This window comes from Triticum aestivum, chromosome 2D (genome assembly GCF_018294505.1).
Source record: "Triticum aestivum cultivar Chinese Spring chromosome 2D, IWGSC CS RefSeq v2.1, whole genome shotgun sequence".
NCBI lineage: Eukaryota > Viridiplantae > Streptophyta > Magnoliopsida > Poales > Poaceae > Triticum > Triticum aestivum.
This window is the reverse complement of record NC_057799.1, coordinates 162,031,487-162,103,575: the sequence shown is the minus strand read 5'-3', so window position 1 is coordinate 162,103,575 and position 72,089 is coordinate 162,031,487. Positions and strand designations below refer to the sequence as shown.

General features: G+C 45.6%; 1 protein-coding gene, 1 non-coding gene and 1 pseudogene across 2 annotated transcripts; all 3 read left to right on the top strand.

Annotated features, from left to right (window-relative positions):
- Nucleotides 1-33,281: 33,281 nt before the first annotated feature.
- On the top strand, nt 33,282-34,950 carry LOC123052355 (elongation factor-like GTPase 1; annotated as a pseudogene).
- A 7,884-nt stretch (nt 34,951-42,834) lies between these two features.
- LOC123056258 (U6 spliceosomal RNA) lies at nt 42,835-42,937 on the top strand. Its single transcript, XR_006426689.1, has one exon. It is a non-coding gene; the product is annotated as a U6 spliceosomal RNA (small nuclear RNA).
- A 3,159-nt stretch (nt 42,938-46,096) lies between these two features.
- LOC123052354 (zinc finger AN1 and C2H2 domain-containing stress-associated protein 16) lies at nt 46,097-48,867 on the top strand. Its single transcript, XM_044475494.1, has 2 exons — nt 46,097-46,412; nt 47,960-48,867. The coding sequence occupies exons 1-2, from the start codon at nt 46,314-46,316 to the stop codon at nt 48,722-48,724; spliced, it is 864 nt and encodes a 287-aa protein (XP_044331429.1). The 5' UTR covers nt 46,097-46,313; the 3' UTR covers nt 48,725-48,867.
- Nucleotides 48,868-72,089: the final 23,222 nt, after the last annotated feature.

The window sequence follows — 72,089 nt, the reverse complement described above, 5'->3', positions numbered from 1 at the left end:
TGAGCCCCCAAACGAGTAGCAAAAATCCCACCATGTATTTTACAAGCCACAATAGCTCCCAAGCTATAAGTGTTGTTGCCCTCTAATGCACGACGTAAAATAGCAAGGTCTGGTGAACTAAGTGCACCCACCTTCTCCCTAGCAAGCAAGCATTTTGTGATGAAAAGAGCAAAGTAATGAACAGCAGGAAAATGCAAGCCAGCGGCAGTGATAGCTGACACCCCTCTCTCATCTCCCATTGTCAAAGTGCGAAAAAAGGCCTCAAACTCAGCTGGCCTTGGCTCAGCTAAGCTCCCATCAGAAGGGATCATGCATATGTTACAAAATTCAGTAAGTGGTATCTGATGGTTTTCAGCATATAAATCAAAACTCACTTCAAGGGGATTATTCCGAGGAAACAAAGTAAAACTTTGAACAAAGATGTTTGTGAGGATTTGATGTTGTTCACACTCATCTGCGATGAAGTCGGTGAGGCCGGCATTAGCAGCATATTGTGTGAACTCCTGAAGAATTTCAGCCTCTTCCATGAACTGGGTGTGCGGCCATTCGCACGGCCGCACCTCCGCCAACCTCCGAGGATGGAGATCACTGTCAGACGACTCCCCAATAACACCCTTGGAGTTCTTCTTAGAAGCAAACTTCCTAAAGATATTCATCCCTTTCCTATGAACAAAAATTCTGAAATTTTTAGTCCACAAACTTTTCTCAACAAAACTTCACAAAATTGATAGCAACTACTCATAGGGATACATAGAGGCCATATCAAGCATTCAAACTACTTAGAACTCTAAGAATTCAACATGCCAGCTCATCTACAGCAGCACCAAGAGTAGCTAATTATTCAAAATATAAACCACTAAAATAAAAACTAATTGGACAAATGGTGGAGTCACATACCAAGCAACAATCCCCCGAAACAGTTTCGAAAATGGAGCTTCAAGCAAAGAGATCGAAATCCACGGGTTTGAGAGCAAGAACACGGGAGAGAGCGCAATGGAGGTTTTTTTCTGGAGGTAAGTGATGATGTGGTATGAAGGGATAAGTGAGGGGGCCCACGTGGGGACCACAACCCACTAGGGCGCGCCTGGGGGTCCTGGCGCGCCCAGGTGGGTTGTGCCCACCTAGTGCACCTCCTTCTAATATTATTTGCACCAGAAATTCTTAAATATTCAGAAAAAATCATGTTAAATTTTTAGAGCATTCTGAGAACTTTTTTTTGGGTCATTTTTTTATTGCACAGGAAATTCAGAAAACAGACAAAACATGGCATTTTATTTTATTTAACTAATAAAAACAGAAAACAAAAAGTAGGGACAGAAGGTAGTGCTTACTAAATTCATCAACTTCATACTGCTCAAAAATGATTCATTAATAAGTTTGATTAGGTCTTATTAACAACCACTTTCGATTAGCATGAAACCGAAGAACTTTCGTAAATCACTAAGTTACCTCAATGGGGATATGAGTGTCCCAAACAATAAGCATTTCATATTTCTTTTTGACAGTAGGTAGAGGTAAATGAAAACTTCCAATAGTGATTGTCGGAGATTTTTCAATAACATTAATACCATTCACTTGGAATTGTTTCTTCGGAAAGTGCACCGTATGCTCATTACCATCAATATGAAAAGTGACATTGCTTTTATTGCAATCAATAACAGCCCCTGCAGTATTCAAGAAGGGTCTACCAAGGATAATCGACATGTTGTCGTCCTCGGGCATCTCAAGTATAACAAAGTCAGTCAAAATAGTAACATTAGCAACAACAACGGGCACATCCTCACAAATACCGATAGGTATGGCAGTTGATTTGTCAGCCATTTGCAAAGATATTTCAGTAGGTGTGAGTTTATTCAAGTCAAGTCTTTTATACAAAGAGAAAGGCATAACACTAACACCAGCTCCTAAATCACACAAAGCAATTTTCACATAATTCTTTTTGAAAGAGCAAGGTATAGTTGGTATTCCCGGATCTCCAAGTTTTTTAGGTACTCCATCTTTGAAAGTATAATTAGCAAGCATAGTGGAGATTTCAGCTTCCGGTATTTTTCTCTTATTAGTGATGATGTCTTTCATATACTTTGCATAAGAAGGCATTTTCAAGATATCAGTCAAGCGAGTACGCAAAAAGACTGGCCTCGGCATTTTAGCAAGGCGTTCAAATTCTTCATCATCTTTCTTTTCAGTTGACTTGGGCGGAAAAGGCATAGGTTTTTGAACCCACGGTTCTCTTTCTTTACCGTGTTTTCTAGCAACAAAATCACTTTTATCATACCTTTTATTCTTAGGTTGTGGGCTATCAAGATCAACAGGTGGTTCTGTCTCAACATCATTATCTGGTTCTTTTTCATTATTTGGTTGAGTATCTTCATGAACATCAGCATTATCTTTTTCATTATCACTAGGTGGATGTTCATTACCAGACTGAGTTTCAACATTAGAGATAGAAGTTTCATTTTCATTATCAGGAGGTTTTTCTATTTCAGGTTCACTAGAAGCATGCAAAGTCCTATCATTTTTCTTCTTTTTTTTAATTTTTAGAAGGACTTGGTGCACTAGTGTTATTTCTTTGTGAGTCTTGTTCAATTCTTTTTGGGTGTCCCTCAGGATAAAGTGGTTCCTGAGTCATTTTTCCTCCTCTAGTTGCAACTCTACCAGCAAAGTCATGTATATTATTATTCATTTCATAAAGCAATTCTCTTTGAGATTTAGCAACTTGTTCTAACTGGGTTTGTACCATAGAAGCATGCTTTCCAACACCTCTAACATCATTTGAGATTCTAAATAACAAGTCACTCAAGCGAGCAATCATATCAGAATTGTATTTCAGTTGTTTCATAACATTTGCATTTAAGTGATCTTGTTTTCTAATGTAGTTTTCAAACTCATAAAGGCATTGGCTAGGATGCATATGGTGAGGATTGTCATTATCATTGAATTTCATTAGAGAATTTACCTCTACCCCCATAGGCAGTGGTGGTGTATTAACCCATGTATTTCTTCAATAGGAGGTAAAATTTTAACATCCTCAGCTTTAATACCTTTTTCCTTCATAGATTTCTTTGCCTCTTGCATATCTTCATGACTGAGATATAATATACCCCTCTTCTTCGGAGTGGGTTTAGCCGGTGGTTCAAGAAGAGTCCAACCATCATAATTTTTCAATATGTTATTCAATAATTCTTCAGCTTGCCCAACAGCTCGTTCCCTGATAACACAACTATCTAGGAAGTCCCTAGAAGCATCGGTTAGTCCATTATAGAATATCAAGTATTTCATTTTTCTTAAGAGGATTATTAGGCAAAGCATTAAGTAACTGGCAAAGCCTCCCTCAAGCTTGTGGGAGACTCTCTTCTTTAGTTTGAACAAAGTTAAATATTTCCTGCAAGGCAGCTTGTTTCTTATGAGCAGGAAAATACTTTTCAGAGAAGTAATTAATCTTATTCTGGGGACTACGCACACAACCAGGGAGTAAGAGTATTGTACCAAGCTTTAGCATCACCCTTTAATGAGAAAGGAAATAATTTGAGAATAAAGTAATAGCGAGTTTTCTCATCATGAGTAAAAAGGGTGGCTATGTCATTCAACTTAGTGAGATGTGCCACAACAGTTTCAGTTTCATAACCATGGAAAGGATCAGATTCAACCAAATCTATTAACTCTAGGTCGACAGAGAATTCATAATCCTTATCATCAATAAAAATAGGTGAAGTAGCAAACTTAGGATCATATTTCATTCTAGCATTCAGAGATTTTTCTTAATACTTGCATAATAATTTCTCTAGATCATCTCTATCCCTACAAGCAAGAATATCTCTAGTTGTTTCCTCATTCATAACATAACCTTCCGGTACCTTAGGCAATTCATATCTAGGAAGGCTAGTTCTAGCAGGTGTTTCATGAGTTTCAGTTTCAAGCTGATCATCAGATTCAACAACATCATGTTGTATTACTCTAGCAATTTGTTCATCAAGAAATTCACCAAGTGGCACATCATTATCAAGCATGGTACTAGCATCATCATAAGCATTATCCATAGCAGAAGTAGCATCATCAATAACTTGCGACATATTAGAATTGATAGCATGTGGTGTTGTTGCAAGTTTATTTATAACAGAAGGTGAATCTAAAGCAGAACTGGATGGCAGTTCCTTACCTCCCCTCGTCTTTGAGGGAAATATCGTAGTCTTAGCATCCTTCAGATTCTTCATAGTGATAATATGATAATAATCCCAAGTGGCTCAACAAATATAGCTATGCTCCCCGGCAACGGCGCTAGAAAAAGGTCTTGATAACCCACAAGTATAGGGGATCACAACAGTTTTCGAGGGTAGAGTATTCAACCCAAATTTATAGATTCAACACAAGGGGAGCCAAAGAATATTTGAAGGTATTAGCAGCTGAGTTGTCAATTCAACCATACCTCAAGATTAATTATCTGTAGCAAAGTGATCAGTAGTAAATTAGTATGATAGTTTTGATAATAGTAGCAGCAGCAAGGGTAACGGTAACAGTGATAACAGTAATTTTGTAGCAAGTGTAACAATGACGATAGCAATAGTAACTTAGCAAGAACAATATAAGATAAATTTGTAGGCATTGGATCGGTGACTTGTTGGATGATATTCATCATGAGACAGTTATAACCTAGGGCGATACGGCACTAGCTCCAATTCGTCAATATAATGTAGGCATGTATTCCGTAAATAGTCATACGTGCTTATGGAAAGAACTTGCATGACATCTTTTGTCCTACCCTCCCGTGGCAGCGGGGTCCATATTGGAAACTAAGGGATATTAAGGCCTCCTTTTAATAGAGAACTAGAACAAAGCATTAACACATAGTGAATACATGAACTCCTCAAACTACGGTCATCACCGGGAGTGGTCCCGACTATTGTCACTCCAGGGTTGCCGGATCATAACATGTAGTCGGTGACTATAACTTGCAAGATCGGATCTAGAATGTGACACCCCAAAATTTTGACCTTGTTTTATTAATTAAATTTTTTGCCAGGAAATTAAACTTTTCCATTTGTCTAGATTTACCCTTTTGATATTGTGGATTTTTACCTCAAGTGGAACTTTCCAAAAAGAAATTATTGGACTTGTATGCCCTCTCTATAAGAAACAATTCTTTATCAGTGGATTTATTTGCATAATTAATTTCCATGAGCTTTAATTCTTTTAAAATGATCTTTCATAAATTTGGAGCCCCTTTTTGCACTGCAACCTTTTGATAAATGCATTTAAAATTTTCACCAAAATTTGGGGATGTCATGTGAGGTTTCCACATCACTTTTATGCAAAAATATCTTTTGGTTTTTGGAGATTTTGGGCTCTACATCACCTTTTCAAAGCTGGTCCAGTAGGCATTTTTGCACTACAACCTATTTAAATATTTCTTTAAAAATTCTTCCAAGTGTTTGGAGATGTCAGTAGATGCATACATTTCAACTTCATGCAAAAACCCAGTGGTGATCTTTGAAAAATTTGAGTGAATCAACCTCTTTTTCATTCTGGTCCAGTTTGGTGATTTGTACTGCAACCCTATTTTATTTTGCTCTAGTGACCCTGAGCTTTTTCCTACTTATAGTCCTCCCTACCAAACCCTTAAGTCCAGGGGATTGGACCCATTGGAGTATTTTAAGTGCTTGCAATGATAGCCTTTAGTTTCTGCCCAAAACTGGTTTTCTCAAAAACTTGCACTAACAAATTCCTGTTTTTGCCAAACTAAACTTACCACCTTCTTGAGCTCCTAAAGAGACTAGGATCTGGAGAGTTTGGCCACCCCAAGAGTTGCCTAGATGCCCATGGCATTCTGTCGAACACCCTGTGTGCAGGAACAATTTTTGCATGTCTTCTAGTTTGCATTGTGGACTTGAGCCTCTGACCCATCCAGCATGTCCACTAACCTCCTAGCTATCCCTAACCCTGGCCTGCTAACTACCAGCCTCACCCAAGCTCTCTAGCACGCGCTGGCATTTCGTCGAACACCTGGTGTGCGTGCTCTGGGCGCGGCCAGAGCGCGCGTTTTGCACGTGCGTGCGCACGGGTCGCCGCGTCGCACCCCGGCCCTTGCTCGCCTGCAGAGCCGCGCCATGCACTCGCCCACTCACCAGAACCATCCAAGACTCCCTGGCGCCCTACAGCGCCGCCGTCAGAGCGCCCTTGGCGGCACGTCGACGTCGACAGCGGGCTCTGCCGTGGTCGGCGCCGCCCAAGCCACCCGCGCGCGCCAGCTGCCCCCTGGGAACAGCCCGAGCTTATCCGCAAGCCGTCGGCACGCGCTCGTCGCCGCCACGACGCCCTGCAGCTACAGAAACGGCGACTCGTCGTCGTTCTTATCCACCGCCGCGGAGCCAGCCCCGTCACGCTATAAAAGGGGACCCCGAGCCCCTCCGAGCACTCAGGCAACCCCAGGCCACCCCCATAGTACTCCCGCAACCAGCAATCGACGGAGAGGGGCCTTCATCCTCGTCTCCGGCCAGTTCGGCCGCCGCCGAGCTCTGGTGCAATACGTCGCAGCCAGGCCCTCCCCCGCCCATCCAACGCCACCAAGAGTCTCCCCATAGCCTTGCGGAGCTGCCTAGCGACTCAGCCTCGACCAAGGACCACCATAGCCCGAAGCTCACTCTGCTCCCGAACCCCCGTCCGCCGCGGAGCTCGCCGTCGGTGACCTCTTCCGTCCCCACCTGCCTAGCACCCACCGGGAGGACCGCCCCGGTCTGGCGGATCCATCCCTGCCCTCGGGGCCCCGTGGGGAGCTGCCGTTCGTCGACGGCGATCGCCGGAGGCCCGCCACCGTTCGGGCAGAGAAAGGAGGGAGAGGGAGACCAGTCAAACCTGACCAGTGGGCCCCCTGGACCCACTGTCAGTGACTCACGCGCCCGTCCTCTCTGGTTAAGTGATAGCGCAAAATCCCGAGTATGTCTTCTCTGCTTTGAAAGCGTATTCTCCCCCGAAGCGTTTTCTTTTCTGGTTTTATTTAAAAAACAGAAGTTTGACTAATCTTTGACTGGCTATAACTTTTAAAATAAAACTCCAAATGAGTTGATTCTTTTTCCTACCTCTCCCAAATTTCATCTAGTTTATCTTAAGATTTATTTCAAAAATATTTGAGACAACTTTTGTTACTGTGTTTGAAATATTTGTTATTTGGATATTTTTCAAAATAGGAAAAATGGAGAGAGAAGAAAGCTTTCAAAAAGTGCACCCCTTTGCATACTCTTGAAGGCAAGCATTTCTGAACTCTGGCATAATATTTTGTGTGGTGTTTTGATACGGTTACAACACCACTTTGACTTGGAGCATGCGTTATTTCTATGTATCGATTAAGTCACACACATGAGTGCATATTGGAAATGCTTTACTTTTAGAAATGGATATGCTGTGATAGTGATCATCCTCGTGAACTTTTCATACATACCGGCAGGAAGCCGGGAGAGTCGTGGTCTTGGGTAGACACGAGCTTGTCCCTAGTTCCTCGTCGGGACGAGTGTGTCCGGTATGGCATGATGAGTTTTGATGAGCGGTGATTCTGTTTGTAAATGGAAATATATTGGTTATGCTAATCATTGGAGAATACTTGGACCACCTGAGTCGGTCGTAAGTCCAGTCTTGTTCAGTGACTTCCACTACTTGTTTTGTACTACCACTTGTCCCTGCCGCGGGTAGGGTATGGTCCAGTAAGTTGTCAACCCCTTACCAAAGCACACACCGTACAGAGAGGCCATGGTGGAAGATACCGGAGGCCTCCGGTAGGCATGCCACCTGGTCCGGGGGCATGGGTGTTTCCGGTTGGGACCGAGAGGGGGGCACCCCTTAGAGCGCGCGTATATAAATTTGATCCCATGCTACGTCGAGGTTGTAGCCTCCCCACTTAGAGTTTGGCTTGACAGGTGTTGTGGGTGATTCCAGACACCGGTAGGTTAAGGTGGTGTGTGCAGGTCAGGCGTGTTTTCAATTAAAAGGCCGTAGGCGGGATTAGTCCCGATGGACTAAATAAATCCGTTACTCGTGGGAAAAGAGTACACCCTCTGCAGAGGTCATACCTTTTTTATAGCCATGGGTAAGGACTACAGACTGAGATGGATCTAGTAACGGTATTCGGATGGAGATACGGTTTGACTAGATCATAGTAACGGTATTCGGATGGAGATACGGTTTGACTAGATCATAGTACCGGTATTCGGATGGAGAACGGCTAAAATTAGAACACAGCGACGGTCTTCGGATGGAGAAATGGCTGAACTGGATATTGTTTGTGACTGTGGCACATATGGACTTTGATCATTATTATTGTGGACTAACCAGTTACTCTGTTTGAATTATTGAGTATCCCTGGGACGGTTCTACCTCCTGGATATTCACTGTGATTATTCTTTTATAAGCCCTTTATGTGGTGTCGCTCGGACGCCCGACTGCGGCATGTTCGTTATTTATTTATTCTTTTATAAGCCCTTTATGTGGTGTCGCTCAGACGCCCGACTGCGGCATGTTCGTTATTTATTTATCCTTTATAAGCCCTTTATGTGGTGTCGCTCAGACGCCCGACTGCGGCATGTCCGTTATTTATTTATCCTTTATAAGCCCTTTATGTGATGTCGCTCAGACGCCCGACTGCGGCATGTTCGTTATTTATTTATCCTTTATAAGCCCTTTATGTGGTGTCGCTCAGACGCCCGACTGCGGCATAGTTAATTTACTTGCACCCCTTTCGAGGAGTCATTTCGGACACTCGATCAACGCATTCTATTTCTACTCCCGTATTGCATGTTCATATTTTACCTGCATACGTGCATCACGGATGTTTGTTTACTTCATGGCAGACGTTATCATCATAAAATATTTCGGAGCATGATTAACCCTTGTTATATTATACCCGTGTTCTTAATGTTTGCGAGTACATTCAAAAGTACTCACTAGCCTGTCCCTGGCTATTTTCTTGGCCAGATTGCTTGCTTGGAGATAAGCATCGCGATGACAGCCCCGGAACCTACGCAATGACGATAGCAGCCTCGCGAAGATAGGAGTTATCCTGGTCAGCTGTTCTTGTGGGAAATGGAGTCCCATAGACGCAGATGAACCACAAACCGCTTCCGCCATCAACCACTAGAAACCAAGTGTTGTACTCCTAGGCCATAATGGTCTTGTACTACATATTTTGTACTTTGCTTGGAATTCTTGTATCAAGTTGGTGCCTCATCAGCTAACAGTAATCCTGGGGCTGGTGGGCACAAAGGCCGTTTTCTGGGAAATTAATGTCCCGAAAAACCGGTCGTGACATAGAACATGGATATAATTGTGATAACATAAACGGTTCAGATCTGAGTTCATGGCACCCGGGCCCAAAGTGACAAGCATTAAGCATAGAAAAGTCATAGCGACATCAATCTTAGAACATAGTGGATACTAGGGATCAAGCCCTAACAAAACTAACTCGATTACATGATGAATCTCATCCAACTCCTCACCGACCAGGGAGCCTACGAAGGAATTACTCACTCCCAGTGGGGAGCATCATGGAATTGGTGATGGAGAAGGGTTGGTGATGATGAAGAACGAAGATCCCCCTCTCCGGAGCCCCAAACAGACTCCAGATCTAGCCTCCCGATGAAGAACAAGAGGTGACGGCGGCTCTGTCTCGTGGATCCCGATAATTCTTTCTCCCTGGTTTTTTCTGGAAAAATAAGAATTTATAGCATTGGTTTCAGGGTCTACGGGGCCACCAGGTGAGGACTACCCACCTGGGCGTGCCAGGAGAGGTGGGCGCTCCCTGGTGGGTTGTGCCCACCCAGGTACCCCTCTCCGATAGGTCTTGGCTCCAGAAATTCTTATTTATTATATAAAAATTCCTCGCAAAGTTTCGTTCCATTCCGAGAACTTACATTTCTGCACAAAAACAACACCATGGTAGTTCTGCTGAAAACAGCGTCAGCCCGGGGTAAGTTTCATTCAAATCATGCAAATTAGAGTCCAAAACAAGAGGAAAAGCGTTAGGAAAAGTAGATACGTTGGAGACGTATCAGTAGCTGGGAAGACTTGGATGATGCCTTTCGAGACAACTTCCAAGGTACCTATGTCCGGCCCGTTGATGCCGATGACCTTAGCCATATAGTCCATCAACCCGGAGAGTCAGCCCGCAAACTCTGGACTAGGTTCTTAATTAAAAAGAACCAAATCGTTGACTGTCCGGACGCCGAAGCCCAGGCGGCCTTTAAACATAGCGTTCGTGACGAATGGCTCGCCCGACATCTCGGTCAGGAAAAGCCGAAGTCTATGGTAGCTCTTATCGCACTCATGACCCACTTCTGCGCGGGAAAGGATAGCTGGTTGGCTCATAGAAGCAACAGTACCAGCGACCCTGGCACCTCTGAAGTCAGGGACGGCAATGGCAGGCCACGACGCAACAAACATAAGCGTCGAAACAACAATGAAGAAACTGAAGACACATCGGTTAACGCCGGATTCAGTGGCTTTAAATCCGGTCAGCGGAAGAAGCCATTGAAAGGAAATAAAGATGGTCCATCTAATTTGGACAAAATACTCGATCGGCCTTGCCAGATTCAAGGCACCCCCGACAAGCCTGCAAATCACTCCAACAGAAACTATTGGGTTTTCAAACATGCCGGTAAGTTAAATACCGAACATAAGGGGAAAGGGCTGCCAAGCGAGGACGATGATGAGCCCCGCCCACCGAACACAGGGGGAGAAAATAAATTCCCCCCTGAGGTGAAAACAGTGAACATGATATATGTCACGCATATCCCCAAGAGGGAGCGCAAGCGCGCACTAAGGGACATCTACGCCGTAGAGCCTGTCGCCCCTAAATTCAACCCATGGTCGGCTTGTCCGATCACCTTCGATCGCAGGGACCACCCGACCAGTATCCATCATGGAGGTTCGGCAGCCCTGGTCCTCGATCCAATTATCGACGGATACCATCTCACTCGAGTCCTTATGGATGGCGGCATCAGTCTTAACTTGATCTATCAAGACACTGTCCGTAAAATGGGTATTGACCCGTCAAGAATAAAGCCTAGTAACACCACCTTTAAAGGAGTGATACCCGGTGTCGAGGCCCGCTTCACGGGCTCACTAACATTGGAATTAGTCTTCGGTTCATCGGACAACTTCCGAAGCGAAGACTTGATCTTCGACATCGTCCCCTTCCGTAGCGGTTATCACGCACTGCTCGGACGTACCGCCTTCGCCCGCTTCAATGCAGTCCCGCATTATGCTTACTTAAAGCTCAAAATGCCTGGACCCCGCGGCGTTATTACAATCAATGGAAACATGGAGCACTCTCTCCGTACTGAGGAGCACACCGCGGCCCTTGCAGCCGAAGTACAGAGTGGTCTCATCAAGCCGAATAACTCATCGACCATCAAGGCCCCGGACACCATTAAGTGAGTCCGGTCAACTCCACAGAATGACAGCTCTATGGATCCAGAGCTGGACTAGCAGTCTCGCCTCCATTGATCGCCCCACACAACCGCGGCATATGTACCGCGCATGCATAATTACGCACTCAAAATACCCTGCGCAACGACGGAGGCACACTGCGAACAAGGTCTATAGTGCGGCTTGACCCTATTTGGCCTTAACCTTTCTTTGTCGATCTCTTTTTTTCCTCTTCCATACCACAGGTGCATTAAAACCTAGCTATCCTATGGACGTGCAAGGGCTCTTTCCGGGCCCCTTTCGTATAAACGATCGTCGATTGCTCCTCTCAAAGGATGTTCACCAAGGCTAAAGCGGTGTAGACGTGCAGCAGGTGAAGGAAATATGCCCTAGAGGCAATAATAAAGTATTATTTATTTCCTTATATCATGATAAATGTTTATTATTCATGCTAGAATTGTATTAACCGGAAATATAATACATGTGTGAATACATAGACAAACAATGTGTCACTAGTATGCCTCTACTTGACTAGCTCGTTAATCAAAGATGGTTATGTTTCCTAGCCATAGACATGAGTTGTCATTTGATTAACGGGATCACCTCATTAGGAGAATGACGTGATTGACTTGACCCATTCCGTTAGCTTAGCACCCGATCGTTTAGTATGTTGCTATTGCTTTCTTCATGACTTATACATGTTCCTATGACTATGAGATTATGCAACTCCCGTTTACCGGAGGAACACTTTGTGTGCTACCAAACGTCACAACGTAAATGGGTGATTATAAAGGTGCTCTACAGGTGTCTCCAAAGGTACTTGTTGGGTTGGCGTATTTCGAGATTAGGATTTGTCACTCCGATTGTCGGAGAGGTATCTCTGGGCCCACTCAGTAATGCACATCACTATAAGCCTTGCAAGCATTGTGACTAATGAGTTAGTTGCGGGATGATGTATTACGGAACGAGTAAAGAGACTTGCCGGTAACGAGATTGAACTAGGTATCGAGATACCGACGATCGAATCTCGGGCAAGTAACATACCGATGACAAAGGGAACAACGTATGTTGTTATGCGGTCTGACCGATAAAGATCTTCGTAGAATATGTAGGAACCAATATGAGCATCCAGGTTCCGCTATTGGTTATTGACCGGAGAGGTGTCTCGGTCATGTCTACATAGTTCTCGAACCCGTAGGGTCCGCACGCTTAAAGTTACGATGACAGTTATATTATGAGTTTATATGTTTTGATGTACCGAAGGTTGTTCGGAGTCCCGGATGTGATCACGGACATGACGAGGAGTCTCGAAATGGTCGAGACATAAAGATTGATATATTGGACGACTATATTCGGACACCGGAAGTGTTCCGGAGAAGTTTCGGATAAAACCGGAGTGCCGGAGGGGTTACCGGAACCCCCCGGGGAAGTATTGGGCCTTAGTGGGCCTTGAGGGGAGAGAGAGGGCAGCAGCCAGGAGGTGGCGCGCCCCCTCCCATGAGGAGTCCGAATTGGACTAGGGGAGGGGGGCGCAGCCCCTCTTTCCCTCTCCCTCTCCCTCTCTTTCCTTCCCCCCTCTCTTCCTAGTTGGACTAGGAAAGGGGAGTCCTACTCCTACTAGGAGGAGGACTCCCCCCCTCTCCTTGGCGCGCCCAAAGGCAGCCGGCCTCCCCCTTGCTCCTTTATATACGGGGGCAGGGGGCACCTCTAGACACAATTGATATACGATATTTTAGCCGTGTGCGGTGCCCCCCTCCACCATATTACACCTCGATAATATCGTTGCGGAGCTTAGGCGAAGCCCTGCGTCGGTAGAACATCATCATCGTCACCACGCCGTCGTGCTGACGAAACTCTCCCTCAACACTCGGCTGGATCGGAGTTCGAGGGACGTCATCGAGCTGAACGTGTGCTGAACTCGGAGGTGCCGTGCGTTCGGTACTTGATCGGTCGGATCGTGAAGACGTACGACTACATCAACCGCGTTGTGATAACGCTTCCGCTTTCGGTCTACGAGGGTACGTGGACAACACTCTCCCCTCTCGTTGCTATGCATCACCATGATCTTGCGTGTGCGTAGGAATTTTTTTGAAATTACTACGTTCCCCAACAGTGGCATCCGAGCCTGGTTTTATGCGTTGATGCTATGCACGAGTAGAACACAAGTGAGTTGTGGGCGATATAAGTCATACTGCTTACCAGCATGTCATACTTTGGTTCAGCGGTATTGTGAGATGAAGCGGCCCGGACCGACATTACGCGTACGCTTACGCGAGACTGGTTTCACCGTTGCGAGCACTCGTTGCTTAAAGGTGACTGGCGGGTGTCTGTCTCTCTCACTTTAGTTGAACCGAGTGTGGCTACGCCCGGTCCTTGCGAAGGTTAAAACAGCACCAACTTGACAAACTATCGTTGTGGTTTTGATGCGTAGGTAAGAACGGTTCTTGCTAAGCCCGTAGCAGCCACGTAAAACTTGCAACAACAAAGTAGAGGACGTCTAACTTGTTTTTGCAGGGCATGTTGTGATGTGATATGGTCAAGACATGATGCTATATTTTATTGTATGAGATGATCATGTTTTGTAACCGAGTTATCGGCAACTGGCAGGAGCCATATGGTTGTCGCTTTATTGTATGCAATGCAATCGCCATGTAATTGTTTTACTTTATCACTAAGCGGTAGCGATAGTCGTAAAAGCAATAAGTTGGCGAGACGACAACGATACTACGATGGAGATCAAGGTGTCGCGCCGGTGACGATGGTGATCATGACGGTGCTTCGGAGATGGAGATCACAAGCACAAGATGATGATGGCCATATCATATCACTTATATTGATTGCATGTGATGTTAATCTTTTATGCATCTTATCTTGCTTTGATTGACGGTAGCATTATAAGATGATCTCTCACTAAAATTTCAAGATAAAAGTGTTCTCCCTGAGTATGCACCGTTGCAAAAGTTCTTCGTGCTGAGACACCACGTGATGATCGGGTGTGATAGGCTCTACGTTCAAATACAACGGGTGCAAAACAGTTGCACACGCGGAATACTCAGGTTAAACTTGACGAGCCTAGCATATGCAGATATGGCCTCGGGACACGGAGACCGAAAGGTCGAGCGTGAATCATATAGTAGATATGATCAACATAGTGATGTTCACCATTGAAACTACTCCATCTCACGTGATGATCGGACATGGTTTAGTTGATTTGGATCACGTAATCACTTAGATGATGAGAGGGATGTCTATCTAAGTGGGAGTTCTTAAGTAATATGATTAATTGAACTTGAATTTATCATGAACTTAGTACCTGATAGTATCTTGCTTGTCTATGTTAATTGTAGATAAATGGCCCGTGCTGTTGTTCCGTTGAATTTTAATGCGTTCCTTGAGAAAGCAAAGTTGAAAGATGATGGTAGCAATTACACGGACTGGGTCCGTAACTTGAGGATTATCCTCATTGCTGCACAGAAGAATTACGTCCTGGAAGCACCGCTAGGTGCCAGGCCTCCTGCAAGAGCAACACCAGAAGTTATGAACGTCTGGCAGAGCAAAGCTGATGACTACTCAATAGTTCAGTGTGCCATGCTTTACGGCTTAGAACCGGGTCTTCAACGACGTTTTGAACGTCATGGAGCATATGAGATGTTCCAGGAGTTGAAGTTAATATTTCAAGCAAATGCCCGGATTGAGAGATATGAAGTCTCCAATAAGTTCTATAGCTGCAAGATGGAAGAGAATAGTTCTGTCAGTGAGCATATACTCAAAATGTCTGGGTATAATAATCACTTGATTCAACTGGGAGTTAATCTTCCGGATGATAGCGTCATTGACAGAATTCTTCAATCACTGCCACCAAGCTACAAGAGCTTCGTGATGAACTATAACATGCAAGGGATGAATAAGACAATTCCCGAGCTCTTCGCAATGCTAAAGGCAGCGGAGGTAGAAATCAAAAAGGAGCATCAAGTGTTGATGGTCAGTAAAACCACTAGTTTCAAGAAAAAGGGCAAAGGGAAGAAGAAGGGGAACTTCAAGAAGAACAGCAAGCAAGTTGCTGTTCAGGAGAAGAAATCCAAGTCTGGACCTAAGCCTGAAACTGAGTGCTTCTACTGCAAGCAGACTGGTCACTGGAAGCGGAACTGCCCCAAGTATTTGGCGGATAAGAAGGATGGCAAGGTTAACAAAGGTATATGTGATATACATGTTATTGATGTGTACCTTACTAATGCTCGCAGTAGCACCTGGGTATTTGATACTGGTTCTGTTGCTAATATTTGCAACTCGAAACAGGGGCTACGGATTGAGCGAAGATTGGCTAAGGACGAGGTGACGATGCGCGTGGGAAATGGTTCCAAAGTCGATGTGATCGCCGTCGGCACGCTACCTCTACATCTACCTTCGGGATTAGTATTAGACCTAAATAATTGTTATTTGGTGACAGCGTTGAGCATGAACATTATATCTGGATCTTGTTTGATGCGAGACGGTTATTCATTTAAATCAGAGAATAATGGTTGTTCTATTTATATGAATAATATCTTTTATGGTCATGCACCCTTGAAGAGTGGTCTATTTTTAATGAATCTCGATAGTAGTGACACACATATTCATAATGTTGAAGCCAAAAGATGCAGAGTTGATAATGACAGTGCAACTTATTTGTGGCACTGCCGTTTAGGTCATATCGGTGTAAAGCGCATGAAGAAACTCCATACTGATGGACTTTTGGAATCACTTGATTATGAATCACTTGGTACTTGCGAACCGTGCCTCATGGGCAAGATGACTAAAACACCGTTCTCCGGAACTATGGAGAGAGCAACAGATTTATTGGAAATCATACATACAGATGTATGTGGTCCGATGAATATTGAGGCTCGTGGCGGATATCGTTATTTTCTCACCTTCACAGATGATTTGAGCAGATATGGGTATATCTACTTAATGAAACATAAGTCTGAAACATTTGAAAAGTTCAAAGAATTTCAGAGTGAAGTTGAAAATCATCGTAACAAGAAAATAAAGTTTCTACGATCAGATCGTGGAGGAGAATATTTGAGTTACGAGTTTGGCCTACATTTGAAACAATGCGGAATAGTTTCGCAACTCACGCCACCCGGAACACCACAGCGTAATGGTGTGTCCGAACGTCGTAATCGTACTTTATTAGATATGGTGCGATCTATGATGTCTCTTACTGATTTACCGCTATCGTTTTGGGGTTATGCTTTAGAGACGGCTGCATTCACTCTAAATAGGACACCATCGAAATCCGTTGAGACGACGCCTTATGAACTATGGTTTGGCAAGAAACCAAAGTTGTCGTATCTTAAAGTTTGGGGTTGCGATGCTTATGTGAAGAAACTTCAACCTGATAAGCTCGAACCTAAATCGGAGAAATGTGTCTTCATAGGATACCCAAAGGAGACTGTTGGGTACACCTTCTATCACAGATCCGAAGGCAAGATATTCGTTGCTAAGAATGGATCCTTTCTAGAGAAGGAGTTTCTCTCGAAAGAAGTGAGTGGGAGGAAAGTAGAACTTGATGAGGTAACTGTACCTGCTCCCTTATTGGAAAGTAGATCATCACAGAAATCAGTTTCTGCGACACCTACACCAATTAGTGAGGAAGTTAATGATAATGATCATGAAACTTCAGATCAAGTTATTACTGAACCTCGTAGGTCAACTAGATCAAGATCCGCACCAGAGTGGTACGGTAATCCTGTTCTGGAGGTTATGTTACTAGACCATGACGAACCTACGAACTATGAAGAAGCGATGGTGAGCCCAGATTCCGCAAAATGGCTTGAAGCCATGAAATCCGAGATGGGATCCATGTATGAGAACAAAGTATGGACTTTGGTTGACTTGCCCGATGGTCGGCAAGCCATTGAAAATAAATGGATCTTCAAGAAGAAGACTGACGCTGATGGTAATGTTACTGTCTATAAAGCTCGACTTGTTGCGAAAGGTTTTCGACAAGTTCAAGGGATTGACTACGATGAGACCTTCTCACCCGTAGCGATGCTTAAGTCTGTCCGAATCATGTTAGCAATTGCCGCATTTTATGATTATGAAATTTGGCAAATGGATGTCAAAACTGCATTCCTGAATGGATTTCTGGAAGAAGAGTTGTATATGATGCAACCGGAAGGTTTTGTCGATCCAAAGGGAGCTAACAAAGTGTGCAAGCTCCAGCGATCCATTTATGGACTGGTGCAAGCCTCTCGGAGTTGGAATAAACGCTTTGATAGTGTGATCAAAGCATTTGGTTTTATACAGACTTTTGGAGAAGCCTGTATTTACAAGAAAGTGAGTGGGAGCTCAGTAGCATTTCTGATATTATATGTGGATGACATATTGCTGATTGGAAATGATATAGAATTTCTGGATAGCATAAAGGGATACTTGAATAAGAGTTTTTCAATGAAAGACCTCGGTGAAGCTGCATATATATTAGGCATTAAGATCTATAGAGATAGATCAAGACGCTTAATTGGACTTTCACAAAGCACATACCTTGACAAAGTTTTGAAGAAGTTCAAAATGGATCAAGCAAAGAAAGGGTTCTTGCCTGTACTACAAGGTGTGAGATTGAGTAAGACTCAATGCCCGACCACTGCAGAAGATAGAGAGAAGATGAAAGATGTTCCCTATGCTTCAGCCATAGGCTCTATCATGTATGCAATGCTGTGTACCAGACCTGATGTGTGCCTTGCTATAAGTTTAGCAGGGAGGTACCAAAGTAATCCAGGAGTGGATCACTGGACAGCGGTCAAGAACATCCTGAAATACCTGAAAAGGACTAAGGATATGTTTCTCGTTTATGGAGGTGACAAAGAGCTCATCGTAAGTGGTTACGTTGATGCAAGCTTTGACACTGATCCGGACGATTCTAAATCGCAAACCGGATACGTATTTACATTGAACGGTGGAGCTGTCAGTTGGTGCAGTTCTAAGCAAAGTGTCGTGGCGGGATCTACGTGTGAAGCGGAGTACATAGCTGCTTCGGAAGCAGCAAATGAAGGAGTCTGGATGAAGGAGTTCATATCCGATCTAGGTGTCATACCTAGTGCATCGGGACCAATGAAAATCTTTTGTGACAATACTGGTGCAATTGCCTTAGCAAAGGAATCCAGATTTCACAAGAGAACCAAGCACATCAAAAGACGCTTCAATTCCATCCGGGATTTAGTCCAGGTGGGAGACATAGAAATTTGCAAGATACATACGGATCTGAATGTTGCAGACCCGTTGACTAAGCCTCTTCCACGAGCAAAACATGATCAGCACCAAGACTCCATGGGTGTAAGAATCATTACTGTGTAATCTAGATTATTGACTCTAGTGCAAGTGGGAGACTGAAGGAAATATGCCCTAGAGGCAATAATAAAGTATTATTTATTTCCTTATATCATGATAAATGTTTATTATTCATGCTAGAATTGTATTAACCGGAAACATAATACATGTGTGAATACATAGACAAACAGTGTGTCACTAGTATGCCTCTACTTGACTAGCTCGTTAATCAAAGATGGTTATGTTTCCTAGCCATAGACATGAGTTGTCATTTGATTAACGGGATCACCTCATTAGGAGAATGACGTGATTGACTTGACCCATTCCGTTAGCTTAGCACCCGATCGTTTAGTATGTTGCTATTGCTTTCTTCATGACTTATACATGTTCCTATGACTATGAGATTATGCAACTCCCGTTTACCGGAGGAACACTTTGTGTGCTACCAAACGTCACAACGTAAATGGGTGATTATAAAGGTGCTCTACAGGTGTCTCCAAAGGTACTTGTTGGGTTGGCGTATTTCGAGATTAGGATTTGTCACTCCGATTGTCGGAGAGGTATCTCTGGGCCCACTCAGTAATGCACATCACTATAAGCCTTGCAAGCATTGTGACTAATGAGTTAGTTGCGGGATGATGTATTACGGAACGAGTAAAGAGACTTGCCGGTAACGAGATTGAACTAGGTATCGAGATACCGACGATCGAATCTCGGGCAAGTAACATACCGATGACAAAGGGAACAACGTATGTTGTTATGCGGTCTGACCGATAAAGATCTTCGTAGAATATGTGGGAACCAATATGAGCATCCAGGTTCCGCTATTGGTTATTGACCGGAGAGGTGTCTCGGTCATGTCTACATAGTTCTCGAACCCGTAGGGTCCGCACGCTTAAAGTTACGATGACAGTTATATTATGAGTTTATATGTTTTGATGTACCGAAGGTTGTTCGGAGTCCCGGATGTGATCACGGACATGACGAGGAGTCTCGAAATGGTCGAGACATAAAGATTGATATATTGGACGACTATATTCGGACACCGGAAGTGTTCCGGAGAAGTTTCGGATAAAACCGGAGTGCCGGAGGGGTTACCGGAACCCCCCGGGGAAGTATTGGGCCTTAGTGGGCCTTGAGGGGAGAGAGAGGGCAGCAGCCAGGAGGTGGCGCGCCCCCTCCCATGAGGAGTCCGAATTGGACTAGGGGAGGGGGGCGCAGCCCCTCTTTCCCTCTCCCTCTCCCTCTCTTTCCTTCCCCCCTCTCTTCCTAGTTGGACTAGGAAAGGGGAGTCCTACTCCTACTAGGAGGAGGACTCCCCCCCTCTCCTTGGCGCGCCCAAAGGCAGCCGGCCTCCCCCTTGCTCCTTTATATACGGGGGCAGGGGGCACCTCTACACACAATTGATATACGATATTTTAGCCGTGTGCGGTGCCCCCCTCCACCATATTACACCTCGATAATATCGTTGCGGAGCTTAGGCGAAGCCCTGCGTCGGTGGAACATCATCATCGTCACCACGCCGTCGTGCTGACGAAACTCTCCCTCAACACTCGGCTGGATCGGAGTTCGAGGGACGTCATCGAGCTGAACGTGTGCTGAACTCGGAGGTGCCGTGCGTTCGGTACTTGATCGGTCGGATCGTGAAGACGTACGACTACATCAACCGCGTTGTGATAAACGCTTCCGCTTTCGGCCTACGAGGGTACGTGGACAACACTCTCCCCTCTCGTTGCTATGCATCACCATGATCTTGCGTGTGCGTAGGATTTTTTTTTGAAATTACTACATTCCCCAACAGCAGGTTGACCAAGGGATCTTCAAGACTACCTTTTCTTCTTTAGGACCTGTATACAGCTTTCCCTTGTTTACAAATTCTCGGCATGTAAAATAGCCTTGATGCTTATGGCATTATCTGTAAGGGCACGTTTTGACGTATCAATCAGATTGAAATGGAAACAGCTTTTCACCAACTCCTATTCGGTATTGGTTTATTTCATAATCTATATTCCCTCTTCGCGTCAGATTGACATATACACTTCGGTATGACTTAAAATGCCAGGTGCTCTATTCGGCCACATATATTTAAAAAAAAAGTCCGAACACTTTTCTAGTACACTTCGGCGTCCCGAATATTGCATTATATGCATCAGCTCCGAATCATGTCTTTGGTCAATAGTTGGGTTGCCCGGCTCCTGTGGTTACTACCTTATGTTCCACTTGTTCGGCTAGGGTAGTAAAGGGAGAACTACTGCGATTGTACTTTTGGTTCGTTCGGTCAAACACCTCGGTAGATAAAGCCGAAAACTGACTGTCATGATACGGCGAGAGCCGGTCAGCGATTCGGCGACTTACTATAAATCTTTTGCGATTTATTCCGTATTATACGAAGGACTGGCCTCCGGCCAGTCGTGCGCCCAAGGCATCCCAGTTCGGATAGCCGCATACGCACCAGGACTAGTACTTAGCCCCACCGTCAAACTTCTATGGCTAAGTGACAGTAATAAAGCCGCATAGTCTGATTGCCTGGTTCGCTGCGCAGACACCTCCTTCACGGACCAAGACGTTAGGTCAAGTGTGATCGTGTGCTACTCCGAACACCCCCGTAGCATCTACGTGGGGGCTGAAGCCGACGACTGGCAAACTCTCACGATTAATAAAATGGTCGCACAGAAGGAAAATAATTTCAAATAAAGGCATAAATATATTACAAAGCCTTGGTTCTTAAAACAACGTCTGGGCAGCTCGGATACATTCACTTAAACATGATATCCTTTGAGCATTGATCCTCTACTAATCGGGAACCCTCCAGGAAGTCCTCAAAATACCGCTCCGGCTTGCGGTGGTCCTTGCCTTTGGGTGGGCCCTCGATCACCACGACGGCGGCCTTCACCTTCGCCCAGTGCATCTTGAGACGGGCAAAGGCCATCCGCGCACCTTCTATGCACGTCGAGCGCTTGACAGCTTTAACTCTGGGCAGTGCATCGACGAGTCGCTTCACCAAGCCGAAGTAGCTGCTAGGAATGGGTTCGGTTGGCCACAGCCGGACTATGACGTCCCTCATGGCCAACCCGGGCATCCTATGCAGCTCCGCAAGTTGCTTCATCTGGTTGTTCAAAAGCAGTGGGCGTTCCGGTGCCAGAAACTGCGACCAGAAGAGCTTCTCCGTTGAACTCCCCTCCTGGGCTCTGAAGAATTGCGCCGCGTCGGTGGCACTCCTCGGAAGATCCGCAAAGGCGTCTGGAGAACTCCATAGGTGAGTGAGCAAGGCATATCTCTGACCCCCAAATATACTCTGTAAGAGAAAGGGCTTACTAGCTGCTATCTGTTCGGCCTGCCGAATCTCCTCCCGAGCACCCCGGACCTTGGTCTATGCTTCTTTGGCCTCCTGAAGGGCCTTGGTGAGATCAGCCGCTTGGGACGAATTCTTCTCCTCCAAGGCCTCGCACTTGCCGGCGGTATCCTTGAGCTCTTGCTCCACCTCGGTCGCCCTCTCCTCGTACTGACGGTGAGCGACCTGTTCGGCCTTTAAATCCACAGCCGCTTTATCAGCGGCCGCTTTGCTCGCCTTCTCCTGCTCCTAGGCCTTGGCAAGGGCACTCTTGAGGGTCTCGACCTCGGCCGCGCTGCCTGCAATCATGAACATAGCAGCGCATGAGCTTAATCTCAGAATTTGCATATCAATTCAGGCATGTATGAGATCTTTTAAGTATACCTTGTGCTTCATCAAACCGCTTTGTTCATGCGGTCGATATCATCGTCAGCCAGCTGCAGCTTCCGCTTGAGTTCGAAAACTTCAGCGGCCTGGGCGGTCGCTGCCAGCAGAGAAGCCTGTTATACAATAGACAAGTACGTCACCTCGTGCGATTATTACTTGATCCTCTGTTTGGCCTTTTTCAAAACCGAACAGAGTCTCAGGGGCTAACTATCTATATACAGGCATATTTTTTCATATGAAAAGCGGCTAAGAATATTATGTCGCATACCTCGAAGCCTCTTATCAGGCTGGTGAAGGCTTCGTTCAGCCCGCTCTTTGCGGACTGAACCTTCTCAACCACCGCACCCATCAGGGTGCGGTGCTCCTCCATGATGGAAGCACGTCGCAGTGCCTCCACCAGAGTGTTTGGCGCCTCCAGATTAGTAGAGGTCGCCGTCGGAGTTGGCGCTCCCCCCTCCTTCGAAGGGGGTTGCTCGCTCGATTCCGGAGCCATATGGGTCTCCGGAATAGTGTTCGGCTGGGGGCCGGACTGGTCAAAGCCCCCGCCGTCGGTCTCCATGGGGGTTGCGCCCCCCATGTTCTCGCCAGCCGAGGCCTCACCCTCAGGCGCCGTGTTCGCAGCCTCCCTCACCTCTCCATGGCCCGGAGAGGCTCTTCGGGACAACACCTCGGTGTCATCCGCGATGGTTGGCGGAGAGGCTTGCGGAGGTGTCTCGCTCTCCACCATCCCTGGTGCTAGAGAATTCCCCTCAGATAGCGATGGTTGGGGGAGGTCGCGGGCCGGACTGAAACACACAACATAATATGTTATATTACAATCTTAAAAGACCGTATATCTATAAAGTATCCTTTGTCACTTACGATGTGGCCAGGGGCTTGTCCCTGGGGCGCCTCTTGGGGTTATGTTCGGCATCCGTGTCCGAACCGTCCGAGAGGGTTATCTTCTCCCTCTTGGACGCCCCCTCCTCCGGGTCTGCGGAGGCTGCCCTCTTCTTTTTCTTCCCCTTGAGGGGAGAGTCGCTTTCTGCCTCCTCCTCCTCTTCGTCTTCATCTCCCTCGTGGGAGGAGGGGACTTCAGTTTCTCCGGACACTGCGTTCGAAGTACCTTTACGACGGAGGCCGCCCTTGGCCTCCTTGCCCTTCTTCTTTGCCTTCTTCTCTGAGGCCTGATACGGTGCCGGAACCAGCATCCTCATTAGCAGAGGAGTGGTTGGGTCTTCAGGTAGCGGAGCCGGACACTTGATCCGCTCCGCCTTCGCTATCCAGCCCTGAATGAGGAATAGAAAACTCAGTATACCCTTTGATTTATAACCGAAATTATGTTCGGAAACAAAATACTTACCGGAGTGGCCGGATTTGCGCTGTCGAGGCCGATGTCTTCGGTCTTCTTCGGCCACGTCTTTTGCGCCTTGAAGAGCAGCTTCCAGATCTCTTCGTGCGTTGTGCCGAAGAAGTGCTGCAGGGTCCGGGGACCTTCCGGATTGAACTCCCACATATGGGGTGGCCGGCATTGGCAGCGGAGTATCCGACGGAAGAGCGTCACCTGAACCACGTTAGTGAGACTGGTGTTCTTGCCTATCATATTTTTGATGTGCTTTTGCAGCATCATCACTTCATCGGTCGACCCCCAATCCAGACCCTTGTTGGTCCACGACGCGAGCCGCATAGGGGGCCCAGATCTGAATTCAGGAGTGGCCGCCCATCTGGCGCCGCGGGGTTCGGTGATGTAGAACCGCTCCTGTTGCCATACCTTTACGGTCTCCACGAAGGCCCCTTTAGGCCAAGTGGTGTTGGGGATGTTGCTCACCATGGCGCCGCCGCAGTCTGCATGCTGCCCGTCAAACACCTTTGGCTTCACATTGAAGACTTTTAGCCAGAGGCCGAAGTGTGGGGGATACAGAGTAGCGCCTCGCACATGACGATAAACTCCGAGATGTGGAGGAAAGAATTCCGGGCTAGATTGTGGAAATCTAGCCCGTAGTAGAATATGAGGCCACGGAGAAAGGGGTGGAGGGGAAACCCTAGCCCGCGGAGGAAGTGGGGGATGAACACAACCCTTTCGCCGGGCTCCGGAGTGGGGAGGACTTGCTTCTTGGTAGGGAGCCTGTGCGCGACGTCCGCAGTCAGGTACCCCGCCTCCCGGAGCTCCTTGACGTCCTTCTCCGTGATGGAGGAGGCCACCCATTTGCCCTGTGAGCCGGATCCGGACATGGCTGGAGAGGTTGGTGGCGGTGGGAAAGATTGAAGCTTGGGCGCTAGAGCTCGAAGATGGGAAAGTAGAGGAAGGAAGAAGGCGTGGGTTAAAAAGATGGATCTTTATCCACTTACATAGGCAGTGAATATCAAGCACCCCCCCCCCCTCAAGCCTTAAAACTCGCCTGTCCCCAAGGGGGCGTGCGAATTGCACAGTTGGATTACCCAAATATGTATTGATGAGGATCCCGCAATAAGCGGACACGATATCTGTTTTGACAAGACGTGGCAGTGGAGGCCACGCCTCGAAACGCGAGGCGGGAGTCCAAAAACGGTTCAAAATGATAAAGAGGACAGACGTGACGTTTCGCCGAAAGGGTTGATAGTTGACAAACCTTATTTTGATTAAGTATTTTTGCCTTCGTGGTTGAGGGTTGTGACTGGTATACAGAGCCGGATACAGTTCTTTTATTAAGAAGATTGCTTTGAAGTATTCGAAGGAGGAACCCGCCTTGCAATGTTGAAGACAATCTGCGCGCCGAACACATCGTCATTGTAGACTGGTTCAGGGGCTACTAAGGGAGTCCTGGATTAAGGGGTCCTCGGGTGTCCGGGCTATGTAACATGGGCCGGACTGATGGGCCGTGAATATACAAGGTAGAAGACCTTTCCCCGTGTCCGGATGGGACTCTCCTTTGCGTGGATGTCAAGATTGGCGTCTGGATGTGTAGTTTCCTTCCTCTGTAAACAGACTCTGTACAACCCTAGGCCCCTCCGGTGTCTATATAAACCGGACGGTTTAGTCCGTAGAGGCTATCAGAATTCACATAGGCTAGACATCTAGGGTTTAGCAATTACGATCTCGAGGTAGATCAACTCTTGTAACCCATATACTCATCAAAGTCAATCAAGCAGGAAGTAGGGTATTACCTCCATTAAGAGGGCCCGGACATGGGTAAACATCGTGTCCCCTTTGTCTCCTATTACCTTCGATCCTCAGATGCACAGTTCGGGACCCCTACCCGAGATCGGCCGGTTTTGACACCAACACTCCCCCCTTCCATAAGTGTCGGAGGGGAAGGAAAGAGAGGGGAAGGGGAAGGAAAGAGAGGGGAAGGGGAAGGAAATGGGGAGGCCGAATCCTCCCCTTTCCTTCTCCCTTCCCTCCTTTACTTCCCCCCTTATTTTGGCCTATAGGGGGCGCACCTGCCCCTTAGGGGCTGGTCTGTCCCTCTCTTAGCCCATTAGGCCCATATAGTTTGCCCGGGGTTGCCCGGAACCCCTTCCGGTGACCCGATACGTACCCGGTACCCCCGGAACACTTCCGGTGTCCGAATACTATCGCCCTATATATGAATCTTTACTTCTCGACCATTTCGAGACTCCTCGTCATGTCCGTGATCTCATCCGGGACTCCGAACAACATTCGGTCACCAAATCACATAACTCATATAATACAATATCGTCATCGAACTTTAAGCGTGCGGACCCTATGGGTTCGAGAACTATGTAGACATGACCGAGACACCTCTCCGGTCAATAACCAACAATGGAACCTAGATGCTCATATTGGTTCCTACATATTCTACCAAGATCTTTATCGGTCGTACCGCAATGACAAATTCCCTTTGTCATCGGTATGTTACTTTACTCGTTCTGTAATACATCATCCCACAACTAACTCATTAGTCACATTGCTTGCAAGGCTTATTATGATGTGCATTACCGAGAGGGCCCAGAGATACCTCTCCGATACTCGGAGTGACAAATTCTAATCTCGATCTATGCCAACCCAACAAACACCTTCGGAGATACCTGTAGAGCATCTTTATAATCACCCAGTTACGTTGTGACGTTTGATAGCACACAAGGTATTCCTCCGGTATCCGGGAGTTGCATAATCTCATAGTCAAAGGAATATGTATATGCCATGAAGAAAGCAATAGCAATAAAACTTAACGATCATTGTGCTAAGCTAACGGATGGGTCTTGTCCATCACATGATTCTCCTAATGATGTGATCCCGTTCATCAAATGACAACACATGTCTATGGTTAGGAAACTTAACCATCTTTGATTAACGAGCTAGTCTAGTAGAGGCTTACTAGGGACACTGTGTTTTGTCTATGTATCCAGACATGTATCAAGTTTCTGGTTAATACAATTCTAGCATGAATAATAAACATTTATCATGATATAAGGAAATATAAATAACAACTTTATTATTGCCTCTAGGGCATATTTCCTTCATGTTCCCACCCATGGGCGATCACAGACTAGGTCACGAGTTCTCGCTGGTGACGCTAGTTTGACTGTCGACATAAATCGAGGCTCGCACCCCGTCGAATTGGCATCGTCCCCCATATCCCATCATACACAACGGGTGGCTACTGTGGCAACATCAACAAGGGGTTTACATCTGCAGGCCTATGCGGGCGACACCATTGCTACCTTTCTTGTTTTCACTCTCTCCTCCGAAGATGCGGCGACGACGAAGCGAGTGGTGGCGGATCCAATTTATAAGTATTTTCTTGTGGGATAAGATGTACTTCTAATTTTTCTTAGGGTCTTTTCATAAAGCGAGGACACGGTCCTAGATCATGGTATTTCTTTTGTACTTGTTTTCCTTAATCAATACTTCCTTCGTCTAGCACTAGATACATCCATTTGAGTGTTAAGTAATTCCGGATGGAGGGAGTATAATCCAGCGTTCATCTCAACATCCAACATCGTCTCTGATACATTTATCTGCTCGTGTTTAGCTATTTAATTGTCCCGGCGCGTTGTTGGGTAGACACTAAAAGAGATGTATTTGTGAAATATTATTTTTGCACCTCAAAATAATTTGTGTTAAGTTAGCAACCTAGCGGTTTTGAGGCATTTTGACAAACATGTGTGGCATGCATGACTTGGTGAGGATGGATACAACTAGTGACGGGGCTTAGTGGGTTGGGGTGGGGGGAGGGTGAGCAGGAGTCATGGCCCCTTCCAAGATTGAAAATCAAAATTTCCATGTAAAACAACCAACAATTTGCGCCCCCCCCCCCCAAAACACCCATTTCATTGATTCCCACCTCCGTCGCCGCCATGGCAAGTTTAGATTTTTTTTACGGTGTGTTTTGACATGAAACTAACATACACTATTTGCCATGACTATTTGGAGTTCTATTCACACGCCAATTAACACTTGCCATGGCAAGATTAGATGATTTTTACGGTGTGTTTTGACATGAAACTAAAATACACTTTTTTGCCGTGGCAATTTTAAGATGTGTTTTTGCCATAGCAATTTGTAGTTCTATTCACACGCCAATGAATACTTGCCATGGCAAATTTTAAGATATGTTGGCAGGTTTTTTTTACAGTGTGTTTTCACATGAAAGTAAAAAAAACACTTGTTTACCGTGGCAATTTAAGATGTGTTTTGCCATGGAAATTTGGAGTTATATTTGCATGCCAATTTAACACTTGCCAGGGCAAATTTTAAGATATGTTACTATGGCAAGTTTAGATGTTTTTAACGGTGTGTTTTGACATGAAACCAAAATATATATTTTGCCATGGCAATTTAAGATGCGTTTTTGCCATGGCAAATTAAGTTGTTTTTATCGGGCAAGTTATAAGTCTTTCACACGCCATATAACACTTGCCATGGCAACTTTAGGATGTGTTGCCATGGCAAGTTCAAAGGTTTTTTTTCCACATTCCAATTAAAAGACCATGACATTTTTTGCCCAATGCAAATTTTCTTTCCTAACCATGGCAAATTTATTTCTATGACCATGGCATTTTTATTGTTCGAACCATGGCAACATTTTTTTGTTAATCATGGCAACTTTATTGTTTGCACCATGGCATATTTCTTTTTCAACCAGGGAAATTATTTCTTTTTGTTTGGACCATGGATACTTCTTTTATTTCAGACCATGGCAAAATTATAGCATGGACCATGGCAAATTATTTCTATGACCACGGAATTTTTATTGTTTCAACCATGGTAAATTCAAATTTCATACATGTCAAAAAAATTATGAACTGTGGCAACTGTATTGTTTGCACCATGGTAGATTTCTTTTTCAACCATGGCAATTATTTTCCTTTTGTTTGGACCATGGCTATTTTTTGTATTTTTTAGACCATAGCAAAATTATATATGTACCATGGCAAATTTACTTCCTGCGACCATGGCACTTTTATTGTTTGAACCATGGCAACTATAATAAATTCTGTTTGTTTGTACATTATTTTTGAAACACGACAAATTTGTTGAATAAAGCATGGTAATTTCTTTTTGTATACCACGGCAATTTACATGGACATCACATGCCAAATATTTTTTCATCAAGTTCTGATACATTTGAACATGATGGCAGTTTTTACATAGTCTCATGGGTTTTTTTTAGAAAAATTGTAATAAAAATCAAGTCCAAATTCCAGGTTTAATAAGGCCTGAAAGTAGCCAAGAGGAAATTGGGCCTTTATATGTCTTTTTTTTGGATTAACGATGGCGTTTGGTTGACGGGAGGCCCATTTAAAAAGGCCCGTGGTGCCATAGGGTTCGCGCTGGGGGGTCTCTCCCACGGGAGCTCCTATATGGCGCGTGACGCGCTGGCGAACATGCCAGCGCGCACCCGTCCGCTCCCGTGTGCCCCTAGTGGGCAGGCCCACAGCCCCAGTTTTCTTTAATTTGTTGTTTTTTACTATTTTGCTTTCTGTTTTTCTTCAAGATAATTCATAATTTAGAAAAGTGAATTTTGTAAAAACAAATGTTCTTGATTTCAAAATAATGATTTTTTTCAATTTTAATGAAAATTTATTTATTTTTACGAACAAATTCATATGAGAATCTTTCTAATAGTGATGAACATTTTTATATATTTGATGAACAAAATTTGAATACGTTGGACATTTTTTAAACTTTATGAACAAAAATTCTATTTAAGAATATATTTTTTAAAACGGATTAACAAAGTTTGAATTCATTGAACAAATTTTGAAATCGATGATGAACAATTTTTGAATTTGGTGGACAATTTTTGAAATTGATGAACAAATTTCGAATTTGATGAACATTTTTTAATTCGATGAACAAATTTGGAATTTTGACGAACATTTTTTCAATCCGATGAATAAAAAATGAATTTTATGAACATTTTTACACATTGATGAACATTTTTTGAATTTTATACAAAAAATGTTCACAAATTTTGTAAGAAAAGACAAAAAGAAAACGAACAAATTTTGAAATCAAAAAACAAATTCTACATTTGGGGAACAAATTTTCAAATTGATGAACAATTTTTAATTTGGTGAACATTTTTTTAATTCGATGAGAAAATTTTGAATTTTGATGAACATTTTTTCAATCCTATGAATAAAAAAGGAATTTTATGAACATTTTTTGAATCGTTGAGCATTTTTACACATTGCGAACATTTTTTGAATATGATACAAAAAAAATGTGCACAAATTTGGAAAGAAAAGGAAAAAAGAAAAAGAAAGCGAAAAGGGGAAACAGGAAGGAAAAAGGAAAAAGGAAAAGGAAAAAGAGAGCTAAGGAAAAACAAAAAATAAATAAATGGGATATGGGCCAGCCCATACGAGCGCTCAACGCGCCAGTGGGGGTGCGCGCCTGGTCGCTCGGGGCGCCCTATGCGCGATATAGGAACCCGCCTCTCCCACCAAACTCGTTCGGGATGGGAGTCTTGCAGACCAAACGGGCGTGAGTTATCATGGTCCTAAATCAATTATGTTTACCTGTCAAAAACCTTTTGCTTTTCGCAGATGACAGCCTGCTGCTTTTTAAGTCAGGAAATGAGGGGGCAGTAGCGGCATTAAACCTACTGGAAACGTACTGTTTGGCATGGGGACAGAGGATAAATCATGACAAGTCATCGATCTTTTTCAGCAGAGGATGCCCGCAAGCGGTAAGAGATGATATGAAGAATGTTCTAAATGTGCGTAACGAATCCCTCAGTGACAGGTATCTGCGAATGCCAACAGAGGCTGGACACTCGAAGAACGGGACCTTCAAATATTTGAGGGATCGAGTTTGGGAAAAGGTGAGAGGTTGGATGGAAAAACTCTTATCTTGTGCAGGGAAAGAGGTACTGATCAAGGTAGTTGCCCAAGCAATACCAGTATACTCGACGGCATGCTTTCGTCTTCCTCCAGGACTGTGTGAAAGTGTTACTTCGCTAATCAGACAATTCTGGTGGGGAAGCAAACAAGGAAAATGGAAGCCCAGTTGGATGGCATGGGATGTGATGACCTTACCAAAGCACCTCAGAGGCCTTGGCTTTCGGGATATGGAGATCTTTAATTTGGCCCTCCTAGCTCGGCAGTCCTGGCGCATGTTGCAAAACCCCCTGTCTCTGAGCGCGAGGATCTTGAAAGCAGCCTATCATCCAAACACAGATTTTTTTGGTGCAACTTTGGGATCACACCCCTCACAGATATGGCGAGCTATCTTAGACGGCCGAGACATCATGGTGCAGGGGCTGGTGCGCGGAATCGGAGACGGTGAAACAACAAAAATATGGGAGGATAACTCGATGCCGAGACCAAGTATGAAAAGGCCGATCGCCTCTCTAGTCCCTGATCCACCGACGAGAGTGGCCGAGTTGATAGACCATACTTCATCATCCTGGAACGAGAACTTGGTCCGGTCGGTGTTCATACCGATAGATGCTGCAGTCATATTACAAATACCTCTTTGCACACGACAAACGGATGATTTTTGGGCCTGGTCCGAGGAACGTAAGGGCAACTTTTCTGTGCGATCAGCGTATCGGATGCTTCAGCAAACAAAGCTTAGTAGGGAGGCATGGTTGTATGAACAGGGGGCCTCTTCCGACTCCCTGGGTATAGACCAAGGTTGGTCCGAGCTGTGGCGGATCAGAGTTCCTTCAAAGCTGAAAATTTTCTTATGGAGGCTCGCCAAACACACTATCCCCACAGCCGCACTCCTTCATCACTGGAACATGTCAACTTCCAGAGCTTGCTGTCTTTGCGGGGCTGACGACACTTGGCGCCATGCTCTAGTGGACTGCTCGGTTTCAAGGAGCACTTGGGCACTTTCGTCAGAAGCTGTCCTCGACAAACTGAGCACATGCAGAGAGGAAAATGCAAAGAGATGGCTGTTTGGTATGCACGAAGCTTTGAACCAAGAGGATTTCCTTGTTTTTGTTGTCACCTTATGGGCGCTGTGGAGTGCATGCAGAAAGGCCATGTATGAGGACATCTTCCAAACACCCTTCGCCATCAACGGCTTTGTCAAATCCTACATTGGAGAGCTAAAAGCACTCCAGGAGCCAGGTGCAGTCGGAAACAGGGCGCTACAACGGGGTCCAAATCACTGGATCGCACCGCCTGTGGGGCTGGTAAAAATCAATGTAGATGCCGCGGTTGGACGATCGCATGGTGCAGTTGGAGCAATATGTAGAAACCGAGATGGAGTTTTCTTAGGAGCTTCGGCGGTGGTGTTTTCCAATCTATCAGACCCAGGCACCCTTGAGACACTCGCTCTCAGGGAGGCACTGGCGTTAGCAGATGATCTCTACGTCAGGAGGATTCATGTTGCTTCGGATTGCAAGGTGGCCGTCGACGATATCCAACAGCAATACAAAGGGAGCTACGGTGCAATTGTGCATGAAATCATACAACATGAGAGTGCTTTTTAATACTTGTAATATCGTTCATGAATTTAAGAGCTCGAATATCGAGGCTCACAAACTTGCAAAGTATGCTTTATCTCTTGGAGTTGGCCGCCATGCTTGGTTAGGCCAGCCCAACGATCTTGATTTCGTCCCTGTAAACATTGTGACGACCTAATAAAGCTTTGCAGTTTGTCTAAAAAAAACCTGTCAAAAACCTGGTACATAGAAACCTTGTCGTGAACCCTAAAAAAAAACCTTGTCGTGTCGTACGTCACACAATAGTTACAATTTGAGTATGTACGCGTATTTTTGTTTTCTATTTTGCGAAGAGCATGTACACGTCACACACTGCTTACTACTTCCCCCGTCCCAAAATGTACCGTCAAAAAAGTCTTACATTTTGGGACGGAGGGAGTAGCAACCAGGCATTTTACGAGGCGTTAGCAAGTATAGCTTTCTTAGAAGAAAGGCCAGCGAGTGTACGTATTAACTGTGCATGCGAGTATTTTTCTTCTTTTTGATTTTTTAGGGCATTTTTTCTTTTCGATGATGATATCTTATGGAGTATGTGCGACGGACTGACGGGAAGGGGCAGAATGATAGAAGCCCACGAGGCTCTCTGTTAACTTTGGGCCGACTTCAGGTCCTCTGGTGCGCCAACAGACACGGGCGTGAGTTATCAGGCTGCCTAAAGTCCCACCTCGCGCAGCGAGCCAACAAACAATCGGCTTATAAGCAAGAGGTAATAGCACCCCAGGTCTATGTACTTGCACAATATGTGATGGTTTAGTCCTTGTAGTTGCAAAAATGAATTATTTCATTCTGAACTTGTCATGGAGGTGCAAGTTTAGTCCTAGGCTAATCACAGCCCGGCAAGTAGATGCCAAGTGGACTAGCAGGTCAGCGCGCAGCATTTTGCAGTTAGGCCCCTGCCTTCTTTCCTTATCAACCCGCAGTGCACCACCAAGTGGCACCTGTGTTGGTATATTCTTTGGAATATTCTTTCGAAACCTGTCGGCAGCTCACCCCTCCACTCACCTCTCTGGTCCCTCGCCTCCCTTCCCCTGCTCCAGCTCGCCGCCGCCGTCCAGCTCGCCGCCATGGTATCTTGGAGTGAAGGATACAGCTCGTCGTCCGACGACTCCCCGGGCCACATCGACTTCTGCTCCGAGGTCTCCTCCGCCGCGCGCCTCTCCGACTCGGCGCTCATCCTCGTCGACGCCGTCGAGAGCGTCCACATCCAGACCCACGCCGCGTTGCGCCAGGCCTTCCTCGAGCGCCTCCGCCCCTGCCTCGTCCTCAACAAGCTCGACCGCCTCATCACCGAGCTCCACCTCACCCACGCCGAGGCCGATACGCGCCTGCACCGCATCCTCGCCGACGTCAACTCCATCTACTCCGCGCTGCGCTCGCACTCCTACTTCTCCGTCCTCGCGTCCCTCGAGGACCAACCATCCTCCAGCTCGTCAGCCTCACAGGACGATCCCCCGGAAGATGCTGACGACGATGAGGAGGACGCCTTCCAGCCCCAAAAGGGCAATGTCGTCTTCGCCTGCGCCCTCGATGGCTGGGGCTTCCGCATCCACCACTTCGTAGAGTTGTATGCCACCAAGCTTGGCGCCAGCGCCTCTGCTTTGCTGAGAGGATGTTGAATCAAGTGATGGTGTGATAACCATGGAAGATGGAAGGCAAGGTATTCTTGTGCGTGGTAGAGCAGATTTTTTTTTGAGAGATTGGGGTTTGTGAGTGGATCTGATGCTGAAGCTAACCATATTCCTGACAGCAGTAAATCATCAGCAGATACTCCTGAATCGTTACATCTAGAATCTGTGGCACTATGGAACAGCATTCTTTCAGGATTTCAGTTTACCACGAACACAGGGCCTTTATGTGACGAACCAATGTGGGATCTGGCATTTATCATTGAGCCTTACATATTTGCTGGCAACTCTGATGCTGCCCATCAATCTGATCAATACAACATCTTCAGTGGCCAAGTAATAACCGCAGTTAAAGAAGCATGCCGAGCAGCCGTTCTTCAGAACAACCCAAGGCTTGTCGAAGGCATGTATTTCTGTGAATTGACCACCCCGACTCAGCAACTAGGTTCAACATATGCAGTTCTTGGCAGGAGACGAGCGAAGATTTTAAAAGAAGAAATGCAAGAAGGGACTTCAGTATTTAGAGTGCATGCTTACTTGCATGTTGCCGAGAGCATTGGATTTTCTAGTCAGCTCAGGACATTAACATCAGGTGCAGCCAGCGCGCTGCTTGTTTTTAGCCATTGGGATGCTATTCAGGAGGACCCTTTTTTTATCCCAAAGTCACAGGAGGAGATTGAAGAATTTGGAGATGGGGCAAGCATTGGGCCAAACTTGGCCAAGAAACTTATGAATTCTGTGAGGCGGAGGAAAGGATTGCACGTTGAAGAGAAAGTTGTGGAGCATGGCACGAAACAGCGAACTCTCTCTAGGAAAACATAGCTGTACTTTTTTGTTAGGTAGGGAAACTGTATCATTGTCCCCGGTTTGTGCTGGTAAACTGCAATACAAGACTATCAAATATGGAATCTATGTGACCATATGGCTTTGATTGTTTTTCATATATATTACTGGTATGTTTTGCTTGAGAAATTATTACTGGATTTTTGTGTCAGATGTGATATATTAGAGAATGGTTAGCTGCGGATTACTCATATTCCTATCATGTTGAGTACCCTATTTTTGTTTGGGAACGTAGTAATTTCAAAAAAATTCCTACGCACACGCAAGATCATGGTGATGCATAGCAACGAGGGGAGAGAGTGTCGTTCACGTACCCTCGTAGACCGTAAGCGGAAGCGTTATGATAACGCGGTTGATGTAGTCGTACGTCTTCACGATCCGACCGATCTAAGTACCGAACACACGGCACCTCCGAGTTCAGCACACGTTCAGCTCGGTGACGTCCCACGAACTCACGATCCAGCAGAGCTTCGAGGCAGAGTTCGGTCAGCATGACGGTGATGATGATGCTACCGACGCAGGGCTTCGCCTAAGCACCGCTACGATATGACCGAGGTGGATTATGGTTGAGGGGGGCACCGCACACGGCTAAAAGATCAACTGATCAACTTGTGTGTCTATGGGCCGGCCCTCCTAGGCGCGCCCCAAGGGGAGTCCTACTCCCACCGGGAGTAGGACTCCAACCCTTCCAAGAGTAGGAGTAGGAGAGAGGGAAGGAGGAGAGAGGGGGAAGGAAAGGGGGGCGCCGCCCCCCTCCTTGTCCAATTCAGACTAGAGGGGGAGGGCGCGCGCGGCCTGCCCTGGCTGCCCCTCCTCTTCTCCACTAAGGCCCAATAGGCCCATTACACTCCCCGGGGGGTTCCGGTAACCCCCCGGTACTCTGGTATTTGTTCGAACTTGCCCGGAACCCTTCCGAAGTCCAAACATATTCATCCAATATATCGATCTTTATGTCTCGACCATTTCGAGACTCCTCGTCATGTCCGTGATCATATACGGGACTCCGAACTACCTTTGGTATATCAAAACACATAAACTCATATTACCGATCGTCACCGAACGTTAAGCGTGCGGACCCTACGGGTTCGAGAACTATGTAGACATGACCGAGACATGTTTTCGGTCAATAACCAATAGCGGAACCTGGATGCTCATATTGGCTCCTACATATTCTACGAAAATCTTTATCGGTCAAACCGCATAACAACATACGTTGTTCCCTTTGTCATCGGTATGTTACTTGCCCGAGATTCGATCGTCAGTATCTCAATACCTAGTTCAATCTCGTTACCGGCAAGTCTCTTTACTCGTTCCGTAATACATCATCCCGCAACTAACTCATTAGTTGCATTGCTTGCAAGGCTTATAGTGATGTGTATTACCGAGAGGGCCCAGAGATACCTCTCCGACAATCGGAGTGACAAATCCTAATCTCGATCTATGCCAACTCAACAAGTACCATCGGAGACACCTGTAGAGCACCTTTATAATCACCCAATTACGTTGTGACGTTTGGTAGCACACAAAGTGTTCCTCCGGTATTCGGGAGTTGCATAATCTCATAGTCATAGGAACATGTATAAGTCATGAAGAAAGCAATAGCAATATACTAAACGATCAAATGCTAAGCTAACGGAATGGGTCAGGTCAATCACATCATTCTCTAATGATGTGATCCCGTTAATAAAATGACAACTCATGTCTATGGCTAGGAAACTTAACCATCTTTGATTCAACGAGCTAGTCAAGTAGAGGCATACTAGTGACGCTCTGTTTGTCTATGTATTCACACATGTACTAAGTTTCCGGTTAATACAATTTTAGCATGAATAATAAACATTTATCATGATATAAGGAAATATAAATAACAACTTTATTATTGCCTCTAGGGCATATTTCCTTCAATTTTGATCACATGCCACAAGTTATGCAGGAACTCTCTAGATTTTATTGTTTTACCCGATCTCTTGTTTCTTGTCTTTGGTACTGGGCAATTCTGAGTTGTTCCAGAAATCTTATGTTCCGCTTAATTACTTCAGTTTCTTTTAACTCTCAAATTGTTATTACTTTACCTTGAGTTCACAATAGTTGGCTATTCTTGATATAGACTGTTAGAGATGAGTGTTGGAAATATGCCCTAGAGGCAATAATAAAATGGTTATTATTGTATTTCCTTGTTCATGATAATTGTCTATTGTTCATGCTATAATTGTGTTATCCGGAAATCGTAATACATGTGTGAATACATAGACCACAACATGTCCCTAGTGAGCCTCTAGTTGACTAGCTCGTTGATCAATAGATGGTTACGGTTTCCTGACCATGGACATTGGATGTCGTTGATAACGGGATCACATCATTAGGAGAATGATGTGATGGACAAGACCCAATCCTGAGCATAGCACAAGATCGTGTAGTTCGTCTGCTAAAGCTTTTCGAATGTCAAGTATCATTTCCTTAGACCGTAAGATTGTGCAACTCCTGGATACCGTAGGAATGCTTTGGGTGTGCCAAACATCACAACGTAACTGGGTGGCTATAAAGGTACACTACAGGTATCTCTGAAAGTGTCTGTTGGGTTGGCACGTTTTGATGACTACGTGATAGTTCAGTGCGTAATGCTAACGGTTTAAAATTGTGGCACCAAAGACGTTTTGAAACGTCGCAGAACATATGAGATGTTCCGAAGATTGAAATTGGGATTTCAGACTAGTGCCCACGTCAAGAGGTGTGAGACCTCTGACAAGTTTCTTAAGCCTGCAAACTAAGGGAGAAAAGCTCAATCGTTGAGCATGTGCTCAGATTGTCTGAGTACTACAATCACTTGAATCGAGTGGGAGTTAATCTTCCAGATGAGATAGTGATGGTTCTCCATAGTCACTGCCACCAAGCTATTAGAGCTTCGTGATGAACTATAACATATCGGGGATAGACATGATGATCCTTGAGCAACTCGCGATGTTTGACACCGCGAAAGTAGAAATCAAGAAGGAGCATCAATCGTTGATGGTTAGTAAAACCACTAGTTTCTAGAAGGGCAAGGGCAAAAGGGACACTTCATGAAACAGCAAATCATTTGCTGCTCTAGTGAAGAATCCCAAGGTTGAACCCAAAACCCGAGACTAAGTGCTTCTGTAATGAGGGGAACGGTCACTGAAGCAGGACTACCCTAGATACTTGGTAGATGAGAAGGCAGGCTAGGTCGACAGAAGTATATTGGATATACGTTATATGAATGTGTACTTTACTAGTACTCCTAGCAGCACTAGGGTATTAGATACCGGTTCGGTTGCTAAGTGTTAGTAACTCGAAATAAAAGCTGCGGAATAAATGGAGACTAGCTAAAGGTGAGATGACGATATGTGATGGAAGTGTTTACAAGGTTGATGTGATCAAGCATCGCATGCTCCCTCTACTATCGAGATTAGGTGTTTGCGTTGGGCATGATTGGATTATGTTTATCGCAATACGGTTATTCATTTAAGGAGAATAATGGTTACTCTGTTTATTTGAATAATACCTTCAATGGTCTTGCACCTAAAATGAATCTCGATCGTAGTGATACACATGTTCATGCCAAAAGTAATGATAGTACCACATACTTGTGGCACTGCTATTTGAGTCATATTGGGATAAAACGCATGAAGAAGCTCCATGTAGATGGATCTTTGGACTCACTCGTTTTTGAAAAGATTGAGACATGCGAACCATGTCTATTGGTATATATGCATGAAGAAACTCCATGCAGATGGATCGTTTGGACTCACTTAATTTTGAATCACTTGAGACATGCAAATCATACCACATGGGCAAGATGACTGAAAGGTCTCGTTTTCAGTAAGATGGAACAAGAGAGCAATTTATTGGAAGTAATACATTTTGATGTATGCAGTCCACTGAATGCTGAGGCATGCAGTGGATATCGTTATGTTCTTACATCACAGATGATTTGAGTAGATGCTGAGAATATTTACTTGATGAAACACAAGTCTGAATTATTGAAAGGTTCAAGTAATTTCAGAGTGAAGTTGAAGATCGTCGTGACAAGAGGATAAAATGTCTGTGATATGATCATAGAGATGAGTATCTGAGTTACGAGTTTGGCACACAATTAAGACATTGTGGAAAGTGTTTCACAATTAATACCGCCTGGAACACCATAGTGTGATGGTGTGTCCGAACATCATAACTGCACCCTATTGGATATGGTGCATACCATGATGTCTCTTATCGAATTACCACTATCGTTTATGGGTTAGGCATTAGAGATAACCGCATTCACTTTAAAAGGGGCACCACGCAATTCCGTTGAGACGACACCGTTTAGAGAAACCTAAGTTGTCGTTTCTTAAAAGTTTGGGGCTGCGAAGCTTATGTGAAAAAGTTTCAGGCTGATAAGCTCGAACCCAAAGCGGATAAATACATCTTCATAAGAATACCCAAAACAGTTGGGTATACCTCCTATTTTAGATCTGGAAGCAAAAGTAATTGCTTCTAGAAACGAGTCCTTTCTTGATGAAAAGTTTCTCTCGAAAGAATTGAGTGGGAGGATGGTGGAGACTTGATAAGGTTATTGAACCGTCACTTCAACTAGTGTGTAGCAGGGCACAAGAAGTTGTTCCTGTGGCACCTATACCAATTGAAGTGGAAGCTTATGATAGTGATCATGAAACTTTGGATCAAGTCACTACCAAACCTCGTAGGACGACGAGGATGCGTACTACTTCAGAGTAATGCGTAATCCTATCTTGGAAATCATGTTGTTGGACAACGATGAACCTACGAGCTATGGAGAAGCGATGGTGGGCCCATATTCCGACGAATGGCTCGAAGCCATGAAATCCGAGATAAATGGATCTTTAAGAAGAAGACGGACATGGACGGTAATGTTACCGTCTATGAAGCTCGACTTGTGGCAAAGAGTATTTTCACAAGTTCAAGGAGTTGACTACGATGAGATTTTCTCATCCGTAGCGATGCTTAAGTCCGTTGGAATCATGTTAGCATTAGCTGCATTTATGAAATCTGGCAGATGGATGTCAAAACAAGTTTCCTTACCAGTTTTCGTAAGGAAAGGTTGTATGTGATACAATCAGAAAGGTTTTGTCGATCCTAAGGATGCTAAAAGGTATGCTAGCTCCAGCGATCCTTCCATGGATTAGAGCAAGCATCTCGGAGTCAGAATATACGCTTTGATGGAGTGATCAAAGTTTTTGGGTTTATACAAAGTTTGTTAGAAACTTGTATTTACAATAAAGTGAGTGGGAGCGCTACAACATTTCTGATAAGTATATGTGAATGACATATTGTTGATCCGAAATGATGTAAAATTTCTGGAAAGCATAAAGGGTTGTTTGAAAGGAGTTTTTCAAAGGAAGACCTAGATAAAGCTGCTTACATATTGGTCATCAAGATCTATAGAGATAGATCAAGACGCCTGATGATACTTTCAAAGAACACACACCTTGACACAATTTTGAAAAGAGTTCAAAATAGATCAGCAAAGAAGGAGTTCTTGGCTGTGTTACAAGGTGTGAGTATTGAGTAAGACTCAAGACCTGACCACAGCAGAAGAGAGAGAAAGGACGAAGGTCGTCCCCTATGCTTTAGACGTAGGCTCTACAGTATGCTATGTTGTGTACCGCACATGAAGTGTGCCTTGCCATGAGTTGGTCAAGGGGTACAATAGTGATCCAGGAATGGATCACATGACAGCGGTCGAACTTATCCTTAGTACCTAGTGGACTAAGGAATTTTCTCGATTATGGAGGTGAAAGGGAGTTCGTCGTAAAGGGTTACGTCGATGCGAACTTTGACACTAATCCGGATGACTCTGAGTAGTAAACCGGATTCGTATAGTAGAGCAATTATTTGAAATGGCTCCAAATAGCGCGTGGTAGCATCCACAAGATGACATAGATATTCGTAAAGCACACACGGATCTGAAAGGTTCAGACCCGTTGACTAATAACCTCTCTCACAAGCATAACATGATCAAACCAGAACACATTGAGTGTTAATCACATAGTGATGTGAACTAGATTGTTGACTCTAGTGAACTCTTTGATGTTGGTCACATGGTGATGTGACCTATGAGTGTTAATCACATGGCGATGTGAACTAGATTATTGACTCTAGTGCAAGTGGGAGACTGTTGAAAATATGCCCTAGAGGCAATAATAAATAGGTTATTATTATATTTCCTTGTTCATGATAATCGTTTATTATCCATGCTAGAATTGTATTGATAGGAAACTCAGATACATGTGTGGATACATAGACAACACCATGTCCCTAGTAAGCCTCTAGTTGACTAGCTCGTTGATCAATAGATGGTTACGGTTTCCTGACCATGGACATTGAATGTCGTTGATAACGGGATCACATCATTAGGAGAATGATGTGATGGACAAGACCCAATCCTAAGCCTAGCACAAGATCGTGTAGTTCGTTTGCTCAGAGCTTTTCTAATGTCAAGTATCAGTTCCTTAGACCATGAGATTGTGCAACTCCCGGATACCGTAGGAATGCTTTGGGTGTACCAAACGTCACAACGTAACTGGGTGGCTATAAAGGTGCACTACAGGTATCTCCGAAAGTGTCTGTTGGGTTGGCATGAATCGAGACTGGGATTTGTCACTCCGTGTAAACGGAGAGGTATCTCTGGGCCCACTCGGTAGGACATCATCATAATGTGCACAATGTGACCAAGGAGTTGATCACGGGATGATGTGAGTTACGGAACGAGTAAAGAGACTTGCCGGTAACGAGATTGAACAAGGTATAGGGATACCGACGATCGAATCTCGGGCAAGTAACATACCGATAGACAAAGGGAATTGTATACGGGATTGATTGAATCCCCGACATCGTGGTTCATCCGATGAGATCATCGTGGAACATGTGGGAGCCAACATGGGTATCCAGATCCCGCTGTTGGTTATTGACCGGAGAACGTCTCGGTCATGTCTGCATGGTTCCCGAACCCGTAGGGTCTACACACTTAAGGTTCGATGACGCTAGGGTTATAGGGAAAAGATATACGTGGTTACCGAATGTTGTTCGGAGTCCCGGATGAGATCCCGGACGTCACGAGGAGTTCCGGAATGGTCCGGAGGTAAAGATTTATATATGGGAAGTCCTGTTTTGGTCACCGGAAAAGTTTCGGGTGATATCGGTAATGTACCGGGACCCTCAGGTGACCGCACTCTAGAATTAGTTTGAGCTCAGTTCTTGGATCTTATTACTCACATGTATTCTTTTTGCGGGTTTATGGAACTACAGCTTAGCAGATAAGTCTATACTGAAACCCCACTGATTTGTATAAACTGATTGCATCGTGTGTTGTCTTGTCTGTGGTTGCAGCCATTATGAGATCAGGGTGGTCTTGTGTGGTGAGCGAACATTGGATATTATAGCGCTAACAGGAGGAAACTTGGCCCACGATTAAACTTGCCCCACGATTTTCCTTGAAACCTTGATAGGACCACAACTACATACAAAACGGAGTGAAACAATCCATTGTCCAGTAGCTCCTTTGACGGCAATCGGATTTGCTTTCTGGTTAAGACCTAAGGTTACTGCAGTCATGACCACATTGAGACTTCAGGTTTGAATTGCTCACTGCTCCATACTACATGTTTATACTTCATTCCTTGCCCTCCTCTGTAGTCTGCAGGGGATTCAGTGAAAGCACTGCATGCCGCTAGTATATTAACAAAGATCTCCATGAGATCGCTGAATTGTATGTGAAGTATGTTGCTCTTGGTTCAGCTGTCCGACGGCTACTTGGTGGTGCACTGCGGGTTAATAAGGGAAGAAGGCAGGGGCCTAAGTGCAAAATGCTGCGCGCTGACAAGCTAGTCCACTTGGCATCCACTTGGCGGGCTGTGATTGGCATAGGACTAAACTTGCACCTCCATGACAAGTTCAGGGATGAAATAATCCACTTTTGCAACTACAAGACTAAACCATCACATGTTGTGCAAGTACAGGGACCTGGGGTGCTATTACCTCTATAAGCAAACCCTTACGCTGCAGTACTGTCCCTTCGGGGACATCCAATAAAATCGAAACGATACAGAGAAGATTAGCATGGCCCCTGCGCAAGGATGACACGCACAAATCGAGAAATGGTCCAGATTTTTTAAAGATTTCGGACACCGGCCCCTGGACATTTCTGTCCAGGCCCTTTTCTTCTTTCGGTCCAGCTAGACTCTCCTTTTAACGCACCAGTCCTTGGATTATTCATATCATTCCTGGTCCTTGCACTTTTCTGTTTTTTTTTGTACAGCCACACATGGTTTCTTTCTCTCTTATGGGATTTTAAAGTAGTACAAAAGAGCCCCAGCGTCATTCCATTCAATACAACCAGATTTTTATTGATTTTGGCAACACGTTTCTTACAACCAGACACTATTTCGTTCTCTCTTATGGTATTTTAAAGTACAAAAGGCCCCTAAGATATTTCATTCAAAACAACCATATTGCTATAGATTTGGCAACACGTTTTCTCTACTGTAAAGATGTTTGGATTAAGTAAATTGTGTCTTTAATTGCACCTACCCATGAATAATTTATTGTGATAGTCTTGAATCCTTTACATCCAATAATACTTTAAGGAATGCATAATTTATTTATTTAGGAGAAGATAACAAAATTTTGAGCGTGGCATGAACTCCTCGCCCCCCCCCCCCCCCCCCCCCCCAATTTTTAGCGAGTTTGCAAGCAACGTTATTATAGTTGAAAGGATTTAAAAATTACCTGGTATGAGCAAGCTTATAAGAATCAAAAGCATCACTTTTCCTACAAAAAAAAGATCCTCTAAAAAAGAAAGAAATATCCGGACTAGACCTCAGTATTTGAGTGGGAATGAATTCTTTGTTATGTGTTGCCCTTCGGGCAGCACAGAGGCATTTTCTGACTCACTAATTGAGGCATGCAAAAGCAAAATAATTCAATTTTAGTAAGCCAATCTTCGCTGCACTTACTGGTTATTAAATAGGCCAAGTAGCTAGGTGCGCGCATCCATGAAACCTGGTGTAGGCAAATCAAAATTAAACCAATAGCGAACTGAGCGTACTCGGATGGTTAGATATTTGGAACCAACCCACCAGGTTCCAAGCTCTAGGCTTGGCATTGGTGATCACATTTTCTTGGGGATTTATTTCAGACCTTACGGTGATGTGCTTTCAGTAAGAGAAGACATTTTCGTTGACTACGAAAGCATCTATGGTGTCTTCGTCAATCTCAAGATGATGTGTCGGCTCACTCTCTCAGAGGTGCTCATAGGTGCTCATAGGGGTAGGGTGTGCGTGTGTGCATTCATATGGGTGAGTGTGTGTGTGTGTATTTATGAGCGTATGCTCTGTACTGTGTTAAATAAAACTAAACCAACAAAATGCACCAAATTGCCTCCGCTTAACTCAACTTGCCGCCTAGACACAATGCCGAGATCCGACAAAGTTGCGACTTTACTCAGGCCATGAGAGACCACAGTAACTTTTCATTGGCTATCTCAAGGGGGAGGATGCGGCCAGCCGTAGCGAAACTACTTTGCAACATGGCGTATGTTGTGTAACTATTTTGCAACATGGTGCATGTTGCGAAGCAAAGCTCACAACATCACCACAGTAGCGCAAACATTGTTGCGCCATTGTAGCATGACGGTCGTTGCAGCACCGTGTCATTGTAGTACAATCACTGTTTGCGGAAGCACATCACGGCGGGATTAACGTAGCAGAAGCATCCCGGTGCAACATTGTTGTCGTCTTTGCAGCCTCGTCGATTTTTCCAAAGCACATTCGCCGTTGTAGAAGCATGTCGTGGCAACATCGTTGGTGTTTGCAACAAAGTCATTCACGTCCGATCTCGTGATGCCCGTCAACCGCCCTCACAGCATCTGACCGTCACAACACCAACGGTACCCCGTAGCGCCGATCACAGCCATGGGGGAAGGGGCACTTCTTTTCTCGTGTTTTTGTGGAGCGATGCAGACCACCTGAGTGGAGCAACAACGTTTTGGGAGGAGGCGTGTGGGTGGAGACTGCTGCAGGGGAGGTTGATGTCCTCACCGCCGAGATTGGACGGTCGTGAAAGGAAGTGGGGAATCAAAGCAGACGTGCCTTGCGTTTGAGAGGAACATGTGGTTACGCTCGTTCAAAGAAGAGATAAGGAGAAGAAAGGGGACGCGGTGGGTGGATCCACAAAGGGCACGTGTCAAGCATTGTGGGTGATGTATTTCTTCCATAAAATCAGCGCGCGGAATTGAAGACTTTTCCATAAAACATTGCATAGAAACATGTCAATGACTAACCATTCCTCGAAAAAATGGGACGACACTAGGCGTCGGCCGGATGAACACTGGAAGAGGTCTACCGCCTCCTCGACCATTTGTCAAGGCATCATCGGGTGTTGGATTCCCTCAGCACCACAATGCCCCACCTCATCCTCCTCTCGAGTGTTGTGCAAACATGAGCCTTGTTCCGTTCGGGAACTTGTCACTTGAACCATGTTGTAAACCGGTTCGCCAAGGTTACAAGCATTGCAACATCCCCCATTTCGCAGTCGCAACATCTCCCATGTCGCCATCATAGCCAAGGTTCCAACCATAACAACACCCCGATTTAGTCGCAACATCTCCCATGTTGCAACCCAGAGAGCCCTCGCACCACCACGGCGAGCGGCGGACCCAGGCCTTGTAGCATCCCTTGCAACAACATTACCGTCGCCGGAAAACTGTTCCTGCACTGACTTGGAGGCCCCCCACACCGGTGACCCCCTTGCAACAGTGTCCCTCATTAGCCCGTAGCAGGTAGGATGCCGCCTTGCAGTGGCGACGCTGGTCATGCAACGTCGAGCTCAGCGGTCGTCCTCGCGCACAGTGTCGCCTTGTGATCCGGCGAGGCATGTGTAGCACGCGGAGTTGCCTCAGCTTGTGATAATATGTTCACCATGAGAGTATTGGGATGGCATTAGGGGCACGAGCTTCGGTGCCAAAGAGAGAGGGGAAGGAGACGAGACGACGACCACCACATCACACGACTGGATAGAAACGAATGAGACGATAACTCGATAAGCTTTCGAGAAGCTTCGTGTGACTTGCCCCTCCTGTCTTCAAGTCACCCGTTCGATCGTGCGCGATCCAACGGCCGGCTGGACGACCGATGCAAGCACATGATCAGCCGGTTGGGGGGGATTGACTACAGTCACCGTACGGTCACACTTTTCTCGTTACCCGCTCACCGACGACTCCATCTCCCCCCACAAACAAAACGCGTACCAACTCTTAACACGGGCCCGCGGTCATACGAGTACCGGGCAGGTCCGAGGGCCTGGCCGAAAACACACCGTCAAAACGTTTTGTATTCGATTTCGTGCCCCTTTCGCGTGCGTACGAGCGAGACCTTCTCCCCCTTCCCCTTCCCTGCCGGTGGCAGCGACCGAGGCAGCCGTCGGAGCGGACGGGGCGCGCGTCAGCGAGTTTGCCCGGATCCCCCGAAGCGCGCGTGGTTCCGGCGGGCCATGGGCACGCCGGAGTTCCCTGACCTGGGGCGGCACTGCAGCGTCGGCGACTGCCACCAGATCGATTTCCTCCCCTTCACCTGCGACCGATGCGACTTCGTACGTTTCCGCCTCCCCTGTTCCTCTGATTCGTTGTTATGTTCGTTGACAGAATTTGACTATTGATTGGCGAGGAAATTGGATCAATTGCGTTTAGAGCTTCGGCCGGTCTGAGTATTCGTTTTTTGTGGATTATGGGACGCAAGAGTCGTTCCTTCTCTGTAGACGCGTTTTCCTGAAGTAGATCCTGGGATTAGTAGTTTGGGCGGGGAGACCTTGCCTGGGTTTTACTTATTGCCTACTAAGAAGTAAGATAAGAACTCACCTCAGGTGATGGTAAAGGAAACCAAATTATTCTTGTCAATGTCCCTTAGCCATTCATGTTGTTGCCTGGGCATCAGGGAAGAGCCTTTCTTTCTCCAGTTCTGTGCAATAGGGTGTCAACGTCTGCCATCTTGAAGCAGTGCTTCTGCTCGCTTTCTTGCTGAAGTAGAGTTATTGCGTCGCTGCTAACTGCTTAGTATTTCATCAATAGTGACATGCTCTGCATGAACTTTTGGGAGATGCCGAAGGAATGCTTTGGTTGATTGAAACATTCATTTCAAGTCCGTTGTGCTAGGTTATTAGTTTATGGGCATATGTTTCTGGACTTGAATGTAAAACCTACTTGATCCTAAGTTCCTAACTGCCATTGTCATACACCAACTTTTTGTAAAGCATATTATTGGAGAAACAGCAGGCAAACATGTGTGCTTGGTTTAAGTATAAAATACTCACTCCGTTCCATAATATAAGATCATTTTTCATGCTATGTTAGCTTGAAAAACGATCTTATATTGTGGGACGGAGGGAGTATGTATTTCATGAGAGCTAGCCTTTTTTTAAAATTAAGGAAATATTAGATTTTCAATAGTGTCCTGAAGCACACTACTAATGCATTACTGTACTTAATAAGAGGCAACTATTGGTGTATCAAGAAATGTTGGACTCAACCAAACTGGAAACAGAGGGAAAAAGGAAAAGAAGCTTAATCGATTAGGAGTGATCTGTTTTCACTTTTCACGTATGGGTGGCATTGATGATGAAAGTTGTATTCATAACCGCAGTAGCACCCGAGTGTTGTTCCAGTTGCACCCCTTGACCCCCCCCCCCCCCCCCCCCTCTTTAATTCTCATTGCAACATGCAGTCCCTATATATTACCCCGCCGATGCTTACCTGAAGTATTTGTCTAAAAACTTTGAAGTGTGGCAGAATTTCGAATACTGACTAAATATAAGAGATAAATAATCCTTTTCTTTTCACCCAAGATGTGTTCAATCCTTCTGGACTTCCTGACTTTCTTAATATAAATATAAGATTGCACATTTGCATTGAGGATGGTAGTCATGTATAGTAATTTGTGAAGAATGAAGTTTTTTTGCTGAGTTAATTGTATTCGATTTTTTTTACAGAATGTGTAGTATTTATTCTTATGGAAATTCAGTTTATTTTGCATTCTGAAATTATTTGCCTTTTAAAATGCACGGGCACCTTAAGTCTAAATAGTTCTGTCATCACTGGGTGTAACCAGGCATTGTGCTGATATGGCTGTTGTATGATTGTTCAGGTCTTTTGCCTTCAGCACCGAAGTTATACATCACATAAATGTCCAAAGGCTAATAACAAGGATGTCACTGTCGTCATCTGCCCATTATGTGCTAAAGGAGTTCGCCTGAATCCAAATGAAGATGCAAACATCACCTGGGAGTCTCATGTTAATACTGATTGCGATCCATCAAATTACCAGAGAGCAACAAAGAAAAAGAAATGCCCAGTTCCTGGGTGCAGAGAACAGCTGACATTTTCAAACACAATCATGTGCAAAGATTGTAGCAAAGAGCACTGCCTCAAGCACAGATTTGGTCCTGATCACAAGTGCCCGGGCCCAAGAAAACCAGAGCCTACCTTCCCCTTTGCCAACATGCTAAGAAGAAGTCAGAAAGTTGAGCCACGCGCAAACAGCAGTGGCAGTGGTTCTTCCTGGTGGAGCTCCAGCCTTTTGAATGCAGCATCAAGTTTCAGATCATCGGCAGAAGCAGGAATGCAGAAACTGAGCATTGCCACCAGCGAAGCCGTCCAGAAGGCTAAGGATGGGGTCACCCCGAGCAGCAGTGGTGGTGGCCTCGTGGAGCAATGTGTTCAGTGTCCAGCAAGGTTTTCCACTGTGGGGGCCCTAATCGAGCACGCCGAGAAATCCCATGGGAACAACTCGCGACCGAGCCGTGGCAAAGTGACGATTGATGCTTGCCCCAAATGTAGCAAGGGATTTCAAGATCCGGTGTTACTAGTGGAGCATGTTGAGAGGGAACATGGAGGAACTTCAAAAGCATAAACCTGCCCGTGAGTCATTTCTCATGAGTATGTCTATGTTATATGCCTGATTGCTGTGTAATTTATTCCTCATTTACTCGATTTGATTGTACTCTAGTGAGCTCTGGGCTCGAATTGTGCACATGAAAGAAAGTCTTATCTCAAGCCAAGCCATTGTCAATTGAATGAATCCCGTACTCGACACCAGAAACTAAATGTACTCCAAACTAAATTGCGAGACCCCAAACTATTGTATCTGGAACACTCTAGCCCACCGGCAGTCATGCAAGGACAAAACGGCTCCTGTTTTTTTGTTACAAAATAAATAAATTCATACGTGGTCTATTTCTGTGATGTACTATGCACCAATGAAAATATGAAAAATCGTCACTTGTGTGAAAAAACCAGAGCATGTTAGTTGGTTTCTTGCAAGTCACAAATTTTCATATCTAAAATATAATCATCTCACAATCTATATCGATGAACATTTCGTGTTTTTCAAAGCTTTACATACTCTTTTGATTGTTGCTAAATACTTGAATATATTTGATTGTTGCTCTAGATACATCGAAATGGTAGTAAACTAAATATAACTAATTAAAGTACACAAATTAATTATAAGAACTTAGCTACTCTTGCTTGCGTGGGCGGCCCGGGACGGTGGAGGCCGCCAATTCCTCCCGCCAACGGAGAAGGTTCTTGTCGGTCTTGGCAGCGATGGCCCAACTGGCCATGACCTCCACCAAGGCTCGGTGCTAGCGCATTTGAAGGCGCGCTTCTCCACTTCCTCCTCGGCACTTGTAGCATTCGTCGCTTTGATCATGTCCAAGTCTGATCAGACCCCGTGGGTCACGACCTTGGCGGTGCAACCTTCTTCCTTGCCTTCTTGTGCGCTAACGGCGCGACGAGGCGATACGGCGGTGTCTGATGGATTAGGGAAGGAGGAGAGGATCATGGGGCATGAGATGACCGAACGACATGATTTTTATAGTGTTGGAGACCGCATGTGCATGCGCGGAATTAGGATGGTGTTGCGCGCATGGGGAAGTCAAGCACGGTCAGAAACAACCGCACGACATCAGAAACCACAGTGTGTAAGCACCGACTAGGCGTGACCGTGGTTCCTCATTGGACGACATGCACGTAGGCCCATAGTGGAGGACGAGACTTGCCTGCTCCCTTCCCATGCTCCCATCCGTGCTCCCGCATACGTGGCTTGATTTGATTGGAAGAAAATAAGGCCCGGCCCCACCTCCTGAAAATCAGGGGGAGATGATTAGATTAGAAAAGAAAAAGGGAAAAGAACAGCCGTAGGATGAAGTGGGAGCACGGATGGAAGCATGAAGAGGGAGCAGGCAAGCCGGATCCCATAGTGGATGAAGGCTCAACTGAATCTCCTCATCAATGTTGGTGGGCCCCATAGCAGTAGGAATGGTCAACCGAGTCTCTTCGTTGGTGCGATTGTCATCACAACTGGTGGGTCCCACAGAGTAGGAAACAGGCCAACAAAGACGGCAGCCTGACGGCAATTCACGTAGAGGACACACATGGGCTAGTGGTACATACCGAAGTCATAATTTTCAATGGCATCCACCGAATATCCGAGTTTACTAGTGGCACAAACCAAATTTTCCGTGCTTTATATACGCATTTAATGAGAAGACAACATCAGAGACACTCGGAAGGAAGGACAAGTCACCACGGATGCAGACCAAGAGGCACATTAAGTGAAGTCGTCGAAATGCTACAACGGCCGGACATCCGGCCCCTCCCTGGATTTTTGGCGACCCTAAATCCAAGCCAAGTTCCATGGAACGGTGCCCGACGGAGCTACAACGGCCGGACATCCGATGCCCCATCGACCGGTCGGACATCTGGCGCCTCCCCAGAAATTTGGCCCTGAATGTCCAGAAGCGGTGTGAATCGATGGGCCACCCGGCCGGACATCCGACTCCTCATGAACGGTCGGACATCCGGCTCCTCACGAACAGGCGGACATCCGACGTCCGACGTCCGACTGGACATTCGACGCATGTGCATGCAGCTACAGGCCAAGAGGCCATGTAGCCTCTCTCTCCCCCCAACCTCACCCTAGACTATAATAGGCCATCCCCTTCCTCTTTCTAGGGTTAGCAAAGTATATGAGATGAACTAGATAAGTTTGCTCCTTACCTACCTCTCCCATGGAGATCAAGACCTCCATGTGAGAAGATCCCTAGTGGATACAAGGCCCCTCTAAGGGAAGATCCCTAGTGGCTACAAGGCTTCTCTAAGGGGAGATCCTCCATGGATAAAAGGCCCCTCCTCTCCTAGAGATTTGGGAAGAACTATGATGAGGACATCCTAGGTTCACCTCGTTTATCATCTTCTCTTCATGATGAATCTCAGCTGTTAAATGAAGCTTCTACAAAGAAGACCTATTTGGGTCCTATGACAAGGAGCCATGCCAAAGAAATACAACAAGAGGTGAATGTGCTCCTTGAGGAGTCCTGGATTAAGGGGTCCTCAGGCGTCCGACCTGTTGGACATGGGCCGGATTGATGGGCTGTGAAGATACAAGACCGAAGACGTTCACCCGTGTCCGGATGAGACTCTCCTTGGCGTGGAAGGCAAGCTTGGCGTCCGGATATGAAGATTCCTTTCTCTGTAACCGACTTTATACAACCCTAGTCCCCTCCGGTGTTTATATAAACCGGAGGGTTTAGTCCCTAGAGGCAATCATAATCATATAGGCTAGACTTCTAGGGTTTTAGCCATTACGATCTCGTGGTAGATCAACTCTTGTAATACTCATATTCATCAAGATCAATCAAGCAGGAAGTAGGGTATTACCTCCATAGAGAGGGCCCAAACCTGGGTAAACATCCTGTCCCCTGTCTCCTGTTACCATCGACCTTAGACGCACAGTTCGGGACCCCCTACCCGAGATCCGCCGGTTTTGACACCGACATTGGTGCTTTCATTGAGAGTTCCGCTGTGACGTCGAAGACGGGATTGATGGCTCGCCTTGTTATCAAGGACGATATCACCTCCGGAGGAGCCCTGGCCTCAGGCCAAACCCTCCGGCTGGGCAGCTTTACCATGACTGCCCGTACGGCCGTCAAGCCGATGATGACTTCTCGGGTCATTGAAAATCACCTCCGTGTTGACTCCGAATACTCCAAACGGATGGATCCGACGGAGTTGTCGTCTTTAAACAAACTCCCAGATCGCATCGCCGCCTTGGGGGTCGCTACAGACTACGATCGGATTGGGCTTAAACCCGATCAGAGAGAAATCAAATCTCCGCCGATCACCCATCAGATAACGGTAGTAGAGGAGCAAAACAACAACTCTTCCTCTATATTGAGGATGAACTATGTTCGGATTTCCGAGCTCAAAGAGCCGGATACCTGTCCGCGGAACGACGTGCCCCGTCCTTCGAACCTAGAATCGGATGATGGGCCTGGAAAATCAGTTGATATCCCGGAGCCCGAACCATTAAGCTCGGAGATTTCTCAAACTCCGGATCCCAGATTGGGTGAGGGTTCGGATTTAAAGCCACCCACCCACCCAGATATACGCAATCTCATGTACATACGACAACAGTCTCAGGAAACAGTCCATCACTTTTGGGTCAGATTCCTCCTTGTCAAAGACAAGATTAAAGATTGCCGCGACGAAGACGCGATCTCAGCATTCTGCAATAATTGCACGGACGTAGGAATCCTCAACGCCATCAACCGCCGTCGCGTATTACACTTTGCTGACTTGGCAACCATCGTACAGAAGTACTGCGCAATGGAAAGCGCCTGGAGAACTCAGGCAACTCGCTGGGAACCACCGATTTCCCCTCAACCCCTCGTCCGGGCAAAAAGGATGCATCCTCGTGGGGCACCCGAACCAATAGTAAAGAAATCTAAGCCCATTACGGGGCGCAGAACCGTTCTGGAGGGATGGCTCGATATGCCATGCAAAATACACACAACACCGGATACCATACCAACCCACAGCCTTAGAGCATGTTGGATACTCCGGCAAGTGGCCAAGAGCGGCGAGGATATCCTCACCAAAAATACCCCAGAGCAACACCACCCGGAAGACGACGACCTCAGCATATTGACGGTCTTTGAGACTTTTGCTTCAAACAATCGGTGCAAAAGGGCCCTCCGCGACCTCGCCGAAGTCTGCCAAGTCACGACAACAAACCCTTGGAACGACACGGCCATAACTTTCAATGGCAGTGACGAACCAAAATTCCGGACAGTCCGGGCACCGGCCGCCTTGGTCCTCAATCCAATTGTGGACGGTTTTCGGCTCACCAAAGTGCTCATGGACGGCGGCAGCAGACTAAACCTCATCTACGAGGATACACTCAACAAAATGAAAATAGACAGGAGCCGCATCGAGCAAAGCAGCACGACCTTTCGAGGAATCATTCCCAGTCGGGAGACGCGATGTGCGGGAAAAATCACACTTGACGTGGTATTCGGCACGCCAGAGAATTATCGATCCGAAGAGATAACCTTCCAAGTGGCCCCTTTCAACAGCGGATATCATGCCCTATTGGGCGAGATGCATTTACACGCTTCCAAGCTATACCTCATTATGGGTACATGAAGCTCAAGATGCCTGGGCCCAATGGTATAATCACTCTTGCCAGTGATCCGGACATAGCACTCCGCGCCAAAAACAAAACTGCATCCCTGGCCCTCGAGGCACTGTCTGAAGCCCTCGCGGCCGAAGAGCTAACTGTGCTGCGCTCCACTGTGGATAGGGATGACGTAATCCTGGACAAGCGACCCAAATCCACCTCCTTTAAACCAGCAGATGAAATAGTCAAATTTCAAGTCCACCCGACAGACCCCAAGAAGACAACATCCATCGGGGCACAACTTGACCCAACCGCTGACGCCGCGCTACGAGAGTTCCTGCGCGAGAACTGGGACATATTCGCTTGGCACCCTTCTGATATGCCAGGAATCCCACGCAGGTTGGCCGAACACAACCTCAACATACCGAAGGGATATAAACCGGTCAAGCAAACACTACGGCGCTTTTCCGAACCCAAACGACAAGCCATGGGGGAGGAGCTAGCCAAGTTAATTGAGGCCGGATTCATCAAAGAAATAAAACATCCGGACTGGCTAGCAAACCTGGTGATGGTGCCAAAGAAGGATAAATCCTGGCGCCTATGCATCGATTTTAAAGACCTCAACAAGGCCTGTCCTAAGGATCCCTTCCCCCTTCTTCGGATCGATCAGATTATTGATGCTACCGCAGGACACGACTCACTGTGTTTCCTCAACGCATACTCCGGATACCATCAAATCAAAATGAAGGAGTCCGACCAAGCCGCAACGACATTCATTACCCCATATGGGCCATTCTGCTTCAACACTATACCCTTCGGGCCCAAAAACGCCGGGGCCACCTACCAACGCATGATTCAAACATGCCTGGAGAAACAGATCGACAAGACAGTTGAAGCATATGTGGATGACATTGTCATCAAAACTAGGCACGTCGAGTCATTGATAGACGATCTGTGTCTCACATTCGACAACCTCCGTACATATGAAATCAAGCTTAATCTGGAAAAGTGCGTTTTCGGCGTTCCCGCTGGAAAACTGTTGGGCTTCATCGTTTCCAATAGAGGAATTGAAGCAAACCCAGCCAAAATCCGAGCGTTGTCACAATTGGCTGTGCCAACAGACCTTAAACAGGTCCAAAAACTAGCCGGATGTGTGGCAGCTTTAAGCCGCTTTATCTCCAGACTAGGAGAAAAAGCACTGCCACTCTATCGCCTTCCCCGACGCACCGACCACTTCGAGTGGACGGATGCGCAACGGCCAGACTAGAAGAAATAAAGGTTCTTTTAGCGAGCAACCCAATCCTGGCTGCACCGAATGTCGGCGAACCCATGCTATTATACATATCGGCAACGCACCAAGTGGTGAGCGCGGTGCTCGTCGTCGAGCGAGAGGAGGACGGACACAAATTCCCGCTTCAGAAGTTGGTATACTACGTAGCCACTGTCCTCACACCATGCAAATCCCGGTACCCTCATTACCAAAATATAGCATACGCGGTCTTCATGGCATCTCGGAAGCTACGACACTATTTCCAAGAGTGCTCGATCACGGTGGCTTCCGAAGTAGCACTGAATGACATAATAAACAACCGCGATGCCACCGACAGGATTGCTAAGTGGGCCATTGAGCTCCTTCCATTCGACATAACATACAAACCCCGTCGGGCCATTAAATCTCAAGTACTGGCCGACTTCGTCGCCGAATGGACAGAAGCCGAACTCCCTAAAGAGTACGGCACATATTCCAACTGGGTCATGCACTTCGATGGCTCCAAAATGCTGGCGGGCTTAGGAGCGGCCGTTGTCTTAACATCCCCCACTGGAGACACAGTTCAGTACGTACTCCAAATATTATATAGAGACTCCAACAACGCGGCCGAATACGAGGCCTTACTGCATGGTCTTCGGATGGCCGTCTCCATGGGCATACAACGCCTGGATGTGCGCGGGGATTCAAACCTCGCAATATCCCAAATAAATGGAGACTTCGACGCCAAAGATCCGAAGATGGCGGCCTATCGTAACGCCGTTCTCAAAATGTCAGCCCGATCCGAGGGGCTCGAGTTTCATCATGTGGCTCGAGAAAGTAATCAAGCGGCGGATGTCCTTGCTCGCATTGGCGCCAAGCGCGACCCCGTCCCGCCTAACATATTTCTGGAAAGGCTCTTCAAGCCATCCGTGGTGTGGCATGGGGAGAGCGGCAACACCACTACAGACCCGATTATACCCCCAGATTCCGAACACAATACCGATATCATCGGGGGCTCAGCCACCGAAATAACACCATCGGCCCATCTTATCATGGCAGTCATTGCCCCATGGACCGAACCCTTCTTGGCCTACCTTAATAGGCGAGAGCTCCCCGAGGATCAGAATGAGGCTCGCTGCATTGTCCGGCGCTCGAAAGCCTACAAGGTCCACGACGGAGAGCTCTACAAGAAAAGCGCTACCAGAGTACTTCAAAGATGTATTCCGAAGAAGAGGGACGGCGGCTCTTGGCGGAAATTCATGCCGGTCTCGGTGGTCACCACGCCGTGGCTCGGGCCCTTGTAAGCAAGGCCTTCCGTACAGGTTTCTATTGGCCGACGGCCCGAGCAGACGCACAGGACCTTGTCCAACATTGCGTCGGATGCCAGCTTTTTGCCAACCAAAGCCATATGCCACCCACCGCTCTACAAACAATCCCCATCACTTGGCCTTTTGCGGTCTGGGGGCTTGATATGGTCGGACCCCTTAAAGGAGGAAGCCATAAGAAAAAATATCTACTGGTCATGGTAGATAAGTTCACTAAGTGGATAGAGGCCAAACCAGTTAAAACGGCCGAAGCCGGACCAGTGATAGACTTCATATCCGGTGTCGTGCACCGTTATGGTGTCCCACACAGCATCATCACCGATAACGGCTCCAATTTCACAACCGATGAGGTGAAAACCTGGTGTGCTAATCTGGGCATTAAGCTCGATTATGCCTCCGTCTATCACCCGCAAACAAACGGTCAAGTCGAACGAGCCAATGGTCTTATTATGAGCGGCATCAAGCCTAGACTAGTGCGGTCTTTGAAAGAATCAGACAAGCACTGGGTTGAGGAGCTCGACTCCGTACTCTGGGGGCTGCGGACCACGCCCAATCGCACTACCGGATATACACCCTTCTTCATGGTGTACGGCGCAGAGGCTGTGTTTCCCCGCGACATTATTCATGACTCACCTCGAGTGCGCATGTACGAAGACAGAGAGAGGCCGAGCTTGATCGACAGGACAACTTAGATGCCCTGGAGGAGGAGCGCAACGTCGCAAAAGCCCGTTCCGCATTTTATCAACAGCAGGCTCGCAGATATCAAAGTAGAGAAGTGCGGGCCAAGACTTATAATGTTGGCGAACTCGTTCTACGCTTGCTAGAGAAGAAAAAGGACAAACTCAAGCCCAAGTGCGAGGGTCCCTTCATCATTGACGAAGTTCTCACCGGAGGAGCGTACCGCCTGCGTGATGCATCAGATAACCGCTTAGAGCCGAACCCATGGAACGCGGCCAGACTCTGAAGATTCTACGCCTAGAGCCGAACTCTTTGTTCGTCTTCTTCCCCCTTTTTTGTTTCAATTACCTTTTCCTCTCTTTTCGCTTTTTTAGCTTTAAAGCTCTCGTGCGGCTAAACCGCGCACGTACGACGTACACATTCTTAAATATGTACGCCCACAATACCTGGGGGCTTCTTGTACATAAGCTTATTATTATTTTCCGGGCATCAAGCTCACCACATATGTGTTTTTTCCTCATATGTACCTTTTCTTCGCCATTATATGCATCGTTATGACTTAAGTTTTGGCCAAGCTGGGTTGCCTGGCTCCTGTGCTTATGCCCTACGTTCCCGTTTGTTCGGCTAGGGCATAAAGGGAGCACCTCTGCGATTGTTACTGCCGGGTCATCTGGATGTGTACCTCAGACTGGGTGAAGCCGAAAGCTAGCGTTCTTAAGGGAATATTCGGTCGGCGGACTAAAGATGTTTTGACACTCGTTACACTATGAACCCCCAGATGTTACGTATACTGTGATTTTTCAATCACAGTTCGGACGTGCATATTAACGCATGTTCACCCAGGGAAAAGAACCCTTAACGAAACTATTCTGTCTGGAAGATGTTTCTTACAATTACAATGTAATATAACATAGCTAGCCGGATACAACTTGTCGTTTAAGCAACTATGACCCCTACACCTGATTTCCACACATACCCCGGTCTATCTTGCCGCTCAGGTATTCGGAAACACTCCATACCTTCGGGTACAGAGGTCGAAGCGAAAAGGTCTGCCATGACGATCGTTTTACAATCCGACTAGGGACAATTATGTCAAGGAAAGTACATAGTCACTGGGACTCAAAAATTTCCTCCTCTATGCCATCTAACAGGCTGTCTAACTTACAATCCTGTTGTGAATATTTTGTGGCTACTATTACCTGGTCATATATGCTACCTCTTGAGCACTGCGTTGGTTTTCCCTTGAAGAGGAAAGGGTGATGCAGTAAAGTAGCGTAAGTATTTCCCTCAGTTTTTGAGAACCAAGGTATCAATCCAGTAGGAGGCCACACTCAAGTCCCTCGCACCTACACAAACAAATAAAAACCTCGCAACCAACGCAATAAAGGGGTTGTCAATCCCTTCACGGTCACTTACGAAAGTGAGATCTGATAGATATGATAGGATAATATTTTTGGTATTTTTATAATAAAGATGCAAAGTAAAATAAAAGGCAATAAAAATAGCTAAGTGTTGGAAGATTAATATGATGGAAAATAGACCCGGGGGCCATAGGTTTCACTAGTGGCTTCTCTCGAGAGCATAAGTATTACGGTGGGTGAACAAATTACTGTTTAGCAATTGATAGAATTGAGCATAGTTATGAGAATATCTAGGTATGATCATGTATATAGGCATCACGTCCGTGACAAGTAGACCGACTCCTGCCTGCATCTACTACTATTACTCCACACATCGACCGCTATCCAGCATGCATCTAGAGTATTAAGTTCAAAGAACAGAGTAATGCTTTAAGTAAGATGACATGATGTAGAGGGATAAACTCATGCAATATGATATAAACCCCATCTTGTTATCCTCGATGGCAACAATACAGTACGTGCCTTGCTGCCCCTGCTGTCACTGGGAAAGGACACAGCAAGATTGAACCCAAAGCTAAGCACTTCTCCCATTGCAAGAAAGATCAATCTAGTAGGCCAAACCAAACTGATAATTCGAAGAGACTTGCAAAGATAACCAATCATACATAAAAGAATTCAGAGAAGATTCAAATATTATTCATAGATAAACTTGATCATAAACCCACAATTCATCAGTCTCAACAAACACACCACAAAAGAAGATCACATCGAATAGATCTCCACGAGAATCGTGGAGAACTTTGTATTGAGATCCAAAGAGAGACAAGAAGCCATCTAGCTAATAACTATGGACCCGAAGGTCTGAGGTAAACTACTCACACATCATCGGAGAGGCTATGGTGTTGACGTAGAAGCCCTCCGTGATCAATGCCCCCTCCGGCAGGACGCCGGAAAAGGCCCCAAGATGGGATCTCACGGGTACGGAAGGTTGCGGCGGTGGAATTAGGTTTTCGTGGATGCCTCTGTTGGTTTGGGGGTACGTAGGTATATATAGGAGGAAGAAGTACGTCGGTGGAGCAACATGGGCCCCATGAGGGTGGAGGGCACGCCAAGGGGGGTAGGCGCGCCCCCTGCCTCGTGCTCTCCTAGTTGCTTTCTTGTCGTGGACTCCAAGTCGTTTGGATCACGTTTGTTCCAAAAATCACGTTCCCGAAGGTTTCATTCCGTTTGGACTCCGTTTGATATTCTTTTTCTGCGAAACTCTGAAATAGGCAAAAAACAACAATTTGGGCTGGGCCTCCAGTTAATAGGTTAGTCCCAAAAATAATATAAAAGTGTATAATAAAGCCATTTAAACATACAAAACAGAATATAATATAGCATGGAACAATAAAAAATTATAGATACGTTGGAGACGTATCAAGCACCCTCAAGCTTAATTCCTGCTCGTCCTCGAGTAGGTAAATGATAAAAACAGAATTTTTGATGTGGAATGCTACTTAGCATAATTTCAAATGTAATTCTTCTTATTGTGCCACGAATGTTCATATTTGATATGATTCAAGATAAAAGTTTGATGTTGACATAAAAACAATAATACTTCAAGCATGCTAACCAAGCAATTACGTCTTATCAAAATAACATAGCCAAAGCAAGTTATCCCTACAAAATCATATAGTCTGGCTATGCTCCATCTTCCCCACACAAAATATTCATGTCATGTACAACCACGGTTTTAGCCAAGCAATTGGTTCATACTTTTTAACGCGCTTCAGCCTTTTCAACTTTTACGCAATACATGAGCGCAAGCCATGGATATAGCACTAGGGTGGAATAAGGTATAATGATAGGGGTTATGTGGGAAGACAAAAAAGGAGAAAGTCTCACATCAACGAGGCTAATCAACGGGCTATGGAGATGCCCATCAATTGATGTCAATGCAAGGAGTAGGAATTGCCATGCAACGGATGCACTTAGAGCTATAAGTGTATGAAAGCTCAAACAAAAGAAACTAAGTGGGTGTGCATCCAACTTGCTTGCTCACGAAGACCTCGGGCATTTGAGGAAGCCCATCATTGGAATATACAAGCCAAGTTCTATAATGAAATTTCCCACTAGTATATGAAAGTGAAAAAATGAGAGATTCTCTATCATGAAGATCACGGTGCTACCTTGAAGCACAAGTGTGGTAAAAGGATAGTAACATTGTCCCTTCTCTCTTTTTCTCTCATTTTTTTATTTGGGCCTTTTCTCTTTTTTTATGGCCTCTTTTTTTTAGTCTGGAGTCTCATCCCGACTTGTGGGGAATCATAGTCTCCATCACCCTTTCCTCACTTGGGACAATGCTCTAAAAGTGATGATCATCACACTTTTATTTACTTACAACTCAACAATTACAACTCAATACTTAGAACAAAATATGACTCTATGTGGATGCCTCCAGCGGTGTACCGGGATATGCAATGAATCAAGAGCGACATGTATGAAAGAATTATGAACGGTGGCTTTGCCACAAATACAATGTCAACTACATGATCATGCAAAGCAATATGACAATGATGGAGCGTGTCATGATAAACGAAACGGTGGAAAGTTGCATGGCAATATATCTCGGAATGGCTATGGAAATGCCATAATAGGTAGGTATGGTGGCTATTTTGAGGAAGGTATAAGGAGGTTTATGTGTGATAGAGCGTATCATATCACGGGGTTTGGATGCAGTGGCGAAGTTTGCACCAACTCTCAAGGTGAGAAAGGGCAATGCACGGTACCGAAGAGGCTAGAAAATTGCGGAAAGGTAAGTGTGCGTATAATCCATGGACTCACATTAGTCATAAAGAACTCATATACTTATTGCAAAAATTTATTAGCCCTCGAAGCAAAGTACTACTACGCATGCTCCTAGGGGAAGGGTTGGTAGGAGTTAACCATCGCGCGATCCCGACCGCCACACAAAGGATGACAATCAATAAATACCTCATGCTCCGACTTCGTTACATAACGGTTCACCATACGTGCATGCTACGGGAATCACAAACTCCAACACAAGTATTTCCCAATTTCCCAATTACTCAACTAGCACAACTATGATATTACCACCTTTATATCTCAAAACAATTATCAAGCATCAAATTTCTCATGATATTATAATTAAAGCAAATTGCCATGCTGTTTTAAGACTCTCAAAATAATATAAGTGAAGCATGAGAGAACAATAGTTTCTATAAAACAAATCCACCACCGTGCTCTAAAAGATATAAGTGAAGCACTAGAGCAAAACTATATAGCTCAAAAAATATAAGTGAAGCACATAGAGTATTATAATATATTCCAATTTATGTGTGTCTCTCTCAAAAGGTCTGTACAGCAAGGATGATTGTGGTAAACTAAAAAGAAAAGGCTCAAATAATACAAGACGCTCCAAGCAAAACACATATCATGTGGTGAATAAAAATATAGCTCCAAGTAAAGTTACCGATGGAAGTAGACGAAAGAGGGGATGCCTTCTGGGGCATCCCCAAGCTTTGGCTTTTTGGTGTCCTTAGATTATCTTGGGGTGCCAGGGGCATCCCCAAGCTTAGGCTCTTGCCACTCCTTGTTACATAATCCATCAAATCTTTTACCCAAAACTTGAAAACTTCACAACACAAAACTTAGCAGAAAATCTCGTGAGCTCCGTTAGTGAAAGAAAACAAAACACCACTTCAAGGTACTGTAATGAACTCATTATTTTTTTATATTGGTGTTAAACCTACTGTATTCCAACTTCTCTATGGTTTATAAACTATTTTACTAGCCATATATTCATCAAAATAAGCAAACAACACACGAAAAACAGAATCTGTCAAAAACAGAACAGTCAGTAGTAATCTGTAACTAACGCAAACTTCTGGAACTCCAAAATATCTACCAAAATAGGAATACCTATACCATTTTTTTATTGATCTGCTAAAATTGGAATCAATATTTTATCACATTCTGGTGAATTTTAACAATTGTTTTCGTGAACAGAAAGTTTCTGGAATTTTCAGCAAGATCAAATAACTATCATCCAAGAAGTTCCTATAGGTTAAACTTGGCACAAACACTAATTAAGACATAAAAACAAATCTAACCAGAGGCTAGATCAAATATTTATTCCTAAACAGAAGCAAAAAGCAAAAAACTAAAATAAAATTGGGTTGCCTCCCAACAAACGCTATCGTCTAACGCCCCTAGCTAGGCATAAAAGCAAGGATAGATCTAGGTATTGCCATCTTTGGTAGGCAATCCATAAGTGGCTCTCATAATAGATTCATATGGTAGTTTAATTTTCTTTCTAGGAAAGTGTTCCATGCCTTTCTTTAACGGAAATTGGAATCTAATATTTCCCTCCTTCATATCAATAATTGCACCAATCGTTCTAAGGAAAGGTCTACCAAGAATAATAGGACATGAAGGATTGCAATCTATGTCAAGAACAATAAAATCTACGGGCACATAGTTCCTATTTGCAACAATAAGAACATCATTAATTCTTCCCATAGGTTTCTTAATGGTGGAATCCGCAAGGTGCAAGTTCAACGAACAATCATCAAATTCACGGAAACCTAGCAAATCACACAAAGTTTTTGGAATTGTGGAAACACTAGCACCCAAATCACACAAAGCATAGCATTCATGATCTTTAATTTTAATTTTAATAGTAGGTTCCCACTCATCATAAAGTTTTCTAGGGATAGAAACTTCCAACTCAAGTTTTTCTTCATAAGATTGCATTAAAGCATCAACGATATGTTTGGTAAAAGCTTTATGTTGACTATAAGCATGTGGAGAATTTAGCATGGATTGCAAAAAGGAAATACAATCTATCAAAGAGCAATTATCATAATTAAATTCTTTGAAATCAATAGTTGGTTCATTAATATCTAGAGTTTCGATCTCTTCAATCTCACTTTTACCAATTTTTGCATCAAGATCTAAAAACTCCGAATTTTTGGAACGCCTTCTAGGTAAATGTGGATCATATTCAGTCCCATCATTATCAAGATTCATATTGCAAAACAAAGATTTAATAGGGGACACATCAATAACTTTTAGATCTTCATCTTTATTTTCATAGAAACTAGAAGAACACGCTTTCACAAAGCAATCTTTCTTAGCACGCATCCTAGCGGTTCTTTCTTTGCACTCATCAATGGAAATTCTCATGGCTTTGAGAGACTCATTGATATCATGCTTAGGTGGGATAGATCTAAGTTTCAAGGAATCAACATCAAGAGAAATTCTATCAACGTTCCTAGCCAATTCATCAATCTTAGGCAACTTTTCTTCAAGCAAAGCATTGAAATTCTTTTGTGAATTCATAAATTCTTTAACACTAGTCTCAAATTCAGAGGGCATCTTATTAAAATTTCCATAAGAATTGTTGTAGGAATTACCATAATTATTAGAGGGATTACTAGGATACGGCCTAGGATTGAAGTTTCCTCTATACGTGTTGTTACCAAAATTATTCCTACCAACAAAATTCACATCCATAGATTCATTATTATTCTCAATCAAAGTGGACAAAGGCATATCATTAGGATCAGAAGAAACACTTTTAGTAGAAAATAATTTCATAAGTTCATCCATCTTTCCACTCAAAACATTAATTTCTTCTATCGCATGCACTTTTTTATTAGTAGATCTTTCGGTGTGCCATTGAGAATAATTAACCATAATATTATCTAGGAGTTTAGTAGCTTCTCCTAAAGTGATTTCCATAAAAGTGCCTCCCGCGGCCGAATCTAAAAGATTTCTAGAAGCAAAATTCAATCCGGCATAAATTTTTTGTATAATCATCCACAAATTCAAACCATCTGTAGGGCAATTACGTATCATTAATTTCATCCTCTCCCAAGATTGTGCAACATGTTCATGATCAAGTTGCTTAAAATTCATAATATCGTTTCTAAGAGAGATGATCTTAGCAGGAGGAAAATACTTAGAGATAAAAGCATCTTTGCACTTATTCCAAGAATCAATACTATTTTTAGGCAAAGACGAAAACCAAGCTTTAGCATGATCTCTAAGCGAAAAAGGAAATAGCTTCAATTTAACAATATCATTGTCCACATCTTTCTTGTTTTGCATATCACACAAATCAACGAAGCTATTTAGATGGGTAGTGGCATCTTCACTAGGAAGGCCGGCGAATTGATCTTTCATGACAAGATTCAACAAAGCAGCATTAATTTCACAAGATTCAGTATCGGTAAGAGGAGCAATCAGAGTGCTAAGAAAATCATTGTTGTTGGTATTGGTAAAGTCACACAATTTAGTATTATCTTGAGCCATCGTGACAAGCAAGCAATCCAACACACGAGCAAACAAGAGGCGAGAAAAGAAAAAGAGGCAAAAGGAAAAGAGAGGGCGAATAAAACGGCAAGGGTGAAGTGGGGGAGAGGAAAACGAGAGGCAAATGGCAAATAATGTAATGCGAGGGATAAGAGTTTGTGATGGGTACTTGGTATGTTGACTTTTGCGTAGACTCCCCGGCAACGGCGCCAGAAATCCTTCTTGCTACCTCTTGAGCACTGCGTTGGTTTTCCCTTGAAGAGGAAAGGGTGATGCAGTAAAGTAGCGTAAGTATTTCCCTCAGTTTTTGAGAACCAAGGTATCAATCCAGTAGGAGGCCACACTCAAGTCCCTCGCAACTACACAAACAAATAAAAACCTCGCAACCAATGCAATAAAGGGGTTGTCAATCCCTTCACGGTCACTTACGAAAGTGAGATCTGATAGATATGATAAGATAATATTTTTGGTATTTTTATAATAAAGATGCAAAGTAAAATAAAAGGCAATAAAAATAGCTAAGTGTTGGAAGATTAATATGATGGAAAATAGACCCGGGGCCACAGGTTTCACTAGTGGCTTCTCTCGAGAGCATAAATATCATGGTGGGTGAACAAATTACTGTTGAGAAATTGATAGAATTGAGCATAGTTATGAGAATATCTAGGTATGATCATGTATATAGGCATCACGTCCGTGACAAGTAGACCGACTCCTGCCTGCATCTACTACTATTACTCCACACATCGACCGCTATCCAGCATGCATCTAGAGTATTAAGTTCAAAAGAACAGAGTAATGCTTTAAGTAAGATGACATGATGTAGAGGGATAAACTCATGCAATATGATATAAACCCCATCTTGTTATCCTCGATGGCAACAATACAATACGTGCCTTGCTGCCCCTGCTGTCACTGGGAAAGGACACAACAAGATTGAACCCAAAGCTAAGCACTTCTCCCATTGCAAGAAATATCAATCTAGTAGGCCAAACCAAACTGATAATTTGAAGAGACTTGCAAAGATAACCAATCATACATAAAAGAATTCAGAGAAGATTCAAATATTGTTCATAGATAAACTTGATCATAAACCCACAATTCATCGGTCTCAACAAACACACCGTGCAAGAAGATTACATCAAATAGATCTCACGAGAATCGTGGAGAACTTTGTATTGAGATCCAAAGAGAGAGAAGAAGCCATGTAGCTAATAACTATGGACTCGAAGGTCTGAGGTAAACTACTCACACATCATCGGAGAGGCTATGGTGTTGATGTAGAAGCCCTCCATGATCAATGCCCCCTCCGGCAGGACACCGGAAAAGGCCCCAAGATGGGATCTCACGGGTACAGAAGGTTGCGACGGTGGAATTAGGTTTTCGTGGATGCCTCTGTTGGTTTGGGGGTACGTAGGTATATATAGGAGGAAGAAGTACGTCGGTGGAGCAACATGGTCCCCGCGAGGGTGGAGGGCGCGCCCAGGGGGGTAGGCGCGCCCCCTGCCTCGTGCTCTCCTCGTTGCTTTCTTGTCGTGGACTCCAAGTCGTCTGGATCACGTTTGTTCCAAAAATCACGTTCCCGAAGGTTTCATTCCGTTTGGACTCCGTTTGATATTCTTTTTCTGCGAAACTCTGAAATAGGCAAAAAACAGCAATTTGGGCTGGGCCTCCGGTTAATAGGTTAGTCCCAAATATAATATAAAAGTGTATAATAAAGCCCATTAAACATCCAAAACAGAATATAATATAGCATGGAACAATCAAAAATTATAGATACGTTGGAGACGTATCAATATACCAAACTAACGGGAATTTCTTTTCCGTCCGACCCTAGAGGTCCAACCCGGGCCATATGATTTGGATCAAGCTTGGTGTACCGTGTCTTCACCATGGCCCAGGCCTCTCGCGCACCTTCTCGGCAGGCTGATATCTACCATAATCGAATACGCCGCCGGGCTCCTTTGAATAGCTCCAGGAGTTCCGCCATACTTCCTGGAGGGGAGGCGGATAGCCATAAAGCCTTGGCAACACTCCGCATTGCTTGCCAAACTCACTCGTGCCTTTGGGAAAGCTCTTGTAGCAGGTCGCCTTGAGATCCGGACATTTCCTCTTCGGGACGACCAGTCAGCATACCTGCAGACATAAATCTGTCAGTTCCTGCCCTCGCCGAATTATAGGGAGACAAGTTCGAAAAGCATACTGAATATGCCGCCTCGTAGCCTCTTATTCTCCTTCATGGAGTCGGCTAGCTGGGCTCGCACATCTTTTAGTTCTTTGCCCAACAGAGTGTTGGAATCCTGCAGCTTATTCTTCTCATCCCTGATCCGTGTCAGCACGATCGCCCGCGGCCAGTTGCCTTTTGGCCTCTTGCGCGACTTGCAGGGCCTCCTTCAGTTGATCTGACGATCCTGCCATGGGGAGTACAACAAGTTTTAATATTATTGGTATATGATTATATTTTCTCGATAGAGGGGAACATTACCAGGCGATGCCTTCTTGGATTCCTCCAGTCCGGCGGTAGCAGCAGCTAGCTGGGTCCGACACTTTTCCAGCTCTTGAGACAACAGGTTGTTCTTCTCTGTGAGCACCTGGTTATGCAATGATCCTTAAATTAGCTGTATCAACTGCTTCAAGTCTCGGGGGCTAATGGTATTTAATTATCAGATTTGTACAAATGTGTACTTACCCGCATATCTTTCAAATGCTGGTCAGCGGCTCTGATAAGCCCGTCTCGAGTAGCTCGGATATATGCATCAGCCGAGCTGAAGGCGTTGAATGCCTCTTTTGTAAAGCTGGGGTCGCGAAGAGCGGCCCGCCGGCGCCGATGATTCATGGCACTTTCCACTTCAGAGTTTGTGACGGATACATCATCTGACTCCTCTGTCGAAGGACAATCCGGCGTCACTCCCGTATCAGCCCTCGCATTTAAAGCAGGGTCGGGAACCTGACTTGTGGAGGCGCGGCCGGTAAGATTCCTGGACATAATCCGGTGAACGCTTTTCCTGATAAGACACAGCGGATAATGTCACAGTTTGATGTGACTGCCAGGGGGCATGATCAAAAACCATACCTCTTTGTTGAAGGCTCTGCCGTGTTGTCATTTGCTTTCCTCTTTGAAGATTTGCTTGGTGCGGGCGTTGCTCTCTTAGGAGATGCCTCTGGCGCACGTCGAGGCGTCAGGCGCCTCCCCTTTGGAGCACGAAATAGTGCAGTGGGTGAGGTGTAATGAGGAAGCTCTTTCGAAGGAGGTGACTCTTGATCACTTACATGCAAGGCTGGGAGGAGACCGGGATAGTCGGCAGTGATGGCCACTTCCGTGCCGTCATAGCTCGCCTGGTAGAACACTCCATCCTCAAGCTCCACAAATATGTCTGGATCCTCTTCGAATCCAGGGTCAAGGTCCCGGTTGTGATCCTCTGGCTGCGGGGCGGGGCTATGGATCCCCTCGGTAACCTTCCACCATTCCTGTTACAAATGGATGGGTTAATTAAAAGTGACTCAAGGAGAGGATTGAGTAAAGTGGTGGGATTAGAACTCACCCAGCTAGGAGGATTGTACATGGAAAATCCATCTCGACGTTTAATATGAGTGAACTCCTCTTTCTCCCCTTTGTACAGTTCGGCCAATATTTTGGCCAAAGCCGCGGGGGTGTCCGGACCCTTCCGACCGCAACGTGAGGCGTCATCTTCCCCATTATAGTGCCACATGGGAAGCCCTCTGTATTGGAGTGGTTGGACCCCCCGCACTATAGAAGTCACCATTACCTCGATTATTGATAATCCGGACTGGGCGAGCGTCTTTATCTTGCCCATCAATTGACGGACTTCCGCGCTATCTTCCTCCTCGAGGCTCCGAGGGTGCCAGCTGTGGCGTTTCTTCAACGGAGCGCTTGAAAATTCGGGAAGACCCATTCGGACTGGGTCAGGAAGGGCGACGTCCTCAATATAGAACCATTCGGAAGGCCACTCTTCGGATGCCTTCTTCGGCGTGCCGGACAGGTATCCGGTCTCGGCGATGCACCATACCTCGGCTCCACCCACTTCGAATATTGATCCCTCTTGGTTACGAGGGACGAGGCAGAATAGTTTCCTCCATAATTCAAAATGGGCCTCACAGCCCAGCAATAGCTCACAAAGAGCAACGTAACCCGCAATGTGTAGGATAGAGCCAGGAGTGAAATTGTGCAGTTGGAGGCCATAATACTCCAGAAGTCCTCGGAGGAACGGGTGTATTGGAAATTCGACGCCTCTTAGCAAGTAGGGAACAAAGCACACTCGTTCCCCCTGGATGGATTGGGGAAATTCTCCGCCTGAGCCCCGCCATTAAAGGAAGTCAATCCTGCTCGAACGGGGACTAGATCCACGGGGGGGGGGGGGGGAAGAAATCCCTATGTTTGCAGCTTCACTAGCTGACCGTGGGATACGAAACTGTAACGCCCCGAATCCGATGCGCCAGGTGTCTTCCAGTTATTCATCGTCATTTCTGTCATGGAATTGTCACGGCAGATGTCCTCAAGCTAGGACTTAGTCGTGGAGCCATCGCCGCTAGGAAGCTTGAAGGGGTTAACGGGACAAGGAACACGAGGGTTTATACTGGTTCGGCCCCTTACGGTGAAGGTAAAAGCCTACGTCCAGTTGAGGTGGTATTGATTAGGGTTTCGATGACCAGGGAGCTTAACTGCTATGCCTGGCTCTCGATGAGATCTTCTTCCCTCTAAACCGCTGCCGGGTCGTCCCTTTATATAGAGAGGTTGACGCCCAGCGGCTCTCAGAGTCCCGGCCGGCTCATTAAAGTGTCCGGCTCGGACTCTCAACTATTCTTGCCTTACACTACAAGTCTCGCCATACGGCGGTTTATCACTACGGGCCTTAAGCCATCTCCAGGTCTTAAGCCCATCTTTGGCCCACCGTCTTCAAGCTTGGCGCCGGGCTTCAAGTGATGACCCTTATGAGTAACCCGGCCCCTTCTGGCGGGTGACTCTAAGGTTTATATCCTCAACATTAGGCCCCAGATTGATTTGAGCCGGCTCATGTCAATCTTCAATTCTTTCGACAGAAAATCTCCGGCTTACAATTGTGTGAAGGCCATAACCCGGTCGTGACGTCATCCTCTAGACTCCGGGTAATCCGCCGTGAAGTCATCTTCCATTAAGTCCATTTTTTATTCCACCAGATCCGCAACGGATCTTATCTTTACTGCCATCCCGAAAATCGAGGCGCCTCTCGGGCGAGATAACCGCGCCGTGGCCTCCTCGTTTCTCGCGCCCACTTATGAGTCTGGCCTTATAAATAGCCCGACCCTCGGGTCTTTCCATTCTCCCCCTTCTGTCGTCCTCTTCCTCTCGCTGCTCCCGTGCTGCTCGAGCTCCGCCGCCGTCGCCGCCGCAACAGAGCTCCGCGTCCTCATCGACCTTGGCCGCTGCATCACCCTGAACCGTCCAGAGAAACGCGGCGAACTCTCGCAGCACATCTGCATCTGTAAGTTCCTTACTCCTCGTAAAATAGATCTACGTTAAGCTCCCGCTGTTCTTCCGCGTTCTTCGCTGTCGCCCACGAGTTCTTGGTAGTTTTCATTTTTACTGCCTCTTCTTGATCTTAAGGTAGTATAGAACCAACGCGGAGGCTGTTTAGCACTCATTTCAAATGCAAGTAGACCTCTTTTTACTGCATAAAGGCTCCGTTCGAGCCCAAGAACTTCCTTTGCGTCTGTTTTTAGGTCTAGAAACTTTCCTTTTAGCCGACCGTTTTGATCCAAATTATCTACTACAATGTGTGAAACCTGTTTTCACCACACTTAGTAAAAAACTGCACCCATTAAGTCATGGCGGTTTACATTTCCGGTTTAAAGAAACCACGCACTGTAGAACCTTCCGGCTCAAAGGAGGCCATGTGCCATAAAATTTTCCGGCTCAACTGTGACAAGGTCGTAGACAATCAAATTACTCTCAATACCTCCTGCGGCTTAGATAACCCGATGCTCTTGGATATATGTCATTAGGCCCCTCCATAAGCCGCCACTTGAAATATTGAACTGTAAATTTCCTCCGGCTTATAATTAAACCGGACATATTTCCCTTTTATCATAGGCTTCCGACTTTCACCATGCCTCCCAAAGCTCCCAAAGCACCCATCACTTGCAATTGGATGAGGTCCAACGTCACCGACGAGACCTTAGCGGACTTTGTGAAGTCGGGTTACCTGCCCAAGAAGGACGTCATGTCCTACCGTGCCCCTGACCCGTTAGAGGAGAGACCACAGCCAAAGGACGGGGAGGTAGTGATTTTTGCGGATCACATGAGCCGGGGCTTCGCACCGCCCGGCTCAAAGTTCTTCAGAGACGTGCTAAATTTCTTTGATCTGCGGCCACAAGACATAGGACCCAATTCCGTGTCAAACATATGCAACTTCCAAGTCTTCTGCGAAGTCTACCTTGGAGAGGAGCCCAGCTTGCTGCTCTTCAGAGAGCTTTTCTACCTGAACCGTCAGAACGAGTGCGCCAACGGGCCAAGCTTGGAACTTGGTGGCATCTCCATTCAGCGACGGAGAGACTGCCTTTTCCCTTACGCCGAGCCGCCAAGCCACCCAAAGGACTGGAACCAGACGTGGTTCTATTGCCAAGACACGTCGCCGGCTGACGAGAGTCCGCTGTCCGGCTTTCGCCCCTCGCGTCTGGAACCAACACACCCTCTGTCAGACAAGCTGACTCAAGCGGAGCGCCAACCTCTGCTCCCCACCATTAACAAGATCAAGGCTCTCCTAGGCAATGGTCTCAATGGAATTGATCTGGTCCGGGTCTGGATCTCGTGGCGGGTGATCCCCTTGAGCCGCCGCCCCGGCTTAATGTGTGAGTACACAGGCCGGAAAGATGACCCCCTGCGACACAGCCGCAACGATCTTCCTGAAGACATTGCCGAGGACATGACCAAGGCTCTCTTGAACGAGAGCTTGGCAGACTGCGGGAGGACCGGCTTAAGCCCCTTCTGCAAGACCAACCCGGCCCCAGCGGTAAGCCGCTGATCTGAACATCTTATCTTCTTCTGTAAATAGCCTTCATCTGAATCTTTTAAGAAATCATCATTGTATTTTTCAGGCTGATGATAAATTCTGGAAGGTCAAGTACGACCATGAGGCGGCCAAGAAGGCCAGGAAGGCTAAGAAATCCGCCAAGAGAGCCGCTCCCCACAAGAAGGGCAGTAGGCCTACTGCTTCAGAGCTGCTGCAACTAAGCGACAGCTCCGAGTCAGAGGTAATCCCTGAACCTGTAATCTCTTGTTGTATTTGTTGTTTATTTCTGTCCACCTTATCAATATTGTTCATCAACAGGATGACACCGGAGCAAGTAACCCGGTGGTTGAAGAGGTAATGTCACTTTCCTCCGACTCGGAGCCCTTGCCAAGGCTGAAAGTCCGAAGGGTAACCCGGAAAGTAAGATTTTCACATCCTTTAGCTTATCAAGATCCTCAATTTCTTTTGAAGCGACAGACTCATGAGAGCCGGCGGCACACCCGGACCAACAAGGACGCTGACCTCTCCTCCGGCTTACCTGATGCGTCGAGGAAACGCCGGACCGAGGTTATCTCCCTCTTGTACCCTTTTCATCCTTTGGCGGGTGTTATTCGTCAACCGCTCAATTCTTCTGATTCAAACTATCAGGAAACCTCACCCTCCTCTGGTGACTCGATGCAATCAAACTTGCCGGCCTTCAAGACCGTACCCGGGTAATGATGATCATCTCTTGTTATGCTTATCTTTACTTATACTTTGTACTTAACCTTTTTGTCTTTTCAGTGCCTAGGCAAAACTCAGCAAAAGGGCGAAGAAGAACAAGCCGGTCGAAGAGCCGAACTTGCCTGAGCCGGAGGCCGCAGCTCAAGAACC

What these genes read in the sequence shown, in the direction of transcription:
- LOC123052354 (XM_044475494.1), top strand. Translation starts at nt 46,314, where the DNA reads ATGGGCACGCCGGAGTTCCCTGACCTGGGGCGGCACTGCAGCGTCGGC. An exon ending in CCTGCGACCGATGCGACTTC is followed by an intron (nt 46,413 to 47,959) that starts GTACGTTTCCGC and finishes ATGATTGTTCAG; the next exon opens with GTCTTTTGCCTTCAGCACCG.